Source organism: Saccoglossus kowalevskii, chromosome 8, assembly GCF_978046115.1.
Source record: "Saccoglossus kowalevskii chromosome 8, keSacKowa6.1, whole genome shotgun sequence".
Classification (NCBI taxonomy): Eukaryota; Metazoa; Hemichordata; class Enteropneusta; family Harrimaniidae; genus Saccoglossus; species Saccoglossus kowalevskii.
The window spans coordinates 22,876,316-22,948,404 of NC_140648.1; the positions used below are offsets into that span (position 1 = coordinate 22,876,316).

Here is a 72,089-nt window from a genome sequence, read left to right on the forward strand (position 1 = left end):
AAATGAATTATTTTAATTTTATAATATTTTATGGATGTAATAATCACCTTTATTGTCAATAACATCCATATACATGGTATATTTCATGAATAAAACGAGATTTCCAAACTTGCTTCACATGAATTGTTTTACAGTAGTTTCCAAGTTTAACTTAAGGCAATTCAAAATTCCCATCTGCTTTCTGAGATACGTAGTTGTATTAAATGTAGAAAATTGTGACTCGGTCAATTTTGTCGTTTGCTTTGGTCCGAATATCTAGAACTTAACAATATAACTTGTTAAATAAAACGTACCTGTATCCCCACACAGAATCTTTGTGCACGCCCAAGTTCCATCGCTCGTACAGTAACTGTCAAAGGATATAATAATTGTCATTAGACTGATGTAATTTAAGTGGTTGGCTTACATGTGTTATTATGATGGTTCAACTGGCCACTATAGAATCATACACACAGACTGTTGACTGCTTGGATTGGCACTTCAGAAACGTTAATTTGACATAAGGTTGAAACGGATCATTAAGCACGAAGACGAATCTGGTGGATACGTTATGGTAACGAAATAAGACCAGGTAGCATTCATTATTTTGTGTTGACCACGATTTGACATTTTCAATCAAGCTAAGAATGTTATAATTATAGCAATCGCTCAAGAACTTTTTGCAAAATTATTATTTCTTCATTTCTTTCTTAATTTCCTTGACATTATTGCATATGAAGAAAAGGGTCCTATTATCATCCAGAATGCATTTCTCATAAAATATCGAAACATTGAAATGACAATCTGTCAGCGCCCTCGTGATCCAACCTGAGAAATGTAGCGTTTTAACGTTTATAAGTACTTGGTTGTTAAACGTACTGTAAAACATGTCGAAAAAGCGGCATGCAATTTTAGCAAATTGTGGTAAAATGTTGATTTAGCGAATCTCTTTTGTCATTGTTGATTTCTTTGTCTGGCGGCCATTTTGAATTTATAATAAAGTCATTAGCGACATCTTGAATTAGCGAATGAGTTCTAAATTCGCAAAAAAGACATGGTCGCGAAAAAGACATGTTTTACAGTATGTATTAAAAAGCTGTATTAGTGATGGTGTGAACAATATGACTCAAAACCTGGTTAATAAGAAATCATGCAGTATTGTAGTTGCAAAAAACAATGTCGGCCGGCACAACTGCCACATTACTGTAAATTACTCAATTGTTTGAACTCAACATTATATATGTAATGCAGCTAAGAATAAAAAATTGAGAGACGTGACACCAAATGATCAATACACATAGCAGCGAGATTTAGGTTCCGGATTGTGAAACTTATAATACGACCGGTGCCGACAGTCACGGCTATTCGATAGCCCTGAGTACAGTCCTGTAGGTTGGCCTTCTTCCACTGATCATTCGGCCCCCACATTCCTGAGAAGTCGAATAGACTGGGAATTCGACACTATTGTGAAGAAATGTTCGGGCGATTAAAGAGGCATTCAGCTTTGCAGTTAAAAAATGAGAAGGTCGATACGTCCAACTATTCTAAATACCTTAACAGGAAGGGAAATTACATAAGAGACCTACTACGGTCGATCAAATCGACATTTTCCAATGTCAACCGAAAATACACGCCGCCATCTTGTTCTTGACGTATTTATCAACAAAACGTTGTTTCGTTGCGTAAAACTAGATTTTGTCAATGCTCCAGTACAGTAGGTTCATTTTTCGGCCACAAAAAAGGTATTTGTGATCGCTAGATTGGTCGAAAGATGTTTTAGCTGGTTACCGTCATGAAAACGGCAGAACGGTTCTCCGCCATATATTTGTAGGCGGGTGTCGAATCCTCGGTCTATGCGACTTCTCAATACTGTGGGGGCCGAATGATCAGCGGAAGGAGACCAACCTACAGGACTGTACTCAGGGTTAGGCTATTCGACTACATGACATCAGAGCATTGCTGGCTTTGTTTTATTTGGAAAATTGTTTTACATAGGGTAAAATGTGGGAAATTGCCATACAACCAAATATTGATCTTTTTCGCAGTTAAATAACATGTTATTATAGTAATGATAGGAACCGAACATTTGAAAATAGTTTAATTGAATAAACTGCCATATTAAGTACAAATATTGGGACAGAGATTAAAAATAATAAGCCCCAGACAGGGTGTATCATAACTCACTCATTTCTGTCAGTGTCACTAAATATTTTTGTAATACTAATACAGTTTGTTTACTCCTTCTGGCTTCACCCACTCTTTTGAAGTTGCTTTCGCTTACATGCTTACTGGTTGCATGTACGCTTTCCAATTTACAGATACGTTATGAATTGTAATGTCCCAAACGATTGGCATGTAAATATTGGGTTCAACGCCCACACTATAACTGAATCCATCAAGCAATGCAACAAAATTAAACAAGAATATATAATATATGTTTAAAAATAAGCGACTTCGAACCAAGGTGTTAGCATAATGCAATATAGTCTTTTGAATAAAAATTAATAATAAACGTATCTAGTTCATCTTTAGTATTACGTAACGAATGTCCACTACATTCACTAATAACCTACCAGGTATTGCAGTCTTCTTTTCTGCCATCGCCTTCCTGGAAAATAACGCCCTCATGGAAACATTTGAACACAGGATCCATACAAATGGTGCCACATATTCCAGAAGCACAGCATTTTTTCTTCCCCTGGCAATCGGTATCATCTTGGCAGTCATAGTAGCAGTAACCCTTTGGACGGACATCGTCGATAGAAGGTACCATTGGGCATTGTCCGGGTTTATTAGGTTGTTCTGGAAGGAAGCATTGTGACGTTCAGAGCTCTCAGGAAATAATTTTACATCTCATGGAAACGCTCAGGTGCGAATGCAGCAATCACAACTTTGTCTGTGAAATGACAAGTTCGTACGTGATAGTTAACATATTTAATGTATAAAAATACGTACCGTCACAACAGTATCGAACTTTGTAATCATGACATTGATCACCAGCTGGCTGATCTTTGTCAAGACAAACAAATCCAGGATCGACATCGTGATGTAGGAATACCTGCCCGGTGCTTGATGAAGGTTGTTCAGTGGCGGCGACAACAACTTGGATGAATAACGGATTTTTAAACATTTCATTTGGATATTCATCTTGGATTACGGCGGTGATTTCACGATCTGCATCTAAACCTTCACATGGTTTATCGGTGTTGAACCATTTTGTCCACTTGTCACAATCTGGCTGTTCTGTATATTGATATTACATAAATGAAAAACATGGTTAATGAGACGAGACAGTTTTTCGCTTATAATAAGTATTCAATTCAAAGTAATACTCAAATTCAAATATTCAACTAAAATAACGTAAAAACATTATTTGTTGTGAATATTGATTTACCAGAACAACAGAATCTGACTTTATAATCTTCACATTTCTCATCGTCCTGTTCTTCATTCAAACAAGCAAATCCATTAATGATATCATTGCTGAGTAACACATCGCCTGTTAATTCAGCTGGTATGCCATCAATAGTCTGGGCTTGAATTGCGCTGGGTCGTTTACACGTCTTTTCACATAGTGTTGCTAGCGTTTCTAAATCGCCAATCCCTTCTTCTGGACTGTCTTCGTCGAACCATTGTGACCATTCACCATCACATGGGGGATTAGCTGTTTGAACAAAAATTACACATATAATACTGCATATTACACAACGTTATCGGACATGCCACAACGAGGAATCAATGTTTTTAACCACGGGACAACATCTCAACAATTATCGGAAATCCCGCGGAACACGGTGACACAACTATTTTAAAGGAATTATAGATTAATTTGTGACTCAGAAAACATAACATGTGAATGTATACCGGTTTTCCTGAAATATACAATATAATAAATGTGTTACCTGGACAGCAGTATCTCACTCGATAGTCAAGGCAAGTGTTATCTGGCTGATCTGCCATCCGACACACAAAGCCAATGTCCGGTGAATAATGCAAGAATATTTCATCAGTATCTTCTGCAGGAATACCGTCAAGTGTCTGCACTTGTATCGCCGATGGATCGGTACACATGTTATCACCATACAACTCGATGGCAAGTGATGTCGTTTCCCAGTCCCCAGTACCTCCTGGGTTATCTCTATCGAACCAGACAGTCCATGCACCATCCACACATTCTACAAGTATATTCCAGGCATACATTATTCATGAAATTTTAATGATTCGCGATTATTCATGAACTAAATGAGTAGTGTGCACTCATCTGTATTTGGACAGCACACTGATGTCAAGTCAGTTGGATGTGTGTAACAATGGTAGCCAAATGGACACTGCTTATCAAGAGAATCACAACCAACGGGACTCCCATCAGCACCAATTAAAGGAATTCCCATAGGGCAAGGTGGTTGAACTATAATATTACAAACACCTACGCAGTAATTATTAGTGAGCCATAGAATATGTAGTACACACCACGGTGCATTTAAATTAAATTTTATATAAACTGTACTGCACCTTACCCGTTTACCTACGCTTCTCTATACAAATTAATATTATGGAAACATTTTTACATAGTGACATTCAATAATGTTTTAGTCTCAGTAGCACTTCTTGATAATTTAACTTACCACAATCAGGGTCCGGTTTGCAGTACCACTTGCCGTTTCTACATTCGCTAAATAGATTTAAACAAACTCAGTTTATATTAACTGTTTCAAGAATACGTGCAATACATACAACAAGGTACAAATTGTTATCTGCTATCGTTGATGTAATTTTGATTAGGCAAATTTCTAATCTAATGGTAATACGGGCACAATACTGAGAGCATATTAGAAATTACTACACAAATGCCCCCGGGTAATGTCGCGTCAATGTTCGTGTGGATATATGTGTATATCGGTAACGCCTTAACGGAGCGAAACGACCACTTGGCGTAGTCATAAATGCAATCTGATTAAAATCCGATGTAGTGTACGGGCTTTAATTATTTTGGCTATAAACTTATTTTAATTCTAATTTTTATTACTTTTGTTATTAATGCCTTTTTATTTTATTATTTTACTTTGATTTTCTAATTTTTTTAAAATTCCGCCCTACATACATCTGACCCGATGCCTATGTAACGATATTTCCAAGAGACCCACTATCGACGATTTTAGTCAACGAATCACAGATCTCCTTCTATAGCGCACATGATGACGTCACGGGGCAGAGTCAGGTAGCAAACACACTCAAATAAAATGGCGGATTATACCGACGTTAGCGACCGATAAAAACACGGCTGATTTGGACTGGACACATCGCAATTGATCAGGAAATATTTTTTTGCCCCAGTTTTCTGCGTCGATGTCGTGGGACGGTAAAATCAGGTTGCATTGTTTATATAGCTATTTACAGTGTTCTAATCATTATGATTTACTTAGTTTTTTTGCTTCCATTCTAGATAATTATGTTCTGCGTTTGATGTAAAATTGAAGCGATGACTGAATAAACGAACCTTGGCTGGCGAAGATGTATCAGGAAGTGGGCAGGACTCCAGAAGACGTACCTACACTTTATGCAATTTTATTTTAATTATGCTAATTTATTAATGACGTGGCAGTTTCTGTGCTCATGAATATTCATTAATTTGTGGGTAAATACATTTTGAAAGGGGCGATATATTATTTTTGTGGGAAGAGTTAGAAAGGGGGATCAGTAATCATTCGGGGGTCAATACAAAAGAAGGGACCCATTTGGAGAGCAGCCATGCTCCTCGTGTCTGTTGATGCACGTGACCTACAGCTGTCAACTGTTCATTCTTCGTCGACTTCGACTGGCTTCCATGTGATTTAGTATTCTTGTGTTCTGACTACAGTTTTTGAATCCGCTGTTTAGGTTTTTAACGTCTTTCATGTCTTTTGTAGGAGTGTCCAAACCGTGATTCGAACTTGCGATCTTCGAGTTCCCACCGCACTGTCTAGTCCACTGTACCACGAGTGTCTTCACACAAGAGATAGGATTTAAGTTCTATTCATAGGAGCACTGTTTTCACTAGCAGTCAGAAACATGCTAAACATACTGGATTCGAACCAGCAATCTCACATTGTGAGATCACATTGTCTACATTGTAGATGTATCCACTGAGCTATGTGGGTAGTCATGCGAATTGAATAATTTGTTGTCATATTTAGCTTTATTGCCAAATAGTGTTTGCGAGATAAAGATGGGCAGGCAAGAGAATTGAACCCGGCTCCTCCTGATGACTATGTAGAGAACTGACCCACAAGACCACGACAGATTGACTGGTTGTGTTTGCACTATATAGACTATATAGTGTGTGTATATATATAGAAATACAACATATTTCTATTATTGAGTTACAATTGTCCAAAAAATTGGCAATTTTGTGTTTTACTTGTGTAAACTATATACATGGCATAACCCGTTAGTGTACATTTTGCCAATTGGGTGTTTGCCATTTGCGTTGCCCATACCTGACCCGACCCTAACCCTAATGCCAAGACACGTTCCTGTTCATAATTGTTCAATAATGATACTCTGTTGTGCACTGTCTGCGGGTAAGTTGCATTGATGTCAACTGATTAAACAAGTCGCGTTTAAGTAATTTCCACTATTAACAAGTTGTTACATTGTGACAATAAATGTGTGGACAAATATTTTAGACTTATTTTGGTGTAAACAACTCTCATTTGATGAATTCCAACAATTACAAGTTCTTAAATTGACAAAATGAATGTATGGACAAATATTGACCATTATACTTGTGAGTAAATACCCGTTGTTTAATTTCCACCTCTACAAGGTTGTTAAATTGAGAGAATAAATGAGTGGATAAATATTTGATACTTATTTAGGTGTAAGAACTCGTGTTTGACCAACTTCCACCATCGCAAGTTGTTAAAATAATGAAATAAATATACTGGTATCATTGGATATTTGATTTAATTGTGAAACTTTCTAACAAAATGTTAACAGCTGGCTTCGAACCCTCAATCAACAATTCCGCAGACACAGTATAAATTCCACAACACCACAGAAGATATTCGTCTGTTCCCTGAATTGTTTTCGTAATATAGGGAACGCCATCGACACTTTAACAAAACTTACCTTGACTTGGGTCTTGTTTATCTCTTGTGACTAGTAACTGTTGAACAAATTGTTCGTCGTCCAGTTTAAGTTGTAAGTTATTTTATTATTTATTCATTCAGTTTTGTATGGTGGAGTTTTGTGAGGTTTATTATTATCGCGACGTTCTTTGCTTACTTTTTTACGGTTTGAAAGATTTCAGTTTATTTGATTTACGTTTTTACAGTAGCTCTGAGCGGGACTCGAACCCACTGTCTCTTTCAAGCTAATTTTGATGGCACGCTTGTGTACAACGCTACGACGTTGGTCGTTAAGTGGTGTTCATTTTTCCAACTACTCCAGTGTTCCGATGAGTTGAACGGAAAAGCCAAAACGATTGCTCGTTTCTGATTGCTTCGGTTCTGGCGAGTGTGTATCTAGTGTGATTCGAATCCGTGTCGTTTGTATTGAGCGTTTTTTTATTTCCCATGTTGGCTACGCCGTAATACGCAACCACTTTCCCGTTTTATTGTGATTTTGAGAGTGTTTAATGATGTCTTCCTCGCCCGTCACGCCATGACCCAGTTTCAACCACACGGCCATTTTGCAACAAGTGCGTGACCCTCGGCGTCACCCGACTGACTATATGATCGTTGTGTTCAACTGTTAAAGCTAGGATTTATTACCGTTATTATCATTATATTGTCACATGATTTGTTTTACCTTATGTGCAATGTCTTAAGTATCTTTATTGTAATTTCTATATACCAATTCGTATATACCGAGGAAACGACCCCGATTGAAGGTCATGTATTTTGTGACGTCACCAAATCGTGTGTAGGTACGGCTTCTAGATCCGTGCCAGGAAGTGCACACATTTGATGGAAGTGAAAAAAATATTCAATGTAATGACAACAATTGTAAAATGCTGTGGAATTTCTTTTGTAAATAAAAATATACTAGCAATTTTCTATTAATGGTTTATTCAAGTGGGCAAAATATAATGTACAGAAAGATTGCCCGTAGAGTATCTCTACACTGAAAAGTAAGCAACCGACAGCCTGTATAAAAGGGGGCTGTGATTGGCTGTTACTTACGCGATATTTGAACGGGACTTATATAAGCGTTGGATCAGATGCATGTAGGGCGGAATTAAACAAAAAATCAAAGTAAAATAATAAAATAAAAAGGCATTAATAAAAAAAGTAATAAAAAATAAAATTAAAACAAGTTTATAGCCAAAATGATTAAAGCCCGTACACTACATCAGATTTTAATCAGATTGTCATAAATGGTGGTTACAGTGAGTGTAAAGTAATAATATTATTATTGTTTTTTTTCCGATAAGCAGTGTCCGATGTTTACAGCAGTGCAAAAATGTTGAAATTTGTTTCGTGTGATGTTATACAAAGTACCCCCGCCCCTTTGTCGGGTCACTGGTGTCATTCACTAGGAGTGAACCAATTACTGCACGGACAGGTTTGCCAGTTGTTGGTAATGTCGGAGCTAATAACTGTTGAGTTCGACCACATGTTTTTATATACGAATTATTTTTGCACCTATTGTAAAACATCACACAGTGATTATCGGAGAAGCAATTACAATATTGTTACTTTACACTCACTGCGGGGAATACATGTGTGGAGTAGACGTTTTTGCTGCTTACCATATTTCAGTTTTCTACATACGTTTCAAATGGTCTGTAGTAAGTACAGTTCTTTTCACAGTAACCTAAGAACGGATTTAAAGAGTTTTATAATGGCGTTTGTCGAATACTGTCATGCAGCATTCAATCAAATCACCACATATTACAAACGTCATAGCACCGGGCATGTAAATATCATCATTATACTAGTACAATGTATAATGTTAACACACAAATATGATGTGATATATATTTCTTAATTATACCCGAAGCATTTCCAAATTTAAACGCTGAAATACCTTCAATATAATGTCCACCCAGGCATGAAGGAGGCGGGCAGTTTTCAATGTCCGAACAGCAAAGGTAATCCTGATCAGGATTTGCAATACACTCATCGCACCCAGCACACTTCCGGTACAAAATCGATTGGACAAGGACATGGTCCACCTGTGAAAACAATCATTGTCACACATTGCAACACACGAAAACAATTACAGTCGAGCAATTCGAACTTACTATTGTATTACTTTTGAAATTGAAATGTCTGTATGCACGACATTTTAAAAGTAACATGTACTCACCGCATGCCAGGTCAGGTCGACAAATCCAATCCCCTTCTCTACAAACGCTGATAGAAAGTATACAAATGTTTTGTTCAAGAATATTTAAATCCAGTCTACGATTGTAAGTTTCGTATTAGTTAAATCTAATAAGTCTAATAGAACTTAAAGGGCGGTCGTAGTCACGCCAGGCATGCACGAGACATATGGGTCTCATATAAACAAAGATGGCGACTTGGCAGATCAACGAGTACAAACTGAGACGTTACCAAGTTTTAATTAGGTATTTTTAGGTGATTGGAAGGTATCAAAGGAGGCAAGTCGCGCTCAGGTTAAACCTCGTACTCATGATTTCCATTAGAAGAGCGCATTGGATTGTGGGAAAATACACGTTTATCAACACAAATATCGCACTTGAGCTGCGCTACGACTGCCGCGCTTTAACCGAAGATAATCAGAAAAACCAATCTCTTACCATATTTCACAATCTTCGTTTACTACATCTCCTGGCGAGTAATACTCGCAGTCCAACTCACAAAATCCTTCTGTGAAAATTAAGAAAAATTGTGAGTGTCTATAATTATTAACTCTTTGAAGCGCAAGGGTTAACATGTGTCACCATTCGCAATTTCTTTATATTTTCAAATATATTTAAGTCCATTTGAGCCAAAATTAGAAATAAAAAATAAATATACATGGGCAAAATATTGTACTGAGGTGGTGGGAAATGTGGTCCAAAGATTCTGGCAATCGAGATGTTTGATTAGGTCAGAAACAGCCATACACGCTCATGTACAGGTTGTGTGAGAGAATAATTTTGGAGGCGAACATACGGGTTCTCTGGGGGGGGGATAATAGCATACATTGTGATAAATTATCCCCGAGCACGGCGTTGCAATTCCGTGGATATGGTATATCCATTATGTTACGTTGTATGGTGATATTCTCTTGATCATGAGTGTGTAGTAGATTTCATATATTACACATATTGCGTACGCGTAGTATGTTATTCGCGGGCATTTTCTCGATCAATTCGCATATAAATTTACCATTTTAGGCAATTATAATTACTACAACGGGCTGATCGGTACCTATACCTCGATTTCTATGGTCTACTTAGTTGTTTCCACTTTAAACTTTTGTAGTCGCAATTGTATTATAGTCAATTCAGTTCCGGGACATAAACTTGAGCCATCCAGATCCAGGCATACAAGACGTGACTAAAGCCAATGAAAGGACAGGTTTCGACTAAGCACAGAAAAGCAAAGGTCAGCTGATATTCTCAAAGCTGTTGTATCTATACTATAATTTCAATTACCTGGCGTGTATACTCCTCCAAGACATGCTGGTGCCGGGCAGCTACCGTCGTCGCAACAAATATAGTTTGGCGTCGTTGATGCATGTTCATCACAAACGTCACAATTCAACCAACACATTTGCCCCAGAAATCCTTCCGGACACCGGCATGGTCCATCTTTTTTTGGAAAAAGATATAATAATGATATTCACGTGATACTAATCACATGCAGTGATGTGTGTTAATATTCTTGTAATATCTATGCCATTACGAGTACACAAATGACATGTTGCTCACCGCAATGTCGTCTACACGCTTCTTCTGTTTCAAAATTATTGTTGTTTCCTTCACATCCTCCGTATATGAACTCTATACACTCATTTATTTCACAGTCGAAGTACCATCTGGAAATGGAACCTTTACACGTACCAGGATCAACAGGTAAACAGCAGTCACCTAAAATTTTAAAATATTATATATCTGTAATTAATTATTACTGAAATGAATTCTATCATTTTGTTAGGAATCCGTATTTATAAACTGGGATACTGTAAATTCCATTTGCACATTGCTTACCTCCGCATTCTTTTTCGCAATCTGCTCTAGTATGAAAATTGTTATCATTCCCCTGACATCCACCGTAAATAAATTCTTTGCACTTGTTATCCCGGCAATCGTGATACCATCGTGGCAAATATGCTCTACACGGTCCAGATTCAGGTTCAAGACAGCATGGGTATTTATCTGTACAATTAGATACCGAGCTATTACTATTTCTGCAATACCTCTGTTAATGACATTCTGTACACATTGCGAGAGATCGAATCGTACATTTTGCACAAAAATGTGTTAGTTCAGTATATATGGCCATAATACATTTCTTACGAGCATGACCCTACCTGGACAACATACACCATATTCAAAATTAAGCATACAGGAATATCCAGTCGGACATTCTATAAATGCGCAATTGTACGGGTATCCAGTTTCAGCTAACAAGGGCTTCTCGCATGGTACCCAGTCTGTTGGTAAAAAAAACTGTATATTATACAATAGTAGTCAAATATTACTATGATCTGATCTAAAACAGTATAACGATTTCCTGTCAAATAGATGTCACAAAATACTGGGTTTTGGTATTGTCCAAAAGTACAACAAACTGGCACAAAGAAAAAATATAAACTCGTAGCTGTTGACATAGAAAGTAAAGCAAGTACATAACACGGAATACATGGTGGGGTAGATTATAATTAATTCAAAGTAAACATTTTAATACTACTGTTGGACTAATGTTTGCATCATAAATGTAACAGCTGTTCATAACGATATTCACAGAAATTGCTGGTGAGTTTCAACATCAGACGATCAAGTGAAATCAACGTTCATATCATAATGTTTAACTTGAATCCTACCACTGTTACAGCATATCCTATCAATACATGTGAAGCCATATACATGCAGGCAATCTGCATCTGTCAAACAAGTGACTACATTACCCACATCGTCCGTTTGTGCAGTAACACAAGCTATAACAAAAAATCAAACGAGAGAATAGTAACGTTATACATTTCCCGGTGAGGATGCGCCAGAACTGTATGTAAATTACCGTCTGGGCATGCAATGGACACGAAAATAACATTGTGACGTAAGCCATAACAGAATGTTTCTTACTGCAAGATGAGTCTGTGGTACAGGGGTCCCATTCGGCGTTTGTGCATTGACTGCAAAAAATAAACAATGTACATTAGACAACACAAATTACCTACGTAAATATAAATGAATTGCCAATCGATTTATATACAAGGTAATTGAAAAGTAAATACCATTCTGTGCATGGTGGCACTGTTATAGTATCTCCCGGCATGAAGTATTCACAATCATATCTACAGTAACCTATAAAAACAATAAAAAAAACCAATAAAGGACGCACATGTAGTACATATTGTAATATATTACACATGGATGAACACTTCCGGTCATTTGATGAATCAAACACTGGTGCTACAGATGGAACACATTCACACTTGTATGTCACATATACTGCATGTTACGATAGTAAAAAATAACGTGAACATAACCCACCAACAGTGTTAATGAATCCAACACAGCTTCCTGGACACGCTTTCTCATCCACGCAACAAATGTCGTATGGCGGATGGTTCATACAATTGTCACAGTTGGATAGGCATACTGGAAAGCTATCTATTGGAATGCGGGGACAGGGGCATCCAATCGGATCTCCTATAAACAGGACAAACGGGAATCACGTGAAATTAAATGTACGGTGTGTCAGAGTGTACTTTATAGCAGTCGGTAAAAACTAATTAATGTACGGTACTCACTGATAGGACAGCACACCGATAGACCACTCGAATCTAGCGCAGTGCATTCATATCCTCTAGGACAATGCTTTATTCTCGTTGCATAGTATTCTGATGTCAGAAGAGCTCCTGAACAGAACACTGTTCCAACACCATCTTCTACATATGGATCACCTCCGTTCGGACATATTTCATCTGCAAAGAAAATACATGAATATACGTTTTATATACTATAACTTTACTGGTAATTGTAGGTACAATAACTTGTTTTTAGTGATGTTGTTACTTACCACATGGTAATTTCTCTATGCATGCCATGGCGCCGTCTATACATTTACTGAGAATACGAACAAAACATTTAGTAGTGAGAATGTGATCGCCGATCCATGTGCTACCAATCATAGTTTCGTCAACAGATTTTAAGATGGGATTTGCTAATTATTACTTCACGTCCACTAAATATGAGATTGAATAGAGAACACCAAAGAAGATGCTACGAAAATACACTGTTTTAGCCGACATTATTATTAAATCTGTAATACCCACCATAACACACAGTCTGGCATCAGAATCACTCCGCCGTTCGGAATCAGAACTCCATTAACAACGCAATCTCCAGCTACAGATATAAATACACATACTATCAACGCTTGATGTCACCAATTATCCCGTATGATGGCATGCGATAAGAGTTACGGTTTCGCATAAATGTTTTGCGTGGTCATTATTATCCAGTCAATTGGCATCGTGTCGGTGAACAATAGTTGAAAGAGAATTGCAATAACAAGCACCACTGAAGACGATTTGTAGTGAAAGGGAAGACTTACAAATTGCTGGACAGCATATACTGTATCCGAGATCTAAAGGATAGCAAAAATAATCAGCCGGGCAATCCCCTTGTGTAAGACCCAATGGTGCATCCAGTGGAAGTGTACAGAAATTAACATCTGTTCCCGTACTTGTATAGTAATCATCGCCATTGGGGCAGATGGGTTCTGATGGATCTATAAAAAAGTGCGCTTGTATTAAAAAGACAGGAAACAACAGAGTAATTTGTAATAGGTCATACAACTATCTACAAGCAGTATATATACTTGCAATCATTTCATAATATTGTTTGTTGTTGGTTAATTTGCTTCATCGACCAGAACTTGTATATATTGCCATATTTATTACGTTAAAAATTGCTGTTGAACTTGAAGTACTAAATATTGCCGGAACTTACCACAGATAAGACCAGGGGGATACAAACATACAAATCCACCATCCCGGCATTGACTGGAGACACAATCAAAAACGTTAGTGTAGTGATATTGCACGATTGTCAATACTACTTGTTCATGTCATTAGCACGTATAGGCAGTGTACTAGCGCATGGGCAGCATGTCGTTAACTGAACAATAATAACAAATATGTGAAACCTACCAGAGGGCGCAGCCCCATATCACGGTTCCACCAACTGGGTACGCAACGCCGTTATAATAACACACATCATCAACTGGTAAATAGAGCAAATGAATGTATATAAAATTACGGTCTTGAACACCCAGAAAAGATGTGTTTTTTTTTCTCTAAATGAGTTACGTTTAACAACCTAGTTGGCGGAGAAAAAGCAATAACATTTGAAAACACTTGCGATGATGTGTATATGTTAATTAACCCATAATATAAATGAGGAATAAATTAGAGACTTTTTTATTTATTTGTTAAAAGTAGCAGTTCGTAACAATTAAATTTGTCGCTACTTAGCACAGTAGACATTGAAACGTTACAATCCTTGTATAGCGTTTCAAAAATGTAATTGTGACAAAATGTAATATACGCGCTTTGCATACGTAGCATGGGACAGGACAGGAACTGTGACGTCTTAAAGTCTGATTTCGCAATGGAAAATGAAAATAAAATATGTAAATACTTACGTTTCAGCGGGCAGCACACAACGTGCGAACTCGTTATCATGTTACAGTAGAAACCACGTGGGCAGGTCCGAGTTAATATACTATCAACACCAATTGCAACGGAGCACAATGCATTCATGTTTTGGTTGTCTTTATAAGGTTGTACTCCACTGGGACACATTTTATCTACAGATAATAAATTCAAAAATGAAGTCTAAAATTTAAAACCGACTAGTTCAAAATAAAACTGTTTATCCGCAACTTTATTACAATTCATCTGACACCGCAATGCGATAAGAAAATGTCTATCGCATGATCACGTGCACACGGTGCATTCATTCAATTTTATGACGTTTATACCATTATCGAACATTAAACGTAACACGTCATCAATTTATGCGTATTTGAAAAGGACAAATGAGCGAAAAAGAAAGATCGTTGCGAGAATTGGCAGTCACTGACACGGTTAGACGCCATTCCCAAGTAGCATAGATCATAATGTGATGTGTGTCTTTATGAAAATGGGACTCATGGGGTGTATTATCCACTCGCCCTCAATTTGTGGATCCTACTAGTCCATGACGTTTCTAGCGTCAACAAACAAGTGATATGTGATAACAAATCCTTTTCACATTTCATATGCAGAGGTTAATGGATATACACTTACCACATAACGGTGTGTCTTCACGTGTAATCCTACCGTTTACACATTGACTGAAAAGAAACAAAGTCAATATTATAATAACATCTGGATTACGACAAACATGTGCAACAAGATAACTTGATAACGACAATACGGATGTCAAGACGCCCGCAGGAGAACAAACATTAAACTATGTATGACATATGACATCTTCCTCATCTTTGTGATGTATGCAGTATTAGAAGCAATTAAATGACATCAACAATCGAACAAAAACAAGTTTGAATCTAAGTGGAGCAAATATATGTTACCAACCAACAATTTAGACCCCTAAATAAATGTACGAGCACGGGGATTTGAGAGCTGTCAGTTTATATTTGACTTTCAGTTTCTGTGTGACTCATCCCCACTATACTCATTAAAGCCGGTGAACGTTCAGAGGAACGCTTTCTCTATGGGGTCAATCTAAACTAAATAAAAACTGGTGTGAATATATTTTGAATAGGAACGCATAATATCAATATAAACATAATAATGAAAGCCGTTTAAGGTCTTGAATCCCTAAAATGTAATTAATTTATATGGAATGCTAATAAAGATATGCTTCCAAAAGTTCATTTTCATTTTAAATAGTTTCTTACGCATTTTAACTCACCATGCATAACACTCGTCGTTAATATAGTAATCACCATTTGGTATATAAGCATTATTCACATAGCAGCCCAAAGTAGTATCTGTCGGTACAACAAATAGAATATATTAATATTCATAATTGAAAGACTAAATTTATACTGTCCATACAATTGTGCAAACTGAATTATATTAAAAATATTTTACCATCAGGACAGCACAGAGAATATTTATAGTTGGTATCTCCGAGACAGGAATACCCGAATGGACAGTCTTCTATAATAATGGATCCCGTTTGAGGAGTGGTACCACAAAACACTGTATAACTATGTGAGGTCAAATGAACACCACCGGGACATGGATGCACATCTATGAAAGGAAAACTTTATAATATAATTTCATTTCTTTATCGCAAGCCAATTTGACATAATACATAAAACACGCTTGTTTAGACAACAATAACAATGTTGTAAAATTGACTGATACTATATCCATGAAGAAGTACTGACTTCAAGATCATTGGAGCTAGATTGATCGTGAGGAAAATCATAATACTTAATAAAATTTCTAAAAAAAATCTGTATGATTTGATTGCACATGCTGTTAATAAATTATTAATTTGCTTAACTAAAAATGGATTAGTTTAAGACAGTGATGTGTAGAAGTCTATTCTAAATTACATTTCATCATGTGAGGTAGGTTATGTAAGAATTTATAATATTGTGTCTTGGTTACTGTACATGAACAATCAAACTCCGTGTATTGAGTGCTGGTACCATGATAATTAAATTACTTTGCAATTTTACGTTCACAAATCTCTGAAATACGAGACATCTTTTATGAACATAGTAATGATTGATAAACGATGAACTAAAAAAGTATTAAATTTAAAGGATTTTGTGGTGGAAACTTTTTAAAGGAACTCACCGCATATCTGTACAATGCACCTAAACGCCGTGCCTTGACACTGACTGAGTAAAGAAAGTAAATTATATATTCAAAATAATAACACATACACAAATAAAACAGAATTCACTGTCGTGTTTACTTTATATTACAATAAACGTGAATATTGAACGAACCGTGACATTATATATTGCATTGTACTCGTACATACCATAGGACACAGTCTATTATACGATAAGCACCATCTGGCCAGAATGAACCATCACTCATAAGACACCCATACGGCTCTACATAAAATGGGGTTAGCAATATACAAACGTTACTCCTATTGTTAACCAAGGCGAAACCGAGGTAGAAAATAAGTTATGATGTCATTGACATTGTATGTCCACTGTTTCTGGGGTGAACTTTGTTGTTATTATATCGACTAAAGCATATATTGAAATTTCATTGTATGAGTACTACAATATACATCGATATCAAATTCTTACTTGTTACAGCAACCTTGCAACAATCATCACAACATTTTTCAGAGGTACCGCAGTTCCTGTCTTTTATGCACGGGACACATATTTGGTCATCATTACCAATTCTTGGACATTCGCCAAGGTGATCTAAAAATAAAGTACGGAACGACAATAGCATCAGAAGTAGGAATATTTGATAAATGCGTTTAAAACTCTTTAGCCCAACTGTGAAGAGGTATAAAAATAAACAGAGTACGTGTATTAAAGTAAGAAATTCAAAGCTTCCGTGATTATAAAACAAAACAAATCTTTAAGAAAACCAAAGCTTCAAAATAAAAGCTATAAGGTTTATACAAACAGCTGACGTGTGAGTGTTATGGGACTTATTTTTATAAATGAAGTGGTGGATATCTAGCGTAATTACGGTATAGAAAGATAATAACTAACAATAATAATAACTAACTCCTTGGTAAAAAGTGTAACTTTGAATGTAGGACTTTTGAAATCGTAATATTTTACGATATAACAAGAGTGAAAATGTACTGGAACATTTACTTGCGTGCAAAAAATTCTTCAGTACGGTTTATTATATCCAAGTCGTATTATAATGAGGTAAATCATCAATGATATTGACTCATAGTTGTATTATTAACTATTTTTGACGTATTACAAAACATGCACTTTAATGATTACCACGTCGATCTAGCTTGCGATTAACCCGAATGCATAATTTGAGCTTTGGATTAATGAACAACATTAAACCAGTAAACAAAGGTAAGCCTGCTGAAACATTTCTGTGTTCCAATGTTGCAATAACATATCCAACCATAAATCCTCAAACAAAAGTCTTATAGGGAAATCTACATGTCCAAGAACACAAAACAATTGACAACCGTTGATAAAACGGCACACAAAAACAAAACAAAACTACATAGTCAATAAATAAAATGGTACACAATGGTACAATCAGTTATGGTATAATTACCCGAACAATCCAATACATTGCCGTCAGCATCATAGTATATGGCGTTACAACCACCGCAGTAATCAGCTTCACATCCAGCATACGGAAGTTCGCATGACGTCACATCACATGGATCCACTAAGCAGTTAACCAATGATCCATCGGAACATCTCAATTCTAGAATAATATTTCAAATATATGAAATGACTTTCAACAACACAGTCGTCACTACAATCTATATGATGCCTGATATACTTTATAAACTATTGTTATTATAATAGTATTTCAAACTATTTTACAAACATTTCACTAAATAGGGTCAAAGCTTGGAGGTAAAAAGAATCAAGGAAGATAAATGGGCTTCAAAGTATGCAACCATAGAGGTATATACCTCCATGATGCAACCAAGAGAAAATACGAGTTTGTAAAAAAAAAATGAGCCCGAGCTATAATATAACATCCCACGAATGCAGATTAGGATATAATTCATATCACTATTAAACAAAGCTCTCCAAATATATTGATATTGATTTGGATAATATCTTATCCAGGATATCACTTCACACTATCGATATTAGTAACACACCGTGTAGTTTTAAATAATCAGGAATAGCGTGTTAATACGTTGAAACAATGAACACAAATACTCACCAGCAGTGGCGCTTATTATTTCAACTTGCTGGTGTGTCGAGAAAAAGAAAAGTACGGCGTTAAGTTTACACTGAGGGAGGCAATAGATGTGATATACAACGTGAATTTGAAAAGGCATGTGTAATCAGGACGTAAAATGTATAGAGAGAGTAAAATTGTTATTATACTACATACACTTGTGTTTTTGCCCTATCTAATGTTTTTTCACTTAGGTATTGAAATGTTCCCAATATACAATGTCTTGGTAACGTGCATTCAATTTAAGATTCTATCGAAACTAAATTTTCGTTTAAGTGGCCCAAGACAATCAGGGGGAATATATATACAACAACGGAAATGAGTATCTATTTAATTATACTTACCCTTAAACCGCGTGCATTTGCACAGGCAATTACGCATGTGTAAACTACCAATAATAAACTTAACTTCATGTTGCAGACAACTGAATGAAAACATGGTGAAAAATTTAGTGTGATAAAAAACGTAAATTAATAAAGGCGATAAAATAAAGCGCACCGATTCGCGGAATACTATGAGCAACATTAATGGATTTAAGGGCGTGTTGATATTTGGAGTAATTTTTGATGACATGATTACTATTTTGTTGCGTTCATTTAATTCGTGGTTTTACACGCTCCAGGAGGGGTTGTCGCCTATATCACTGACACATTGAGATATAGTAAATTGTTGCACTGTCAAGACAAACAACTCAACACAGTCAACAACCAGCTCTAACGGAATTTGCCAACTTAAGAGCACACTAATAGTATACGGATACTTGGTAAATGTTATCAAACCCATAATATTTAAATATGTTGAAGGGTGGTTGTAGTCGCGCCGCGTCCTGTTCGATATGGGATTCATACCGACATACACAACGCGTGTAAAATCCATTGGTTGCAATACATTTAATTCGAAGACGCGGCGCAGCGCGACGACCACAGAATTTTAAACGTGACTTACCAACAAATGTTAGATAACCAATCACACACTAACAAAGCTATAGGGAGTGCACTCAATAATAAAAAGTGAAATTCAATACATTAATAAAGATTCGAGATTTGCATATTTACTGTTAATTATATTTGTGAATAATCAAATTGACCAGATGTTAATAGTGTATATATCATTTCAGCAAAAACCTTGTATCCAGTTTTATGCACAATTACTTTCTACCAGAAGTTAATAAAAAAGGTACACAACCAAGCAAACTGATTAATATTTGTCGAAAGAACATACGTCACCGTGTAATTAGTTTCCACATTAAGATCAGTGCTGCCGAATGTAATGCATATTAAAATTATTTATGTTTTGATACAACGAGCGATCAGATTTAAAGCGTAACGAATCAGATTATTATTTCTCTGGGTCTGAAGTTATACATACGTTTGGATTTTCGTTAGTCTTTCGTTACTTGTTTAAAATTTACATGAGAGAACGTAGTCTCGCAGAAGGATATCGAATAAAACACCTGATTGGTTGGTTGGCAGGTTTGTTCATTGGAATTCGGATTGAGCGTAAAAAGAGTTTATTTAATTAAAATATTACACAATTTGTTTAACTTCATTGCGAGGCATAGCCGCAAGGGTATGTCCGTCACCATGTTGATTTTAACAACAACATTCACACTGTGCTGAGACAAATACAATTCGGGATTTCACGAAAATAAGCGATGGACAGCGAATCAATATTCAGTTAACTCGTTAACGCTGAAGGTTTTTTTGTTCGGTAATACTTTCAGTACTTATTTTCTAAGCTAACAACTTCGATATTACGAGTCTACGAGGCGAAGTACCATATCGACCGAGTGTGAATTCAAACCACACTAGTCACTGTAATGACAGATTGTCGTTAACATAGGGAAAACCTTCAAAAAGCGCGGGAAAGTCACATTTTTTAAGTTAATTTAACTCACGTAAAAATTCAATTTTGACAAAACTTTTAATGATATGAAGATTCAAATAAATACGTTGTAGTCATTCTGTTTACGAATTTAGAAGCATCTATCTGGTCAGAAACATAGAAAGGCCGACAAATCCTGAAACGTATGCAATCAGAAATGTTCGGGTACAGCGTAATGCTGGTTTATTTTTACCCATGGCAGAAATCGAACAATTTGAAATTTGAACAACAGACCTTGGCAGTCGGTCTGTTTTTGCTAGCTGAGATTTGAAATGTGTTCATTAGTTGTAACGCATTTTAGTACAAAACATTAAAATACTGTACTGTTTTTTTTTTCCGCAAAAGCCCTGTTTTTTCATGTAATTTATGCAAATGTGTCGATGTCACGGTCTTTTGTTCACGTTGGAAAGCAAAAAAAGAGATCGCCCAACGTATATAATCACGAATATTACTACATAACGGTCTTATTTCGAAATAAATAACCTTAGCAATCGATTGTTTATATTCGCATAGTAAGTATTATATGAACACAAAATTATTCGAATGTATACGTATCACAGTAAAAATATTAATAGAAGTTCGGTTTTAAATGTGTAATTTCGTTCTCGCAGTACAGTAGGACTGTCATGTGACTTAAGACCGTGACACCTAACTTCATGTCAAGTCTAATGCGTAAGTAAGTAACACATAAAGTACGCATCTAGTTATTAAATATGCACCAACAACATTTCATAAGACTAACCTTAAAACTGGACCGTCATCTGCCGTGTGTACTATGGTAAAAATCGCAATTGTATACACTAATACTTGCTTTGTCGGTACATAAAATATTGATTAGTCATCAAAATAATAATTCAACTAGTATCGTTAATAATACGGGTTTTTCAAGAAAATTCCAACACATGCTTGTAATTTATGTAAACAATATATGTAATAAAATAACTAAGTGTACGCCATACGGTCCTTGAGAGAACATATTGCATCTGGTTAGTGATTAGTTTGCTCGTTTCTCGTTTTTTTTTTTTTTTTTGTTTTTTTTAGATAATTAAGGATTATTAAAGTTTCAGGAAAGAAAGCAAGTATGTTTGAGGAAAAAGTTAATTTCCAACTCTATTATTTGCGTGGGTGCAATGTTGTTTATTATTCAACATAAATTACAAATACATAGTAAAATTGCACATGCTGTACTGCGAGTGTGTTGGTCGCATTATCACGTTTGGTTCAATTATAAAAACAGATCTTTTCAGTTATTAATCATGTTTTTAATAGAATCCCATGTGAAATAGGTAATAAAGGGTTTTGAATTATTATTGTTGAAAAATAGTTACTTGCGCATTTATAAAGATAGCGGCATTTAAATATTTTAGAAACGCAATAAACCTAAGACAGCAAAGTAACGCATTTGAGGTTGAAATTATTTACGTTCTTGTCTGCGTTTTCCGTATTTTTTAAAATTCCATGTGAATCCATGTGACGTAAAGGCATGATATATTAAATAACTGTTGGAACATTTCTATTAATAAAAAACGGTTTATCTACAATATTGACTACAGATGACGAGATGGCAGATAAATTGATGACACGGGAATGTACGTGTCTCCCGATACACCTGTGCTACAAATCGCGCCACCTAGCGGCGATGCAACACAACAAAAGAAGAATCCCTTTTCTTTCTGAAAACGAGGTTTGTATCGTCGCCGCCTGGTTGTCAACCTATTTTTTTGAGAACTAGTTTATATGATGAGCGTTAGTAATAAAATATCTAGTAAACCTGTTTTGCTTTGTAATTTTTATTACAAACAAATATTAGCTGCGTGACATCGTGCTCTTGTATAACCATTCCAGCTATACACCCACTATTTGTATTAACCAATTGCCCAATATATATATATATAATGTCATCCAAAAATCTACATTCTCTGTAGATAACTGGACAGTTATTTGATGCAGGGAATCTCTTCCAAAATAACTGATTCTTGTTTTAACCAGCTGCTTGACATTCACGTACAGCCTCTTTAACGACCAGCATTATATCTATATATTCTGTCCATTTTATGTGCATGATTATTTGGTATTATTGACACAACATCTAGTAAACACAAAGGAAAATAAATTGCTCTACGTTAAGATGTATCTATATGTACGACTGACGAGAAGCTCAAAATAAAATTTACAATAAAATTTTACATCAAAATTAAACAAACTAATATATATGAATATATATATATGAATATATAACCTACATTCCATGGAGTGTGGGCTGTAGCTCAATAAATGAATTGTTCACATGACAGTTTACAGGCTGATTTATTTCGGGCCATTTTTTCTAATTATCACTGGATCGGGATTGAACGGAGGCGTGAATCTGCATAATAGTGCGATGTATAATTAACACACAATCTTAAGTGTTCAAACTTAACCAGACTGTATTGCAGATTCCACGTCTAAACAAAATCTCACAGAATTTCTCACAAATTTACACACGATTTACTATCGACAGGATAACGTAATTAAATATCCAGCGACAATATCCATAAAAAACAATACTCTGTGACCCCAAACCGTTTATCGTCAGGATACGCTGTATATTACAGAACGGATTCGGTGTACTGTATCAATTATTAATAGTTAATTAATGGTATTCAGATTGTAATCCTGCAAACAATTTCGTTTATAATATATATCCCTGTAACACCACTTGTTAGCCTGCATTATGCTTTCATCTCAAATACAGTGGTGTACAATGTTCCCATGATGGCATCCTCCGAAATATTACATTTCAATATACAAGTATATTCATATGCTTACGAGATTCTGTCAGGCAAAACATGTTGCGTGAAATTCTCGTGTATTTTAATCTGTCCAATTTAACTTCCGGTTTATTTGGTGACGATAACGAAATGTCACACTTTTTTGTAAAACCAAACTGGAAAAATAAAAATAAAACTTTGCGATAAATATTTGTTTATAATGCAACGCATTATGATTAGCAGGATTTGTAGTATAGTAACACATTGACACCTATTACGTTATCGTCACCTTTATCATTCATATTGTTTCCGTGACTTCTGTTATACTCTACATTTCCGGGCGTGTCGTCAACTTTCATAGTTTGACTATTGTTATCATTATCACCATTTTCATTAATGTCGTTTGCTTCATCAGTTTTATCAAGAGTAGCAATAGTAGACTGATCAACAGCTATTGGTTCAGGGTCGGGGCGGGGCGGGTTTTACTATTTGGAAGAGAATGATCGCAAACTGGTTCGTTTGAAGTTTGCCGTTGACTTACTGGGCAGTTTCTCATAATGTGTCCCTTTTTTGTTACCTGTGACAAACAATATCATCAGTTGACAAGTAGATACGATATTGCCACTCCTCGTGAGTGACATTAATGACACCGTCAAGGATTTGACGTGTTTCAGCTCGGGTTGTTTGCACCCGAGTGGAATTAAGCGCAAATTGCTAACAACGTGGCCATACTTTGACAGTTCAGTTTGAATAATGTGATTTAGTATATATGGGGTACACCTGAGAGAATTATTTTAGTGGCAGGTTTAACAAAGGGTTGCACATGGGTAAAGCAGTCTCCCACTGACAGACCAGATGTACAAACAGTTTCCACAGCGTTCACAGAGTCGAGAAAACAATAACACTTCCGCTCTCTCGGGAAGCGGCAAAAATATTCACAGGTTTGAGAATAGCAGAAATACTTTTAACATATGCTTCAATTGGTATCCCATCAATTGATTCGCATTTCAGACCATGTTTACGTGTTAGCCCTGCAAAATGGTTAACACGTGTACTCGCCGTGGAGGCCGCCATCTTGGAAAGGCCCCACGACGAGCAAACTAAAAGTGAAAAACAAAATCAACTAAAATACGGTAGATTTTTACCGAGAAAACAAAATGAATAAACGGTAGTAACTAAGAAGTATTTACAATACGTATTGGAATAAAAGTAGTCACTTACTAAGTATTTGAAGCAAAGAAAACGTGTTTTTTGCACAGCTCTAACAACGCGGGGCAGTCATGCGTAGTTAGTTAGTTGGTTAGAATAGCTGCTTTTCACCATTGACACGCAGATCGCCGCAAACCAACCGATCTGACACATACCGCGCGTGGAACTATGGGAAAAGTGGTCGGAACTATTTCCACACTGTGCCAACACAGATGGCGCTATTCGGTTGGTTTGTGGCGATCTGCTTGTCAATACAATATTGAGAAACATTAGACATTTAACCTCGCAATTTACATACATTTTAATGTTAATAAGATAAGACATGCTGATGAGTGTTGTGCGGTATTTTAATTGATCAATTCATTAAAGATTCAATCTTGCTAAAAATAAGGAGAGAATGTGTTCAAAACAAGAAAAAAAATACTTGTATATAGTTCCGCGGAAGAAACGCTGACTAAAATGGTGGATGATTGATATTTAGCCTTCCGAGGCTAGTTATGCGTCATAAGACACAGGTCTTTGCTGAATAGCGCCACCTGTGTTGACACAATGGCTTTTCACAAATAATTGTCATAGTCAAATGATATAGTATATTTGATTGCAAATACAAAATAAACAAACTAATAAACACACGTGAAATTATACATGGTTTTATTACAAACCTGCACCATCATGAAATCCCTATTTAACACAGACCAAAGACGGAATTGCCAGAGAGGGCGGTAAAACTAGAATTAGTTCCAATGTCATGGTATTTCACTAAATCTATGATGATATACCAATGAAGTTTACACTTGATAACATTCTCTTGTAATTTTTTTGGTGTTTTCTATAAAATAATTTATCATGTGAGTGTACACATGGCGAAAGCCGGGTTACAGCGTTATAAACACGAGACGTATGTCCCTTGCAAGGGTTATTTCGCAGTAACACTCACTCTTACTATTTTATTTTATTGAACAAAACACCAGAAAATAAGCAAGAGACTGTACGCAAGTCTAATTGATTTACTGTTTAATGTAATTTTCACTGATTCATTTCATGATATGAATAAATTAGGTAATTATGAAACAGTAAATGCTACTGATACAGGGAACATTTATAAAATTATTACCGTCACGAGGAAATAACTTGACATCATCATTATAACAACTCTTCATCTGTACTGTATCTCAAATCATATGTTACTAAGTGCCCGCGTAATTATAAAATCTACTAAACAAAATGTTAATCTTTGGAGTATAGAAATGGAATAACATCGCAAGCCCATATGTGTTTGATTAGGAGGTGACATAACTATAACTGACATACTCGAATTTACCTTTAATAACAGGCCATGTTTACTTTAGCTATTACAACAGGTATATCGTATCGTGCGCTTATACTGCCCAACGCCGTTGCTTTACATTCGCGTTTGTACAGTAAGGCGGAGTGTCGGAATTTATTATCATTTTAACGTCAACTATTCTATTGATACACATTTAAATTTATATGTATAACTTTAGGTAATCAAGATGCGGACGCTACCAGTTTTATTGAGAATATCGATTGCGGCAGCATGTAGTTTTATTGTATGCAGGGCTGCGGTGAGTATGTCATATTATCGAGCATAGATTATATTTCAGAGTATCTTTCTTAAACGTCTTTTACCCAAACAAATAACAGTGTGATTATATACATTGTTATCGCACATTTCATTTATACTACATGTTATTGCAAACCGATGTTAATAGAATTGGAAATTAGATCTGGGTCATAAAAAACGACATTTAACATTTCAATTACCCTCTCTCTCTGACCCGTGTATTTGTATATTGTTTAATTACTTTCATACTTATACAGTGCTCATAAAATGTTCATTTCCAGGACACATTCACCAGCCCCGACGGTACCAACTCTGTACAATGTCTAACGAACCCCTGAGGTTGATTATTGTGGGGATGTAAGGCAACATTCATCGACGATGATGGTAGCGTATTGGACTGCTCTGGTAATAACTATTATACACTGACAGGCTTTAACAGCTACATTATAATTCATTATATATATATACTATCCAGATACAAATTAAGCTAGTCAGAAAATAAATAAACAAACAAACAAACATACAACTAGTTTCAGATGATAATATATTTGATATGATATGTTTTTCTCAAATATAACGCTCAGCCATATTATTATGTTTGTAGAAATATATACCCGATAATCATGACCGATTTCTTAAGTTCACCTATTAATTCATTTTCAGAACAAAATGATGATCCATGTGCGACAATAAGATGTGGATTTTATGCACAGTGCAAATGGGGTAGATGCGTCTGTCCATTTGTGTGTTATAAAGGGTATATTATACCAGTGTGTGGCTCTGACGGTAATACTTATCGAAACGAATGCTCAATTCGTGTAACCGCCTGCAAAAAGCAGCAGCATATACATGTACAACATATGAACAAGTGTCAACATGGTATGCGTATATATATATATTTCTTTGAATAATTAGAAGTATTCGGCATATTTCATATTATACGCACGCCCAAAATTACAGTACTTCCATGTGCGTGTTCTCGTTAAATCATATATAAACCAAACTTTGTTCTTTTACATATTTGAGTGACATACGCGACAGATGTCATTCCCCAGGACACGTTCATTTGCCCAGATGGTACTAAGTCTGTACAATGTCCGACAAACCCCTGCGAAGTCACTCAGTGCGAGAGATATCCATACGCACGATGTGAAATTGATTACTGTACGGAATGTAAAGCAACATTTATCAATGATGATGGTAGCGTACTGGATTGTGCCGGTAAATTTAAGTTTGCATATAAGCTGCCAGGCAGGCTATGGTATTTGCATCATGATTTGGTATCTATAGTAATTGAAACAAAACGAGGTGGTCAGGAACTAAATAAATAAACAAACTTTCTAGATATACAAGTAAGACAATGGGATATGATAGTTTCTTCTATAAAAATAAATGATCTGGAGCGGATAGACATTTTTCTGAAGCATAGCGCTTAGCCACTGTATGCTTTTGGGAATAAATCCCCGATAATTGTTTATAGTATTTCAGGCAGTGTGGCTAGACTTAAATTTAGTGACTGATTGCCTTAGATTAACTAATTTAATTCATTTTCAGGACAAAATTCCGATCCATGTGCGTCGATGAGATACGGATTTTATGCGCAGTGCAAATGGGGTAGATGCGTCTGTCCATTCGTGTGTTATAAATGGTATATACCAGTGTGTGGCTCTGACGATAATACTTATCGAAACGAATGCTCAATGCGTGTAACCGCCTGCAAAAACCGACAAAATATATATGTACAGCATATGAAAAAGTGTCAGCATGGTATGCATATATATATATATTTACAGTTTCCCTTTGATTAATGAGAAGTATCCGACATATAATACGGAAGTGCACAGCCACGTTTCCATCTGCATAATATTGTTCTTGAAGTATATCCTCAAAATTTATATTTCATGCCGTATTGTTATACGGCGCACCAAAACTGTACGAGTATAAGATGTAACGTGTATGTTCTACGTATGATATAATTATTTTGTATTTCACAGATAAGAATCGATGTACAGGTTCGTCACATTCAGGTCACTGTAGAGCAATGCTACTACGATGGTATTTCGACCAATTAACGGGAACGTGTGAACCTTTTATCTACTCGGGGTGTGGAGGAAATAGAAACAGGTTCTGGAGCAAGTGGAAATGCAAACAAAAATGCTTGGACTGATTTGCAGTATTGTAATATCTCTGCCGCGGGGTTTTTCATCTTCTTGGCTGTGAATGTTCACTTGCAGAAACTGTTGATTGCCCTTTATATAGCAATATAGTTATTCACGAGTAGTTTTACGAGTGAATTTTGACAATGCCATCGCATACCACATCGCAACAATCGACCGATCTGGAATATTCATAATGTAATATTTAACACATTAAATAGAATCACTCAACACAAAGATTATGTGAAAATCAAGTTTAAACTCAACACATGTAATAATTTACTGAATCTACAACTCATTCAATTGAATCGAAAAATACACGAATTACAAAGTAGCAGTTAACTTTTTAAACTGCCATTACACGTTTATTTCTTTATTTAACTCTACCAGTCAATGTTAGAAACTGGGTGACTATTATTTGTTTTTGACTGAGTGTCATAAGATAAATATCTAACTAATGCAAAAATACTGAATAAATACAAGTTTAGTAATTTGTTAAGCAAATTTATTCTTTGAAAATTACAATTATAATTCTATGTTTAGCTTATCTTCAAAAAAGCCGACCAAGGTGAAATTGCGTTTGAAAAAATAATTGATTGATTATTTATTTATTAATCAAATAAGTTATTACTGGGAATTAGATGTATTTCACAAAGCGTACTCTACATGTGCGGGTTGGTAAACATTAGTGTTCACGTTAACAATTTACCAGTAGTGTTGCATTTGTTTTGCCAGCTAACAATGTATGGTTATGGACACTGTTTAAGATAAATGCTATTTGGGAATGTGTCGATTGTCACATAACATCAGAAGCAGCCGACACCGACAGGTTTGGTTTTGAGCATTCAATATCTTGTAATTCATCAAAGTATAGATGCAGGTTTGTGGGCGCATGGATAAATTACATTTCTGTTGTTGCTTTTTTTATATTTAAACGGCGATTTTGGAGCTCAAACAATACAGATCATATTAAATTTGATTGTATATGTTTTATAATGAAATTATCTACAGTTTAGTTATTCAGTTGGTGAGGTGGCTACATTCTTGAATATTTTCCGGAGCTTGTATCTATTAGAGTTGGAATCTGTCAAACTATGTAAGTGATGGGTTTTGACGCAAAATAAAAACCATTCAGGTTTTATTATAGCATGTTTGTTTTCAAACCATGATGTATAAATATTTGAGTAGTCTTAATCACGTGATTACTACTAACCTACTGAATACAAGTGAATAAAACATAGTGTGAAAGTTTTAAAGGGACTAATCCGAACCCAAGAAGCTAATTAACTATAGTAGCGGACAAATGTACAAACCTTCCGCCAAACGTTATATCGCTGCATCTACAGGCCTTCTGCATGTAGCATAATAAGTAGCTAACATTCGAGAGCACAATGATAAAACAGATGTACGTGCTAATGTGCATGGAGTGACACTTGTGAAATCCACCCTTAATTCTATGAGTAAAAACTTTGTTATTTGTAACGTTTATTGGTTTTAGAATTGAATTGATTACTTCAACATGCTAATTGACAAACAAAAGATACTAAGGCCAGACTTTTTTTATTCCTTGTTTCTCGAGTTTTTATAAGTCATTTTTTTTGAGGAGGGCGAAAAAATAAAATTATTTCTTTTTTTTCCATTAGATTTGTGTGATTCTCAAAAAATTGTAAGTGAGATCATTGATCGGAGAGAAGAAATGAAATACAATTTTATTCTATGTATAACCTGGTTGGCAATGTACCAAATGTGGCACAATTTTCAGCATAAATGAGGGATTTCATGCAGCACGCAGAAAGGTCAATACCCGAGATTCACTGTCAACCAACGAGCATAAAGTATATTTCTGCGCGAGACTTCGGTACTTTGATCATGATACTCCCATGAAAATGCAACTTGGATTTGTTAGGCGGCGGGCGGAAAAAAATGAAGATACAAATATTTTTTTTAGCAATTTTTTGCACTTACAAGTCGGCGGGGGCGAGAAAACACGCTGAAATAAACTTATATTTTTATTTCATTTTCGGCTCCTGTTCATTCGGCGGGTTCGCGAAACAAGGGATAATAAACGTCTGACCCAACTGTAATCATATCATCAGACTAGTCTTTAAACGACCTTTATTTCAACCCGTAGGTATCACAAGCAATGTACAATGTTTATTACAACTCGACGAAGAGTGGTTATCAACAATCCCGAAACAAAATGACTAATTAAAACAAAATGGTTTTCGAATTTCTATTGAAACTGAAAGTAGTAATACCCCCATTCACACCACCGCCTACTTGTTTGAAAAAAGTAGTTGAACTGATAACTGATAACAAAAAAGTCAATCAACGAAGCAGACCGCGGCCTTGAAAGTTCCGTTATGACACGTTTCGGTATTTTAGTCAGGCATTCATATAATACAAAACTGAACTATACCTGTTCCTTGCATAATATTTCTACAATATGCGGGTATCAGAAAATTCAGGACAGACTTTAATTTGTTTAATATCAGTAATTAGCTCTCTATAAGTATTCGTGACAAGTAACGAATCTTACATGCACGTATACAATATCGGTTAAACTATTTTGACTTAATTAATATAGTCCTGATGATCAATGAAAAACTACCTGATATATTGCTTTCTTCAATAAAAGCTTCTTGTTGCAGATAGAAGAGCTTATTATAACTTGAATAGAAACACGATCACATGTCCATGACTACTTAATTCTCAAGAAATAGACAATGAACGGAAACGGTATATAACATGCGTTGGTGACTATTACATGCGTTACAGACTGATTTGCGATAACTTGTCAGAATGGGCAAAAAAGATTTCAGCTTGATTTTGCATTTATTCTTGGTTATTTCAGGTGTATTTCAGGTAAGTTGAATACTTCGAAGTACTTTCCTTTTTGTCATAATCCACAGACGAATGCGTAATTTATTTAGACTTAACCATTCTCACCAATTCTAAAAAGTAATTTATGCTTGATATTATATTTTATTATCTTTATTAGGTGAATGCTGAGAACGGTGAGATATTTATTTTTTCTAGAATTTTAATTTCATAATCTCTATATATCTGTGTACTTATGCCGACTTCTTTTTATTTTTTTTTTATTTTGACCGACTGCAATGTAAATGTTTCATACTATTATATTAATCGATATCGACTGCTGCCAAGATTCACCGGAATACGTTTCTGCACTGAAATAACATATTATTTAATTAATAATTATGCTCATGCTATTGTAAGTCTGCGGAAATTGGACTCAATGGATCGACGACGAAAATGGTGGCGTGGTCGTCGATGAAGTTGGCGAATTCGAATACCTCCCGGATCTTCGTACCCTACATGATATTTGTGAGGTCCCGACCGCCATTGAGTGTCGCACAGTAGTTGAACCTTTTACGCTATCCTATGAAACCGGGCAGACTGTATACTGCGATTTACCCGATGGGCTAATCTGTTTCCATGGCGATAACGTGTCTCCATGTATGAACTACAAGATTAGGCTTTGTTGTGAAGCGAAAGAACCTACAGTCACGGAGGAGGGAGGCACCGAAGATGGTATGTATTATACACAATATTTCATTGAGGGTCGGCAAGGGGTATTTTCGTAAGCTGTAATCAATTGTTTTTATTTTCGTAATATTGTAAATTTCAATAAATAGAAAGTAAATTCTTAGACATGGGTAGTTAACAATGTAATCGATTCCTAAACACAGATTATCAAGTATATTATCAAAATGTAAAATATAATTAGGAATTATCTGTAAAGTGTAACAACCTATTACCGTAAATGGAACTTTCCATTTTACTTTCTGTAATTCCGTAAAATGGCCTTTTTAATTCCTGTAACCTGTACCAGCTACCCCCTTGCATCCTCTTTGCATTTATTTAAGGGGTCGTGGATACGATAATGTTATCTTAGGAAGTCTCATTCTACAATTAGGATGAATTCTTGCAAACTAAACCGTTCTAATGTGGTCTGATAAATACATGGATAATAAAAACTGTTTATATTTGCATTCGTTCCATAGATGAGATATGTATTGGGGATAATTTGTATAAGATCGTTTTAGGCGACTCTTTTGACTGGCATGACGCAGACACATATTGCAAAACCATCTTAGCTCCGAGAGGACATGTCGCTGGCTTAGCAAATCTAGGCGCCAGTAAAGTGCGTAACACAGTTCGGGAGTTTATACAGCAGTCGCCGGGTTTGTCGAATCCCAAGGGGAAAGGTTACTGGATAGGATGTCACGACGAAGAGGAGGAAGGATCATTTGTGTGGTTGAATGGAAATAAAGTTGATGTACCACAAAATGCATGGCACTCCCAGCCAAACAATAAACAAACTGAAGCGTGCGCAACAAAAGGAAATGATCAAGACTGCTGCCAACTTTGGTATATCATTTTGATTTTGAATGAATGAATCATTGAGTGAGTGAGGGAGGGAGTGAGTGAGGGAGGGAGTGAGTGAGTGAGTGTGTGAGTGAGTGAGTGAGCGAGTGTGTGAGTGAGTGAGTGAGTGAGTGAGTGAGTTGAGTGAGTGAGTGAGTGAATAAATGAATGAATGAGTGAATGACGTTTGTTAGAATAGTGGCTATAATTACAAAGAATAAATTATGACTATTGAAATATATTCTCGCGTGTTGTGATCCTTACTAGTTTACGCAGTAAAAAAATTATATTCGCAAAATATTTGACAATGAAAGATTCATGAGGATTCATAGTAATATATATCAATCATTATTTTCAGGGAAAGACCAAAAACTAATCCTAGTTTCAAAATGGATGATTCCTGTTGCACTGATACAAAGTCTTTCATTTGTGAAATTCGTAAGTAATCTATCAGTATCTGAATAACTGTTTTAATATATATTAATATGATATAGGGGTCATACTAATGCATAAATAGCTGTTTTAAGCAGAGCTAGGTGCGAAGTGGCAGTACTCTGGGTTCACGTCCACGAGACAGGCACCGTGACGGTTTAAATGTGTAATGTATGCACAGAAGCATGGAGTGGCGAGATCTGCTCACCAACCTCGCACCGGTACATGCTCCCCCTTAAACATTTTGAAATCTAGACCCTCTGAAACGCTATTTCCTACATTTTGAGGGCCACTGATGCAACCATCTGGGGTCCGTTTTGACCCATAGTGTCTAGAAAGCCGTCTACTGTGTGCCGGTACTGCTATATAGAGCGTAGGGCACCCCAAGTGTCTAGGTATTTTAATATGCAACGTGGAGTACCCCATCAAGAAGATTAGATTATACAATGTGTGAAGCCCCATTAACAACGTGCAGGTTTACAACGTTGGGTAACTCATTAACAACGCCCAGATATACACTCATTAACCACGTGAAACAATAGTCCTATACACAACATAGCGGTAGTCCCCGAAAAACATGACGTACTCCCATATTCAATGACCGGGATTACTTAAATATAGTTTTTGATTTATTTATCAAATTCGCCAGATGTAGTTAAAATAATATAATGTTGGTGTTTTTACTTATAGCCGGATACTGCGCAAGGAAATAAACTATGTATGGCTCACGTACAAGAATTTAATATCTGGTGTCCAATCAGCTGTTTGATGTGTTAATATCATCGTTCACTATCATTATTGTGTCACTTTATTGTAAATGAATAGTATAATTATACTCAATTAAAGACAATATTACCGAACAATATTTACTTGTTACATTGACTGAATTATTACATTATTACACTAATGAACTATTCTTATCATAGTTCTAAAAATGGGCAATATTTTTGTTTGTCGTATAATTGTAGAAATATATAATTAACTACAAGGTATTCCAAGCGTGCAAACCTATGCCATAGGTGCAAATTACATATCCTCATTTAGTCTACCTCTGCACTAAATTTAGCATACTCAAATAATAAGCATGTACGTTTTTCTTGAAAGTTTAAATTGAATATTGAATAGTATTGTTTACGTAAGAAATTTCTTAAACTGACATCAATGATGGGGTCATGAACTGTATGCACGTGTACGTCATAGGTTTGCAATATTTACGGTACATTAAAATAAATGACTTTAGTATTTCATCAGTTACATCGACGTTTTAACGGAGTATGTCCACGCATCTCCGATATATGCAGCTTTACTAGGCGCATGGAGGCCAAACTAACAAATACCGGTTCAGCAGTGAGCTAAATTCTAAAGAACAAAAAATTGTAAAATACTGATGTCATCAAATTACGAAATTAACACTCGCTCCGCCCTTTGTAATTTCCAAACAGCATCCAGAAAGTATTAGACCATGATAATACATTAAATTAAACATAAACATTGCTACATTAAATTTTCATACACACCATGCAGTACAATAAATTGAAGTATCTCAGATGTGGTCCAGGTTTCCCGATGTGAATCAACTTACTAGTCAATTCCGATCACCTATTAAATAGTGACAATATCAAGTTCTTAGATAAAATGCAAGTCCACAATTCAGAAAACAGGAAGCAGTTGCAGCTCTATTCAAAGCATAGAAACTCATACTTGGTCATTTTCTCATAACCCTCCAAAACAAAGGTTCTTTCTTTTGCCCTATCACGTTTGTTTGATTAGCGAACACCCGCGGAGTCAGTACCACTATGTGTCCTATACAGTAGCCACGATAGTTTCGCCATTGTAAACAAATATGAATGCAGTTAAATGATTTACCTAATTATTGGGTTTAACCAACGCAAGCTTAAAATAGTGTAGCTGGATATAGGATATTTGCTTGACATTGTTTATATTCGATGGCAAGTGTTAGTAGCCAAACGGATATACAGGTCATAGGTTCATAGGCAAATTATCGAGTTATTGTTGCAACTGAATGTAAAGGTTACATCGCGTGTTCACGTTCCACTACGCCTGCACAAGAGTTCATACTCTGGTCTGTTTACGTGGCAAGTTTCTTCCAAATTAAAAATCTTCACTTCGTGGGCGATTTAACATATGGTCATCAACAACTGGTGTGAGAGACGATGGTATTGGTGACACACGTGCATGTGTATTTGCAGTGTATCCCAGTCGCTAATGAATATATACCCGTTTACTGAAACATTACTACAGTACAAGTAACCTGTAGAATGCTGTGCGGGTAATATTTTTATATTGATTTGCATTTGCAGCCAGTAGTAACCAAACAATGAGAAATCTATAGGATTGGATATACCTCTCAGCTGGCTTCACATGCATAGTTCAAGACTACCTAACCGATGCTTACACCAATATTTAGTTACAGCACCTAGACGGTCTGTGGTTACAGCTTCATGTTCCAAGTAATCGCATTTGCATTACAATAGAAAATCATGAAAGACTGGCACTCCCATGCAATTAACAGCGAGTGAAATTCCTGGGATTGAAACGTATATTTTGAAGTCACTGATGTAGGCAATGAATAACTTCAAGTTGACATAAAGACGAGGTAGTTTAATCAATCAGTGCTCAACTAGAGGCTGAAATTATAACTAATTTGTTTATTTCAATTTCTCCTGAAGTTAAATAGAATACACTGGTGAAACAAGGTAGTAACCGTGGGTGAAAGGATGTTTTGGGGTGTAGTTTACATTGTGTATGGAGTGGTGGGATCGGGTGTAATTTGTTCATTTCCGACTCTTATGAAGTCACGTAGAATTTCACTTAATTTATTTTTGCTGACATGTTTTCAAGCATTACATGTGAATCCAATTTTCACTGTGCTGTGTCTCAATAGAGTATGAGGGCAATATCATTTTCACTGGAATTTATTTTAAGGGAAAAATGTTTTCAGTGATAATGAAGTATTATGACAGAACCCCATACCCTCCCCGTGGCTTTCATTGCGTATGGAAGTTATTTTCACGAGCAATGCGGTGTATCCTGCTGCCGTACTTTCACGAGCGAAGCCACGGGGAGGGTGTGGGGTTCTGTTATTATTATTAATATGCTGCAAGACAGTGCTGCGACCTAGCAACGCATGTCAGTGTAGAACACGTGTCACTGTACGTGTGAAAATAAAATAATCAGACGTCTAATTTGAGTCATTGTCCGAATAAATAACTCGTGGATGTTTAAGCGTGGTGGTCGTCGCGCAGCGCGTGTTCGAATTTCATGTAAATAAACAATGTATTTTACACGCGTTGTATACGTCGCTGTGAGTCCCATAATCGAACAGGACGCGGCACGACGACTGTCGCCCTTTAGTTGGGACCACGACAGAACCAGAACTTAAACTGGGCGAAAACGATACACAGTTTATGTTGAAGTTAAAAGTTCCTCCACAGATCTGTGCATTGGCAAACATGCCGTGCAACTGCGGTACTCCACTGACGGAATGACTTTCGTTGACATCGGCCGTGGCTGCCTCGTGAGCTGCACACTACAACTTCGTTTGTGATGTTGCTTGCTGGTCGTGGATAGACTGAGTCTTGGTTACCGGTTAAATGTTGCTCATTTGGCGGTGGTAATATTTATTTGGAACTTAGTAACGCCACAACGTCGCCAGCAGAAACATCCTGGTATCTCGATGTTGATGGTTGCGGCTCCATAGTGATCGCTGATTTTACTGCGGGTCAAGGCTGCGGGTTAATCTTCCGAGAGCCCTTCAAGATTTATAAAACTCAGTTTCCAGGTAAACATACATTAAGTTCTCCCAATCCTAGTATTCTATGTGATGTACATCTAACATGCCAAAAATGATGGTGAACGATTTGAACCTCACAAAAATAGCAGACGGAAATGTGTTTACAAAATAAAAATAGTGATTACTTGAAATAGATACCAGGAAGGGTAAAAGAAAAGTTATATAACATTTTATTATTCAATAATTTATTAAAATACATAAGTTTGTCCAACTCCGTGTGATACAACACATCAGACATAGCTCACTGTACTCGGCTTGAGTGTGGGCACAAAGTTACTATTTGAATTTTTGATATCTTTTTTCATTAATGAGAAAGTTGACCCCAAAGTTAGAGTAACTTTTCACCAGGAATGGCTTTTTAACTCTTCTGTGATATTTTTTTGGCTTGGCTGATTTTGTTCATACTTGACAGGCAGGTCGTACCATCACTAATTGGAAGAACAATTCTGACCCACCGCTACCATGGTAACAGCCAAAATCTGCTTTTTGAATACTTTCGCCCCAAATTTATTACCTCCTACCAGTCTTGTAATAGCAGTGCCCAAATGATCATGCCTTTTATTCTGGGTACGTTGCCCACTGGTAAGAGATCACCGGCGCCGACATTGTTACACTGTCAACGTAATCCCAACGCAACTTTGAATACAATGTAAATGCTGCCTCCAATCTAGAAAATACTATCGCAAAACGGTTGGAAATACTAGTGATACATCTAACGGCTAAATACGTCCTAGCAATAAAATAAAGTGACTTCTAAAGACTGAATGTTATTTTGCGAACCGACGTTAGGTTCACGTTCATGTCCTACCATGGTAACAGCCGAACATATATTGCTTGTTTTTTACAGGCTTGTTTTCATTGGCAACCGAAGTATTTTTATTTTGTAAACAAATTTTCGTCTGCTATTTTTATCCAGTTCAAATTGTTCAGCAACATTGTTGGCATGTACATCACATGGAATACTAGGATTGAGAGAACATGATGTATGTTGACTAAGTTTTATCTTAGTACGAAGTACCAGGAGGTTTCTGCTGGCGACGTTGCAGCTTTACCCAGTTCCATATAAAGATTACCAACGCCAAATGAGCAACATTTTAACTGGTAATCAAGATTCATTTAATCCATGGCTAACAAGCAACATCACAAGCGAAGTTGAAGCATGCAGTACTAGTAAGTCATCCCGTCAGTGGAGTACCGCAGTAGCACGGCATGTTTGCCTTCAGCATTGTATTCAAACGAATCACGTGGTATGCCGTTCTCATCCAAAACCGGGATTCGATCAATAGGAGAGTTTCAGTAAAAAAACACATTGCAAATCATGCAAGTTCAACATTTTCAAACCAATATACTAAATAAACAGAAATTCTCAGAGATGCAAAAGAAGGATAGATATTACTTTTCACTATACACATCTCTGTTGAAACTATCCCTCACATATTCTACTCCCAATTACTCCTGCGTCAAATGGACTAGCCTCTTTTCATGTTGACATTCAGAGTAAAATCATGTGACAGGCTGTTAAATTGGCTGTTGCACACTTTTTCGCCGGTCTGGAAAATGTGTTTAATTAGCTCTCATTCAAGCAACAATGCAGATTTCCCAGTGGGAGTGAAACTATTCGACTCTGCCATTAAAAAAATAGGGGTGTTTTCAGCAAAAAACGAATAACCCTGGAATGCACACAACATACTGAATTTCGGAACAAATCGTGCTATACTTACAGCAGCAGAATACCACAGAAGTATCAGACGAAACATGAAAACACTATATATTGTATTTCAGCCTGAACCCTCTATATTGCAATTCAAGGAATTAACCCCATATGTGCATCCATTTCCCACCTTGGTATCACCCACCTCTGAAAACAAACTCTTAATACCACGCTGAAGCGTTTGGTAATAAAGTGACTGTAACCAGGGTCGTCATTATCGGATAGTCCCTTAAAAACCGGCGTCGATGTGTTGACATGTATGTATACTGTGTTATAGCCCATTCACTGAATCATGAGTGCAGTACATACAAGTGACTTGTAGGTCATCCCGCGCCTCGACAAGCAGATCATCGATGTACTGATATGGGTGAGTATGTATTGAGCATTCGAGTGTAACCTTGAAATGTCTATCAATCTACTGTGATTTATGTTATATGTTTATGTTATGTTATATTGTGTACGACTTGCCTTCGGACTTTGGGCTATACAACCCATCTCTCAGTATGGGGTGTTATCGGTTTATACTGTTATAACTAATGGATATATAAATAAATCCCTCCTGTACAACACGTAAAAAATCGGGTATATACTACTACCAGAAATATCCGAATTATTACAATTTCTAATAATAATTCACAGTAATATTGTGTAAAACCACCAACATTGGAATATTGAGTCAAGACTAGACTGGCGCAGTCGGAGCGATTAATTTGTTTTTGTAGTTTAAATAAAATAAAAAAAAATCGCGAAATGGAGGTGTGTAACTGCGAAATCACCCCCGAATGGTTTTTGCATGGCCCTCTTTCGACACTGCAGGAACCCGTCGAGTTTTCAAAGAGTAATTATGTTAATGAGTGTTCTAATTGACAATCATCTAAGCCAATCACAACGTCTCTTCAACTGACCTCTGACCGAGAAGACGTCGACTGATTGTAGCAGCCGATTTTTTTTTTCAATTCTACGACAGTACGAGTTACATTTTTACATTGCGATGAATAAGAAACGACGACTACGACAAACTCGAATTTCAACGTGCCGCCATGTTGGGTCTGCAGTGTGACCTTTACCATGTTGACCTCATTATGCACGTATTTCCGCGCCCACTTTATTATAATATGTGCTCATGAATATTTAATAGCAATGAATTTCCTGCAGAATAAACCAGTCGGGGTGATTTCGCGCTAACACCTCCATTTGGCAATCTATGTGCGTACATGGACCAATCAGATTATCAGAAATTTTAATGACATACTATGTCGATATTTAAAATTATTACACTGCTGTATTATACTAAACTGCTATGATATATATATGCCATAAATACAGGTACTTGGTATTAACAGATAAATAAACATGGCAGAGAGTACGTCCAAGTCACAAAGACGGATGTCTGCGATGTTGAGATCATTCAACTGTTCATCTTCTAATGATGGTGGCGGTGAGTAATCTATATATTCCGGATGGCGAGGGTCGTCTCCTGCGCACGCGCGGGAATTGAGTCCGGCCAAGCGACAATAAGAACGCACGCTAAAACGCAAAGGCTCATGGGTAGACGCTTGTTTGTAAACAATGACACACTATGACCATCTGGCGCATGCGCAGGTGACGACTTCCCCCGCTTTAATATCATAAATTAAAGAACAAGTACATAACTATAAAGACAGTTGTAAAAAACAACAACGACGAATCATTACGCTGACCAGTGAAACAGTAGACGCAAAGATAGGGGAGGAAGGAACATTGTCTGAGGGAGAAAGACGAGGAACACGCATGTGCATCAATATATCATTATATCAACACACGCTTGAAACGTGTTTATGTGTTACATCATCTAATCTACTATTCTTAATTTTCTGCGAGATCCCGCGTTATGCGTGAAATTTAACGAAGTAAACAGAACAAACAAAGGTCATATCATCGTAATGGCGTCAAAACATTGCGTAGGATTCGACAAACGCGAAAATATTGTGGGGGTATTTCCACGCTTAATAGTGTGCTTTACACACTTGATGATAATCAATTGTCATGAGGTAAGGGTACCTGATGAAAGCAATATTCCCCCTTTCAAGGATAAAAGATTAGATTTAAGCTTAAAAAAAACAATTTTAAATTTAAATAAAATCGTTCGATTTTTACGGTAGACGTTCGGTCCGCGTCTTTCACGCAATACGCGAGATCTCGCAGTGAACGGAAACTCACCTATTGCTTCTCTTTACTTGTTTCAATATATTACAGGAATAATTAGAAGTAAATATCCAGATCCTGAAATACCAACAAACATGACACTTTCTGATTATGTGATGTCAAACTTTGTTCACTATGGAGACAGGATTGCTATGGTGAGATAGTCATTTTCACTCGGTCTTCAATGCGTTCTTCTTGATTAAATATACACTACATCTGGGCAGCAACGATGTTAGAATTTGTTGACCTTGCCTTTTAATAAAAAAATTCTCAACGATTTGATTATTTAATGATTTTTTCTTCTTCATGTTATGTAATTAATCACAGAACTAATTAAATATGAGTACACGATACAGAGAATTTCACAAACTCGACGACAGTTCAGTTTCAAATATATGTGTTTCACAGATTGATGGGTTAGCTAACAAGTCATATACATTTAGACAATTGAGAGATTTAATCTACAGATGTGGGAGTGGATTATCTAGAGCCAGATTTCAACAAGGCGATGTGTGTGCCCTGTATATACAGAATATGCCAGAATATAGTATACCGTTTTATGCGGTGATATCCATTGGAGGAATCGTTACAACCATAAATCCATCATACACCTCCGGTAAATTATTTCCGTCATAGAATAATCTATGAAGCCGCAATCATTACTATATGTGAGGTGATATGATTCCTCATCGACTGACGTATTTTATACAGATTTCGCGTGATAGCGTAACCCAAGCCCTACACTCAGTCTGATTTTTATCTGTATGAATTTGTGTTTTGTTTCGATCAGACGAGTTAGTACACCAGCTACAATCGTCAAACGCTAAGTGGATTGTAACAACTATTGATTTAGTCGTCAATACCAAGAAAGCTGCAAGTTTGTCTAATATGAAGGTTAGTCTATGTGTAACCATCGTTTTAGATTTATACTATTTATTGTATTGTATTGTATTGTATTGCATTGTATTGTATTGTATTGTATTGTATTGTATTGTATTGTATTGTGATTTTTGATTTACGGGTATGTAAAACGAAATTACATTAACGGATGTAACTGATAACTTTTCCAATGAAATCCTTAGCACCCCGTTGGCAGGCCAGTCACACTGGTTCTCACCACAAGAGGTTACGATCCCCCCTGCCAAATGCTAAGAACAACTGAAACTAATATATACATATTTACATGAAAAATGTTCCACCTATGCGGATCTGTTTTGTGCAGAAGTTTTACGACCGTGTGCCTTTACTGACGTCAACCAAACTTGTTATGTGGGAAGTTATTACCCAAGGCTCACAGGTGCCACACCCTGCCCAAGGGTGACCTTGAGGTAGTTGTGGCAAAGGGTAACCTCATTCTCCCACGTCCATAGACTCCACAACCGGATGTAGTTTAAAATCTTGCCCAGGACACATATATACATATATAAATAAACGTAAACATTGCCAGTAATAGGTAATACCTCACACGTGAGGCTGAGTTGGTGCAAGGCTTATATGACCGTATGCCCTTACTGACTTCAACCAAACTTGTTATGTGGGAAGTTGGCACCCAAGGCTGACAGGGACTACACCTTACCCAAAGGTGACCTGGAGGTAGTTGTGGCAAAGGGTAACCTCATTCTCCCAAGTACAAAAACTCCACGACCGGATGCAGTTTTAACGTCTTACCCAGGACATGTCCAATAAAGCTGAAAACCGACACGACTAAGTCGTGAGGCCAAACCTGTAATAATTCGGGGAGCGCTGAAAAGCACCGTGTTCACCCGCGCGTTCAGTGTGCCCAAGGTTGACATGGAGGTAGTTGTGGCACAGGGTAACCTCACCCTCCCAAATTCCAAGGAAAAACTAAACCATTAAGAGCACAGAACAAGTAGCAAAAAGGAAAAAACGCGCGTATGTTTGCAGATAACCAATCAAGAGGACGAAACTCTTGGCTCCTATGCGTATTCTAAACTTGGTTGTGCATTTCTGTACGTGAGTACGTAAATTGCAATATTTGCCAAGACAATAGTATGTTATAGAGTAATGCGGAGCTCATTATCCTGAATGTGACACAGGGCATTCTCCACTGTCCATGTATTGTTAAACTTAGGCAATAGGTTCATAACGCGTGAATATTCATATTCCGTTTCAAGTCTTGATCTAATACTTTGTTTAAAAATTTCGAGACGGTCACTAGACCCTTTGTTTTGAGCGACGGGGTGGTAATATTATGAACCACCAACCAGGAATCCGAAAGTCTTGTTGAACCAGACGAGATGCAATGTATTGTATTGTATTGTATGTGTTTGTTTTGTGTTCTTGGACTTTATCACGGGGAAATTACGAATAAGTTCATCTGCTTCATGAAACTGAATATCCTGTACTAATCGCCTATATATTATATAATACGAGATAACCAATAACTTTGATCACAGCGTGATGCTATTGCTTGTATTCTTCACATAATTCATGTTCATGTATCGCTTATTTTCAGCATATATATATAGTTGGCGATGACAGTGTTGAGGGTTGTTTGCCATTTGTAGACTTAATGACAGATGATGGATCTGCATTTCCTAAGGATATCAAAATTAACCCAGTAGAAGACGTGGCTGTATTACCATATTCTAGTGGCACTACTGGACTACCAAAGGGAGGTATGCTGACTCACCACAACCTCATTGCTAGTTGTGAGATGGGGTATGTGCAATTATCGAATCGTTTCAAATGTTGGCACATTTTGAATATACTCGTAGACTATTGTTTAAATATGTATTCTGAAACTCATTGCATTTCTATAAACTAAAATCATGGCCTAGGTCAAAGTAATGATGTAACACATACGCTTCGTTTGGCAAAATTTGCGAACAAATGTTTATGAAATCGACTGCTCATAACCGTATCTGCTATTGAATATGCCTACCTATTACACGCGAATATTGTTATATACTTTGTGAACAACGTTGTATGTAATTATATTGAATGTTAACATAATGTTCCACACTGTAACATTCATTATATTTTCATTAGTTTATTTTGTTATTAATAATTCATGTATAGGGTGTCTAATGAGCTAATTAAGGTGTCCGATAGTGATGCCATTATCTCGGTACTTTCGTTGTTTCATTTATCTGGCATACTTGGAGTTTTACTCATCGGTATGAAACTGGGGATTACAATTGTGACGCTGTCTAAGTTTGAGCCTAAAGTATACCTAGGTCTGGCTGAAAAACACAAGGTACAACTATATTGACATTATTATATTACATATTATTATACATCTGTCACCATACGCCATAAGTTACAGCGTGCCGTAATTTACGGGGTATTTTCATCCTACCATATAAGGAAATGCGAATTCCAAATATGGAATGACTACGCGCGTAATCATAGTTTGACCGGACTCCACACAAAGAAGTTCGCTGATTCTTTTCTAAACTTTTTGTATTTCGGCATTCCCATGGTATATCCTTGGAAGGAAAAGATGTATAATAATAAGGTTATTACGCGTCGGTCGATACCCCGCTATACTGTCTTCGTGCATATTTTGAAGTATTTTAGTAATAACCTTATATTATTTCATGTTGACTACTCCAACTATTGGCTATTGAATGGTATGTTTGTGTTGAATATCATTAATATGCAAATGAAATAATACCCTGAAGAGCTATTATGCTAATTTGGCAATCAATGTATCATTGTTGAATGCTATGGTTGTGTATATTTGATTCATAAGATTAAGTTGTACAAACAAGTGTGTGAGTAAAGAAATAACTATGAAAAATAGTCACGTGTTCAATAATAATTATATGTTCTTTCATGGCATGCAGCACAAGAAAAGCAATACCAACACTATGTCCATGTTTATTTAGTCCGAGTTTGAGCACACATAGATCAACACATAGATATTTTTAGCTTCGACAAGCATCGAAAATATTGATAAAAAGCTTTGCTCGTGAAAAATTGAACACAGGATAGACCAGAGCACGAAACAAACTTCAAGGTCAAATTACGCGATAAATTCCATATTGCAGACCTTGTACTGAACTAAGTGTTGAGAACTAACATATATTATGTGAGCCACCACTAAACGTGAACCGTGTAATTGATCAAATCGTTATGTTTATTTTTTTATTTTTCCAGGTTACTTGTTTGGACATTGCCCCGCCTATTGCCGTATTTTTGATCAAGCACCCAATGGTTGATGAATATAATCTTTCAAGTGTAGACAACATCATATGTGGAGCTGCTCCACTAGGAGCTGGACACGTGAAATCATTGCAGAAAAGATTAAATAACGATCATCTTAAAGTGAGACAAGGTAGGACCGCCACATACACAGATTAGCGTAGCTTGGTTTTGAATGATTCTCTATGTTGCTTTTGAAGGGTGGTGGTCGTCGCGCCACGTATGCCCGGGATATGGGACTCGTATGAATACAGATCTCAACTTTGACTGTTGCGCAGACCAACGAGTACAAACAGAGACGTTATGGGTAATTTCTTTGGTGACTGGAGTCAGCGGCGGTAATTAGTGCACATCGCACATGCGCAGCACGACGACCACTGCCCCTTGAAGCGCCACTTTTGCTGCATGGCATTCGAATTCATTCAAAAATCAATGTATTTTACGGGCGTTGTATACTACCTGACACATTAACATGATCGTCTAATGCATATCGAGGAGTTTGGAAATACAGTTGCATTATTAACAACCTCATTAACATTTAGTGCTTAATACCGTCATTCGTGAATATTGTGTATAGTAACATTCGTTAAATATTTACGTAGGATATGGTATGACAGAGACCGCTGGAATATCAACACTTTGTGGCATGAACGATAAGTGTGTTGCTGGCTCAGTTGGTGGAGTAGTGGCAGGCTGCCTAGCTAAGGTAATAAACGTAAATATATTTGTTGTATACAGGCGGTAGAGAATTAGTTATAAACGTACTTAAGATGGCAGTTAATGCTTCGTTCGAAACATTTCTGTTGCTTCACGTGATAATTCAAGCTTTTGATAAAGGTATCAATACCTTTAATACAATCAAAAGGATACGTTTGATAATTAACCAGCCATCAGTATGTTTTTATTGTGTCTTGGTAACAATCACCTAGATCGCCTACATACGAACAATGTGACAAATTAAAACACAGTGAATGTTTATTTGCTACATTAATGTACTATTGTTAAACTATTAGCCAGTAACAAATCAAAAGAGACCGATGGCAAGAGTTTGAAAATGGTTCACTTCAGGTCAATGAACGGCGCCTTTTTGTTTGTTGTTTCACAAATTATGTAAAGCCATAACAGCACACTTACAATTTCAATTTTGAATATTGTTTGAATAGTGTCATTTTTTATCAGCGGCGAAACACAAATCGCGCGTGTCGTCATTTTGAATGACATTCAACTCACTCGTGAACAAATAACTCGATTTCAACCTAGACGTTCGATGGCCTCGTCAGTTTATTTTTTAGCAAGTAACTAAACATGCTCGACAGTGCTCGCTCGCCAGGCACTGCCTGTAACATATGAACAAACAAAACGGATATTAACTTTAAGAAATAATATCATAAACATGGTGAGGTTAAAAGGTAATATATTGTTCATTGGATACATATGTTTTATGTGGATATCATTTCAACGTAAAATAGCTAATTGCATATCAAATAGTCGAACGTTGTTGTAAGGTTGTGGAAAATTAATGGGTGGTTGTCGCACCACGCACAATTTGTGTTGATAAACATTTATTTTCCTACAATCCAATACGCTCTTCTAATGGAAATCGGTCTGCGGTTGTTTTGCGCAACTATCAAAGTCGTCATCTCTGTTCACATGAGACCCATATCTCGCGCATACGTGACGTATCGACCACTGCTCTTTAACGACACAGTCTAGTCGAGAGCTGTACAATTGGCTTATACTCGATACAGAGCTCTAGCTAGCCAATAGAAGAGGATTATGGCTACATTAATGACAATATATAATTGCATTGATGTTATTTCGTTAGAATGTAATCACTAAATCAATTTACAAATAGATATACCTTGTACGGCCAATGAAATGAACAAAATCAAACCAATATATATATATATATAATATAATCTGTTCCAAATGGATTATCAGTACCAGGAATTTCTGTGATATAGTCAACTCTTATTAAAGCTCGGATTCAGATTTGTCATCTGTATTTTAGGTGATTGATATTGCAACGGGAAAGATCCTTGGAATTGGTCGAGACGGTGAGCTGTGTTTTCGTGGTCCTCAAGTAATGAAAGGTTACTTGAATAATGAAGCGGCAACAAAATCAACTGGCTGGATACATACAGGTTAGTGAATTGTACATATGTTGTCATATAGGGCTCAATTTTATTCCCTTGAACAAAATTAAAATCACTAAAAAGTACAAACCAAACAATTTTAGTGAAGGAAATAGCAGTAAAAATATTGCGATAAAGACTTTCCGTTTTCGACACTGTGAAATTCCTTTGTTTTTATGCAGAAAAATACAGTATTTTTACCAAGTAAAATCATATTTATCGAAATGATCGAGTTGTTGAACACATATTTCAAGACAAATAAAAGGCAAAAGATAGAGAATATAGCAATTCATATCTTTTCTGTAATATTCTTGTGTAATCTGTAACTATGGAAATTATTTATGGGTGCACAAGGAATACATTTCGTTATCATTTAAATATTCTTAATATAAATTTCTGAATTATTTTGTGAAAATTAGTTTTTTTTTTCAGTTTGTTTCTCCTCAAAAAACGGTAAAATTTCACATTGTCGAATACGGAAAGTCTTTATCGTAGTGTTCAAACTCTTTCAAGAATCACTTAAGAACTATTTCTTGCTAAATCAGAGGATTACCGAGACACGTTGCAAGCACAAATCTATTCTACGCTGTTTTGTAGTTTACTACTATTTTGGCGTATTTTTTTTAAAATTGTATTAATGCAATGACAAATAAAAGCAATAGAATAATAAAATCATTCACAGTCAATTGACTGTGCGTCTTTTAATCTATGCTGCCACACATATTATCATGTCTCGACTTAGATATAAGTGTTTAATTAAATAAGAACCCAATAATTTTGTTGAAGCCCACATTTCTCTATCATCACAGGAGATATTGGTCATTATGATGCTGAAGGAAATTTCTTCATAGTAGACAGATTGAAAGAACTCATAAAATTCAAGGCGTTCCAGGTTTGATATCAATTCATTTAAAATAAATACTCCATATTGCAATTTGTTGTTTACATTTATCTGTAATGCTTATCATTTTGATGAGTAAGTGTCTTTATAGGTTGCACCAGCGGAATTAGAAGATATATTATTAACCCATCCTGAAATACAAGACGCTGCTGTGATCGGTGTACCTGATGAGTATGCTGGTGAACTCCCTAAAGCAATTATTGTGTGAAAAAACTGACACGCTTACCGCAGAAGACGTTGTTAGATTTATAGACGGTATAGTGTTTTTCGTTTTTGTGCGATATTCAAGCCTGTCAAAATCTCTAATGTATTTAAGGTAGAATAATGAGGTTCACGTAAACATATTTTTAGAGAGGTATTACATAGATCTACAATGGTCGTTTTTTTTATTTTCCCACACAGGACGTGTTGCCTCATACAAAAAACTTAGAGGTGGTGTTGAGATTGTGAAGGAAGTTCCAAAGTCACCAAGTGGGAAGATATTACGGAAACTACTCAGAGACCGCGAAAGACAAGCATCAAAAAAGAAATATTGATATCGTTCATTATCAAATGCATGCATAACTTTCATATCACCCGACAGTATGTCGTAAGACAGGGAAGATCAAAAACCCATACCACCACAATGCGACGTCACTTGAAATACTTTTTTTTAATTATTGAATAAATAAAGGTTTTTTGTGTGTTGATGAACTAATAAAACCAATGATTTGAAGAAAAAAGTGGGGCGTACTATTTTACATGATGATGTTTTTAGCGCGAAATAAATGTCGTCTGTCAAAAACATATTTGTATATCTCATCCGGTGTTTGAATATAGCAGATCACCTGGAAAACAGCTTAGTTGCAGAACAGGTCGATCAGGATAATGTGATTGAAGGTCAAATTCAAGGTAATGTCATGATAATGTTTTCATGCGGTTATATATTGATAGGTGTTTTGGCGATTACGACGAAACTCACTGATTAGGACTTGATTATTGGTTTCCGGTGAAAGAGAGGGATGAGATCATTCATGCTCGCTAATATTCTGTTATCATTTGAGCTTATATTCAAAGTACTGAACGGAAATAGGAACTAATTAAAGATATCAACTTTGCCAACAGACTGTTGTTTTTACTACGCATGATAACTTTGACACCTCACGAGTATATCCTGACAGTGTTTTATACGAGTAGTCTTCCAATATAGTAAACAATTAATCAAGTATATAATGGCGTGTTAAATACTTCTTGTGTGATGGATGAGTGGAATGTGTGGAGGCCACGCCTCAAGATCTTAAATTTCCATGTAGTAGACTGTGCTTTGCAGAGGCAATAAAGTCAGTTCTACACGAGGCTGTGGAGAGTAGAGGTTGACAGTAATATCATCTGTGTGTGTCTTTGCTTGGTTGAAAGGTTTGTGAACGTAACGATCCCGGATACCTGACATAACGTTTAATAACATGTCGATTAAACCGTTATAGCAAAGAGGCATAAAACAAAGTTGCCCAGCCATATGTGACGTTTCCATACATCGGTATGTTCGAACTGATTCACCAACTACAAAAGAAGACCACCACAAAAAAGTACCAACAATCCCGTCAACTAGTTTATGAAATGGTGAAAACTACCCATTTTAGCAGATACACCAAATGCACCTGATGGCTATCTTGGTATTTTTCATGCCGGTGTCCGACAACAAGATAGTTCTAACTATAACCAGATACGCTTAGAACTTACCAGCGTGAAATTGATCGTTTTTTCAACAACAGTTCATGCAATCACAGAAAGTGAAGAGGGAGAAAGGATCGGAACTTAAAAGTAAAAGAAAGGGTAATAAGCCAGACGGTGGGGAAGCTATGGTTCAGAGAGAGGAAATCGTATTCTGTTTCAGAAGGGAGTAGCCGGCATGCACCACCCAGAAGCCCTGTTACATCTTGCATTGTTCTGCGACACAAAGTTATTTGGGTTTCGGGGTTCTCAGGAAAGTTGTCATTCGCAACGGTGTGATATTAGCGTTGATGAGTGGCAGTTGCAGTGAAAATGTCCTCTAAAACTTATTGTAATAGAACAGCTCAGCTACACGCAGATGAACTACACACTAAATGTGTTGTATTCTCAGGTATAGTTCGCCATTTTTAATAGCATAAGAAATATACTTGAAATGTTGATATCACATTGTGATTACTGCATCATTTACACACTGCAATACACCACTGATATCACATTGTGAAAATTATTACTTTGGATAAAACATAGAAAATGAAATAAATGCTGTTTTGGGTGGAAATGATTACAATATTTATTGCTGTATTGTCAACTTGTGATCAGATAAAATTGAATCATTTATTTTAAAGATACATTGTACATTACTAAATGCAAGGTCAATATATCAATGTATCACTGTATCACTGTTGTATTTCCAGTAGCTGCAGCATTACTGTTGAAATCACTAATGATAAGAAACGCAGAATTTGTGTCTATCAAATCTATAATAATCTACATTCTTGCCTTCAAATTTGAAAACTTGTTTTGCAATAAACAACTAATTGTGATCTTTCTTTACTGTGTTTTTACCTTTCACCACAGAGATCTCAATATATTTGGACGTGTAATGGTTTGCTGAAAGTATCTCGTGTGTCCTTAGTGTATGTAGCTAAGCCGAGTTGATGATCTTGTTTGTCGCTGATGATTACGGATTACAGCATGACATTCGGGTAGACCATTATTACCATGTTGTGTAAGACGTGACTCAGCAAAGCTAACAACATCTGCAGAAATAAAGTGTTGATCATGTTGTATAAGTGTTTATGAGAGTGTTGAACATTGTTGAACACAACTCAGTTTTTATTACCAAGCACCTCATACACAGGTGTGTGGCAAAGACAAAGTAGAATCTCAGTACGAAGTCTGTTCATTTCTTCCTTAGGTTTGACTGTAATTTTAACTGATTCAAAGTAAAGTGTTGGAAGACCACCAGTTTCTGAATGAGATGTATACTTCCTATCATTATTCAGATGATTTAGTGTAAACAGTTTTACTCAATCTGTCATATCTCCAAATAACATTAGACACAGCTTCTACCAGGAACTTTTACTTGGTAGCTTAATCAAATACGGCCTTATAATTGTTCTAAAAATACACGGTGCTGTGGGTGTATGGGTAGCCAGGATCTTCAAGAGGAATAACGTAGTTTTGTAACGCATTTTTCGTTCTGTTCAATCAACTGGTAATTAATATAAATTATTCGAAAAACATGATGATGTTATAAAGATAGCCGTAATTATGTTGTATTATGATTTTAGCTTTAACATCAATTCAATAACTTTCTATCACTTCACCCTTCGCTTTTAATCGTTTCTCCATATTATGTAATTAAAATCACTGATTAACCTTTTTACATAATGGCTGAATATCGGATATTGGTGGTTTTACACACAAATCCTAATATCATTTCAATATTCCTGTTTCAGGTGTCGGCGAGAACGCGTGTATGATATAAAGCCGCATATAAAAGCTGTGTGGCGATACTTCGCGAAACGCGAAATGGCAGCAACTTTAAAAGTACTAGGTATACTACAAATCCATCCTCGAATCCGGAACTAAAATTATGACTTCAAAAATAAGTTTATTCTCTACGATCTCGAACTACGATCGTTGTTTTCAAACGCAAATTACTTTACTCGTTTAATAAATCTGATATTGTAGCATCACTCATAAGATACCCTTTATGTCTTGGTAATATTAATTTGCAATGTTATTCACTTATCCCTTGTCAAAATATAATAATATAAGTAATTCTGTGGAAAGCCGGTTTCTAGAGTAAACTACACACTCTTGCGTAGCTAAATTTTCACTCGTAACATAGTTACTAATTAAAATTAAATTTTGCGCCTGCTTTGAAAAATAAAGAACGTAAATAATTGGTAATCTTCTTCGAGAACATTTATTCGAGCATGATAAAAAAAATGAAATAAAATCGAAATTGGATTCGAAACTTAAAATAACAATGTTACATATTGCGTGGGATTCTTTGTATCCGGAAAAGCATAATGATGTAATAAAGATGGCGGTTGCGTTTAATGAGCCGTGTTGTTGTATGTTGCATAACACCTATTTCCAATTGGCAAATTGTACTGGGGGAAATGAGATGTTTGAAGTGAAATGAAGTCACATATTGTATTTGTATTTAAGTACTTGTATCAGTAATAAGTACAACGTATGCTGGCAAATGAATCCGTATTATAACCCATGGCCATAATGACTTCCTTTGATGTAAACAAAATGGGTAATTTGTAGTTAATATTTGTATTTGGCTAAGTATTAACATCGCCTGGCAGAACTGGATATAGATGAAGAAATATAAATACAGCAGAGGCTATAATTTTGATAGTTTACCGACAGTATGGATGGGAAACAGTTCAGGTGGTTCGTACATTTGTTTTTAGTCGTGTCATGGGCATTTAGCGTAAGTAAATGTTAATTTGTCACACCATAATGTATTAAACTGTAATTCGTATTTACATTATTCAATCACACATACACTATGCAGAAAATGTATTTTATGTTATTTTGATTATGGCACAAAAAGATATGCAGTGGGTGTCACAAGTGGCGCAGGTTGTGCTCACACTTCGAAACATTCAACATCAATTTATAATTACTATGGATTTAGTGTATAGTGTACATACACTTGTTTTTGTTTTGTTATTGTGGATTGTTCTGCCAATTGCTGTCAGTCATTTGTTTTTTGTTCTTGGACTTGAAAAATATCACTAATATTATGATTTATTTTTAAATATATGTATGTTATTTCCAATAAAATTCATGTATGTTATTTTACTTTCATTAGGGTGATACGCAAAGTGGTAAGAATCGTTTTTTGTATATTTGTATGATTGTATAGTACACAGTGAGTGTGCTTTAGAACTTGATATATAATAAATGTGAAATTATTTGATGTGACATTTCCTGTTGTATCTAGTCAAAAAATATCATCATGGTAATAACTTGTTTATGAAATTGATTTACTTTAAACTAACAATTTTGTTTCGCTCTTATCCTTCCGCTTTGAGAACAAGTTTTAAAATATATCTTTAATTTAATATTCCTTTCAAAATGAAGAGTGTAGGAATTGGACACAGTGGATGGATAACAAAAATGGTGGTCTTGTTAACCCTGCAATTGGTGAATTTGAATACCTTCCTGATCTTCGTAGTCTCTATGATTTCTGCGAAACCCCTAGCAGTATTGAGTGTCGTACAGTGCTTGTTTACACTATCGTACGAAACTGGACAGACCGTACACTGTGATTTACCCGATGGCTTGATATGCTTTCATGAAGACAATGTGTCCCCTTGTATGAACTACAAGATTCGATTGTGTTGCCCGTTGCCATTGGAGAATGGTAAGCAGGGTACACATTTTGCATTAATAGTTTGTAGTAGAATGGGATACCAGTTAAATTAATGACTTTCTTAATTCCATGTATTGTGGATTGTTTTATGATAAACTGATTCAATAGATTCATAGTATGAGGTACGATAGTATGACGTGACTTAGAACCGATTGTATTCAAAATATTAACCCCTAGATAAATAATTGCAATTTTAATTTGTATTACGTGAATTTGTAACAGTACTGATTTTATTTTCATTTATACTAGACGAACTATGTGTTGGTGACAATTTATATAAAATGGTTTGGCAAGGCTCCCTGAAGTGGCACGACGCAGATACACAATACAATGACCTCTTCGCTCCGAGAGGCTTTGTTGCCGGTTTAGCTAATTTAGAATCTAACAGTGTACGAAACTCAGTGAGAAATTTCATAAAGAATGTTCCGGGATTGTCCGACCCAAAAGGGAAAGGCTACTGGATTGGGTGTCACGACGAGGAAAATGAAGGCATATACGTATGGTTGAATGGAGAGAAGGTTAATGTGCCTGACAGTGCCTGGTATTCCTATCCAAACAACAAATATACCGGTAATTGCGATGCAAAAGATGGGGACCAGGATTGTTGTCAACTGTGGTACGTTGATTCTAATTTCGATATTCTGCTTGCAATCTGTGTTTTATTCAAACATTTTCCATAAAGTGTTATTCAGCTAAACACTTCGTGACGTACGTGGCGTACTCTGTAATCTTACCAAGTCACTTTATTAGGGCAAAACGAAACGCGTAACTTATGAGTATTGGTTCGTTTATTACTTCATGCATTATATTTTTATACATAGGAAACGATCAAAAAAAGACCCTACCTTCAAAATGGATGATGTGTGCTGTACAGATAAAAAGGCTTTCATTTGTGAAGTTCGTAAGCTTATCATAACATGATTAACTATCAGATCAAAATAGATTCAACTGTTTTTTCCCTATTTAACAGGCAAGACGGAAACAATTTTGAGAGTTTTTTTGTTGTTGCTCAGAACAATATGATGTGATATTATAGTAGATCGTGTCTCCCCATTTCGTCTATCTGATTATAAAATTTACATTTTATCTCCAGCTGGATACTGCGCAAGTCCATAGAAGACGACGTCACACCACCATATGGTTTATAAAAAGTAACAATTATAGACGGCGATAAGTAATTATTTAAAATATCATTGATATGTAAATTAGCGCCACATTACATCATAATTAAAGTCATCATTCATCAAATGACGTATGACGCCCTGTGAATATTTATTTTTGTGCATGTGTGTATTTGCATATTTTTATTACCTTTTCGTTTATTTGTGTGCTTGAGAGAGAAGATATTCATGTTCCCGCTGTTTTACCTTATAGACCATTCCCCGCTCTCTGCGAGATCCAGCGTTATACTTGAAATTGAACGTCAAACCAGGATAAACAAAGGTCATAGCGTCGTAGAAATCGCGTCAAACCTGGCGCCAGATTCGACAATGGATTCTGGGGGTATTTCCACGCTTAATAATGTGCTGTATAAATTTGATGATGGTGAATTTCGATGAAGTAAAGAAATCTAAATGTAACATTTCCCTGTCAAAAATCGACATTTCGACTTTGAGGTACGGAAAAAAAAAACTGGTTCAAAATTAAATTTTTCGATTTTTGCTGCAGACGCTCGGTTCGTATCGAACACGCAATAAGCGAGATCACGCAGTTGAACGGAAAATTACCTATTTAGAGCGGATTTGTATCGATCCTTATGAGCAATCATATTATCGGTTGTTCTCAGTTTTCAGTTGTTTATCTTAGCGTTATTGTGCTGAGAGTTGATACGTCCACCACGTCAGCCTACAGCCATGGGTCCGAGCCAGGCGTCATTTTTGTTCCGGGTGTCATTGAAGTCACTGCTATCATTTCTAATGTCTTTTGTCTTAGCTGATAATTTCAAGTACACATGTAAGCTTTTCCCCTAAGCCTAATACCACGTGTTTGGAAAGCAGAGAAGACTACTTTGATTTACACTATTGGGTGAATATCCGGCACCTTGATTCTAACTAGCACTTCACTGACACAACGGATGTGCATCACCAAATTCACTACCAAATTAACACAAATACACATTTTCCCCAAACAAATACAATATATACACCACCCTATAGTAGTACAACTACTATGGAGTACAGCAACAATGTTTTTTTTTCATTTCAAAACAATTCCTACGGTTATCTATAATTACTACAATGAACTGTATATATCATACTGTTGTTACTTTTCTTGTACAGTGTCGGTTGTGGTGATATATATCATCGCCAAACGCTCCCCACCCCGTGACAATAAAGACTTACAAGATGAACACTCTACCAGAGATGTCTGTTATGAGACATGTATTTGAGACAAGCTCTTGTCTTGTCTATACAGTTGAATATCCCCAACATGCACCTCTCATACATACTTCGCATTATGTATTGTTTCATAGATACATAGAGTTAGAGAGGTCTGTGACAATAAGATAACTATTATAATTCAATATACTCCCACTGTGAAGATATTAAGTTTTGGAGAATTAGAAAGTGAAGTCAGTACATACGACTTTTAAACAGAAATGCACTTGATATCATAAACTACTTGAAACAATCTGTAATTCTAATTACTTAAAAAAACATATTGTTCTAGTACTTGTCGAGGACTTTTTCTCTGGTAACATTAGATAATTCTGTAATTGTAAAAGAGACTTCACATGAAACTGGGTTTATTTTGTTAACCCATGGAAAAAGAATATCAGTACTAGTATTACAGTTTAATCAGTATTTAATAACATTGAAATATTAATAGATTTTCCAAACATGGAAATAATCGTATCATCCGCATACATATTCAACTGGTGACAGGAGTCAGATTAAGATCATTCATAAATAGATTGAACTCCTGGGGAAAGAAAGTGTACTCTTGATATTTACCCGCTATGATCTTTCTTTCAAATACGATGAGACCCGTATGATTGATTCATTAGAACATTCATTGTAATAACATGATATAGTCAATGATCAAATAATTAAACACCTCGAGAAAAGAAAAGATCGAGAAAAACACACACCACACATTTGCCTGAATATATGGCTTTAATCAGAGCAGCCTGGCAAGAAAACGATTTTCGAAAACCTAACTGTGCATCATTAATAGAGTTGTTATTATTTAAGTATGCGCAGAACGAATCATGAACATATCTGTGCTAGCCAATTGTGTGCCAGAATTGGGTCAATGAATTTTAACATTCGATCTATCCCATGATTTGTAAATTGGTAGCTTTCACATGTCCGGATAAACACCTGAGGTAAATGCTGTGATTGAACAAAGTAGTTAAAGAAAAAGGGATTACATTTTCCGAAACCTCAGAAAAAGTAGTCTTAATTGTATCTAAACCCATGGCTCTGTGATTAAAATGATTGTGTAGCTGTCTCGTAATAAATTCTTCGGTTAATATAGATATTTTAAAAGATGCTGCTGAGATCAGTCTAGTAACTCATATAAGCCCGTTATATATCATGCATGTCTTCGGACAATGCACTTTATTTAGCTGGAATCCTTAGAAATAAGATATACAGGATGCATCAATGTCATTGAATATGGAACAGGCAAGAAATTGAAAGACTATATACTCTAATTGACTTGGACACATTATTAAAATCAGAATTTATTGAAGCGCTAAAATTTTAATTATCCAATAGTACAAAAACAGGCAAAGTGTGGCCCAGCTATCAACGAATGTTGGAAGTTGCCCGATAAATCATCAAAACTGATCACAAAGAGTTCTGGCAAATGTATCGTCCAAGCTATATCTGAGTGTTTACCTATATTTGCTGCTGCTGGGAATGCTAATTTACTTAAATCTGCATATATTTATCTCCTGACAAGTACTTTAGATGCAGAATGTCCTGCAATGTACATGAAATGTTTACATAGATTTCATTAGTTGCACTAATCAGTAATGAGTTGGTCTTGGCTCTGATTGGCCATTGAGTGAACTCTAATGTGGTCCTTGAAGAGTAAAGTTGGTTTTAAATAACTAGAGGAATTGGCATGACTGAAGAGCTGTTGATAATGTCTCCTCCCATATCCTCGAACTACAACTTTGCCTTGAAGAACTTCAATAATACGGTGTATATATCAAGTGAACAAAAAAATGAGGCAACTGATTCACAAATGAAAAGGAACAGACAGGCTAAGTTAGTAAAACTTGCAAACAGGCTTGAAGAACGTTTCTCTGGATAGACAACTTTAAGAAATATTATCACGGATATAAATATAAATGTTCAAAATCCTTTCATTGTAAAAGATACAGTTAAATAAATGTGACGGAAAGAAGGAACCCCGTACAGATCAATTGCTGATACATATGCATCCTTCTCATTTAATCTATATCTGACGGATGCGATAAGGACAATACACATCAGCGCAGAAAAAGTTACAAATAAAGTCAATATATCAGATGTCAGATTTCCAACCAAATTTGTTAGACAAGTGATGATTTTCTCTCAAATGATATGAACAGAACTGCCATCTACATGATTGCAAACCGCATACAACAGAAAAGCAAAATTATCATCGATGAGCCATTACAATTAATTTTATCAAACAATTCAACAACCTATATTGGAAAAAAAACACATGCTTGTTACTAGTATTACTGTATCATGGAGCAAAGGACTGCAAGGATCGTTGTTTTCGTTCTGCCAAAATCAAAGGGAAATCAAATGTGTATTAAGATTTTGAGTGACTCTACATCTATAAGCTCGACAAAAGTATGTCCTCTAACAATTGACCAAGGGCAATTCTGTCTTGTCTGCATGTTCAAAGATCACTATAGACGAATCAAGGTACTATTGAAACCACTGGCCACAAGGCAATGCTATGCTTGTTTAAGGGGACTCAAGGTAGTGTCCATAGTGTCGCTAGTGTCATTATGCAAACATGAGAGGAAGCCGCAAATCATCCATCTCGATAGACTTATTCACAAGTAATGCAGTGAATATGGCATGACAACAGCATGGATCCCAATGAGTGGGACTGGAACGTATATGGCGACATACTTGACACAATTTCTGCGCAAGTTACACTGCTCGAGATAATCTGATGTAAGTGTTCAACAGAATGCGGTACAATGAAATGTAGCTGCAACAAAAGCTTGTGAAAATTGTCAATATAGCAACTGTGACAATATATCCGTCAGTTTCAGATAACGATGAAATAACAGACTAAGTAGCTGTGTAATTATGAAACATGACATCATGACATCATCCATAATGACGTAATTTACCACATAATGACAGTCACCTTCACAAATTTCACCTTTACCAACATTAGGTTAAATATAATGTTCAAATGTAGAGTGATGAGAAATTGTAGAATTCAACAGATATGACTAAATTGTGTTCATTTTATACTGATGGTCTAATTTAGCATATGTAAGGTTTCATAATTTTGGTAACATTTTGATAATTTATCATACTTTTCTTTTCGGATTTTTTAATCGCCAACTGCAACTCCTAACGTGAATACGTGCTGGCTAAACCTCTCTATTGTTGTAATTGCACTTATTCTATACTAAACTGTACATCTGTTTAGGAGTATGTATCTAGATTCCTACTAAATTTCACCACGTAAAAAATAAACAATATTCTGGCAATTTAATTTATGCATAGCATATACATCACATTGTTGAAATACAGCTATAGCTAATTCACGTTTATGAAAGAAATCGTTCAATTGTCTGTAACATGACTTGTCAGTCACCCAATCAATCTTTGAAATATCTAATATGACTATAAATATTTATTTTAATTTGAACAGCTGCGTTACTGGTCACTGACTCATTTGCAGAATTAAATCGCCACAGTCTGACAAAGTTCAACATAATTGGAGGATTAGACTCATAATAACCGTATATTATTCACTTATATTTCGTTTCGGAAATTCAAGTGAATCAAAGTGAATTCTGGTAAAAATTGATCGATTACACACTATTGTTGTAGCTGAACGTGTTCTTGTAATTACTAACTAAAGTATTCATGTTTTAGAGAAGAAATAATCTAATAGTACGATTGACGTAGAACCGTGTCACTACGAGTCGACGACAAGCAGTAATTCTTCTTTTACAGCACTAGCATTTTCCTCAGCTGATTAGAATACACGTCTATTATTATTATCTCATGAACAAGCCAAGTTGTCGATTTCTTCAATGATTTTTTATTTTGTTTTCATTGGCGTTACGTGCATTTTTCCAACCAGTCTGAGTAAATAAATGCTGTGCATTTCGTATGGTAAATAAATGCTGTACGTTTCGTATGGTGACATAGTATTACAAACTTGATATATATTGCCGTATAAAAAAAACATTCTGTTTTATTCATCTGTGATTTTCGTCTGTTTTGACGGGTATGACATAGAACGACCAGGCTACGTATACAGCCGTAGTTTCTGTTCAAGGAGAAATAACTTGGCTCGTTCATGTGATAATTTAGAATACTCCTTGAAAAGCATTTATCCCAACATAATAAAACTGTCTATGAACTGAAATAAAGTCGAAATTGGATTCGAAACTTAAAATAATAATATTACATATTGCGTGGAACCTGTTTTATGAGAAAACCCCTAATGATATAATAATAATGGCGGTTTCGTTTAATTCGGCGTTTTTGTTGTAAATTGCATAACACACACTTTCAATCACCAAATGTATACTATAGTTGTTTAAATTGAAATAAAACTCCTGATTGTATATTGTATCGAAATATTTGTATGAGTAATAACTACAAAGTGTGCTGGCAAATGAATCCGTTTTAATATACGCGGCCATGATGACTTCCTTTGATGTCAACAGAATGGGTAATTTGTAGTTAACATTGCCTGGCAGAACTCGATATCCATGAATAAATATAAATACAGCAACTTACTATAATTTTGATAGTTTACCGACAGTATGGATGGGCAACAATTCAGGTGGTTCGTACATTTGTTTTTAGTCTTGTCATGGGCATTTAGCGTAAGTAAATTTGTCTGACAATAATTTTGCGATCTATAATTTATCTTTACATTGATACAATACCTATACAGAATATATGTTTTATTATATAATATAGTGATCTGTAATTTGTATTTACAGTATTATATAATTGCATTTAAAATATACAGAAATTGCTTGTTATATAATTTTTATATATTACTATTTACTTCCTTTAGGTTAATACGCAAACAGGTAAGACACGACTTACTGTGTTTATTTTAATTATAGTTATTTATTTATTGTATATTCGGCTATACGTAAGTTGAAAAATAATATTTCTGATATTAACCGACAATTCTATTTCGTTTTTATCTTTTCGCGCCATGTTTTAAAATAATACTTCATAAAGTAACATTGATTTCAAAATACAGAGTGTGGGAATTGGACGCAGTGGATGGATGACGAAAATGGTGGTCTTGTTGACCCTCAACTTGGTGAATTTGAATACCTCCCTGATCTTCGTAGCCTCTATGATTTCTGCGAAACCCCTAGCAGTATTGAGTGCCGTACAGTGCTTGAACCGTATACACTATCGTACGAAACTGGACAGACCGTACACTGCGATTTACCTGATGGATTGATATGCTTTCATGAAGACAATGTGTCCCCTTGTATGAACTACAAGATTCGATTGTGTTGCCCGTTGCCATTGGAAAACTTTAAGAATGGCGTCCGTTTTGTATTTTGTTTAACACTTTGTAGTAGCATGAAATACCGGGAAGTTTCAAACTAACTAATAACGACTTGCTTGATTTTATCTATTGTCGATTGTTTTATGATAACATGATTCATTAGATTCACAATTCAGAGTATACTTTAGCCACGAATCGACTGTAAAACTGCGTTCAAAATGATAACCATTAGATTTAGTAGGGCAGTTATAATTTGTTGCAAATATTTATGATTTTATTTATATTTATACTAGACGAACTATGTGTTGGTGATAATTTATATAAAATGGTTTGGCAAGGCTCCCTGACGTGGTACGATGCAGACATACAATGCAAGAACCTCTTCGCTCCAAAAGGCTTCGTTGCCGGTTTAGCTAATTTAGAATCTAATGAGGTACGAAACTCTGTGAGAAGGTTCATAAAGAATGTTCCAGGTTTCTCCGACCCAAAAGGGAAAGGCTACTGGATTGGGTGTCACGACGAGGAAAACGAAGGCATATTCGTATGGTTGAATGGAGAGAAGGTTAATGTGCCAGACAGTGCCTGGTATTCCTATCCAAACAACAAATATACCGGTAATTGCGATGCAAAAGATGGGGACCAGGATTGTTGTCAACTGTGGTACGTTGATTCCAATTAGTATATTATGCTTGCAAACTTCCTTTTTTTCAAACATTTTCTGAAAAGTCATTCTTCAGGTAATCTCTCCCGTCCTGCAATTACAAATAAATGGGTGTACTCTGTGAGCTTCTTCGTATTGATCCGTCAATTGTCATAATGTTTTTTATAGGGAAAGACCAAAAAACGATCCTTCCTTCAAAATGGATGATTCCTGCTGTACAGACAACAAGGCTTTCATCTGTGAAGTTCGTAAGTTCACTATAATATAATTGAATATCGAAAACGAAATGAACACTTAGAAACAATTATTTTCTCTATTGAAGAGTCAATACGGATAACTGTACTCTGGGTATTTTGGAGCGTTTTTAATTAGTGTTCTTTGATATTGTATGTGAAATATTATTTATTGTAAAATATAAACGTAAACGTGGCATTTTACATTATCCAGACTTTGTGTTGCATCACTGATGTATTAATATCGTTACCTGTTGCGTTTCGTCGGCCCAAAGATGCATAACATGTAATTACGTTAAGAAGCATGCAACATATTCAGTGATATGGGAGACAAAAGACAAAATACGTGGTACTAGTACAGAGTACATTTATTACTATTACTCGAAATACTCTGATTATAAAATTTACATTTTATCTCCAGCTGGATATTGCGCACGTCCATAGAAGACGATGTCACACCGGTATATGTGGTTTATAAGACGTGGCAATTATACACAATGATAAGTAATCATTTACAATATAAATGATATGTAAATTACCGACACATTCTCAATTAAATTCATCATTCACCAATCAATCAAATGAAGTATTTTTGTTTAATATCTACTGTTTAACACTTTGAACGCAAATCCCAATTAGTGTCACCAAAAAATAATTGATAATGAACATTGAATAGAGTTTGTAGCTAATTTGAAACCGTGTCAGTATCATTTAATATTAACAAAGACATTATAGATTATTTTGGCAGAAAATGCAGCATTTAACGTATTGCTTGTTACCTCGGTTAGTCTCATTCCCGGGGAATATTTTTATCACTTATTTGAATATGTGTGTGCATTGGCATATGTGTATCATTTGTTCGATTTCATGTGTGTGTGGGGGTGTGAGATGGAATATCTATTTTGCTGCGATTATCCAAATTTGTTGGCTGTTTCTTTGCAATTCGTCGCGTCGATGTGAATCTTTCATCGGATCAATCGTGCCCTGAATTCTAATTATTTATCACGCGGCCATTGAGATATTACGTGCAGATAACAAGAACAGTTAATACACTCCCTAATGATAGCGTACATGTAAGTATCATGCTTTCTACACTGTCTTGTTTTCATGGGCATCTTCCATTTCTGGGGGAAAAACTACGCTTGCTAAGAACATGACTGTTTCTTCGAAGGCTTGATCGTAAATAATAACTTATACACTTCATATACAAACACTACAAACACATTAAGCGCATATTAATCAAGCAAAACGGGATTCTAACTCGAGACTTCAGCAAGTAATAAGCAAGTAAGCAGACACATATCGCATTGCACCGTACTCAACGTTACTTTTATACTTAACAATTTAATATAACATGAAAAAGAAATTAGATCGATACACACTGGTGCGAAGTAACCATATAAACGCATATATACAATGATGCTATCTTTCGATAATGGGCGATTAAACATTCAATCATAAACACAACAGGAAATGCTAGAATTGGTTTGTATTTATGACTTAGTTTGTGTTCAGTTATATTGGCATAGCAACATCGGGGAGAGTTAACAAATGAATCGAGAACTCGAGAACTGTTAATGTTCAAGTACACTGCAAAACACGCGACTCCACTTCACAAAATAAATTAGAATATTAATTGCCTGTAATCACATATGAAATGGCATATTCGGGTCAGGCGTTGTCCATAAAATCGTCGTACGTTGACTCACGAAGTCTTTCATATCCTGAAACATGCTACTGTTAGTACTGCTCCTGTGCATTTTCTCTTTCACATCTTTGCAAAAGGTAAGATGTCACAAAATACATTTATTCTCTTCGATTACTGCGAGTATATAACTTATAATATTAATTAAGATGTATTTTCGATTTGCTAATATATTGCATAACCGATAATGTCAATGCATAAACATATTCTTTTTTATTTCTATTACTTCAGACAAATGCGGCAGAAGAAGGTGTAGTACTTATTATTTTTTTTTATCATCTTTATTTATTCAATATATATTATATAGTCATAATTGTTTTGCTATTTACAGCAACAGTATGCAGTATCATTCATTATAATCGCAAAGTTGTTTAGTTTACATGTGTTGCACCACGAGTAAATCAGACCCATTTAAAGCAAGGTTATTCTTAAATTGCGAGTGCAAATTTTCTCTCATATTTTCATCACGATTGATTTATCAGCACTGGTCATTATCACACCATCGATGTTCCTTTCACAAATAAAACACACGCTCATAGTGGCCACGCAGAAACAACAACCGTTGCAGTGTTACTAATCGCACGTTAACACTAGTTAACGGACGTTGTCCAGGTGCAACGTTCACCAGTCTTCGGATTTCGATCTGTTAGTGGCGTTTGGCTTTGAATTAAATGTTTGTTGATATTTGAACCGTAATAAATCAGTAGCATCGATGTTGAAGTGTTACAGTTGTCGCAATGCGCCGCGTTCGAGATGAACACCATGAGCCGTGAACAACGCTTTGACAACTCCAACACGAAAATCCTACACTACGCAGTGACTGTGGCGCTTTATAATATCTGGTGCGTGTGTATCAGTGTTTCATATGTATTTGTTTTGACGATAGTTAACGCATTTTTTGTTCCACCAGCCTGTGATGTATGGACCGAATGGATGGACGACGAGAATGGCGGTCTGGTTGACTTTGAAGCAGTAGGTGAATTTGAATTGATAGAAGATCTTCGTCTAAATTATCAAATTTGTGACTCGCCCTCTGAGATGGAGTGTCGTGCCGCGGTGGAGCCGTACACTCCGTGGGACCAGACATCACAAACTCTACAGTGTCATTTATCGTTTGGTTTGATATGTTTCCATGATGACAACCATTAATTTATGTCAGAACTACGAAGTACGCGTGTTTTGTCCATGTTCTGTCCAGAATGTGACATATAATGATTCTGCTGAAGGTACGTCTTCTAATTTGACGGCATGTAGAGAAACTTTTCAAAATTGTATTTCGTGTGTGTACATCAGTGGCAATGAAACTACGCTAGATTACGAAATCCGATGTTTGGATATGAATCGTAATAAGAGCCCATTATATTGCGTATATTTTTAGCTACACAGTGAACTAATTTTAGTACAGAGATTCGATTAAAATGACGACTGTATGTTTCTGTACACATATTGGCAGGGTAGCTAGTATCCATTTTCATTGATAAAAATCGTCCAAGTGGTCTCGGCGTTTATCGGCTAGGGTGTAACTTACATAAATGTGTATCTTTATGTATATCTTCATGGATAGTGTGATAACCTATCACATCATGAAGCATGTTGTTGTACTGTAGATAAATGTACTAGGAAGTTGTATGCCGTTTGAAAATTGTCAAAATATTTTTATATTAAAGTGTTGATATTGTTAAACAATTAGGCAATAATTAAGTATTCACATTGAAATGAGAATTTAAGTTCATCACTAGTTAATAAAATCTTTACTCAACATACATATCTCGTTGCAGCTGCGGTTGTGAAATTTATTAATGGGAATTGCTATTGTGCTACTCTGAACTACTTTTGATATTCTTTTTTCAGACGAACTTTGTATTGGAGACGATTTGTTCAAGGTATTTCTCAGCCCAATCATGATGTGGAAATCAGCTGATGACTACTGTAGAGATCAGTATAGTATTGATGGGTTTGATTCATCGCTGGCTGTTTTAGAGAAGTAAGAAGTACGCAATACACTGCGCACGTTTTTGATGTCATCGACAGTGTACAGTCATCCACCTAAACACGGTTATTGGATTGGTTGCAACGATCGGGACATAGAAGGTACCTTTACGTGGACCACCGGGGAAGCTATGAAAACGCAAGATATGGTATGGTCCCCAAACAATCCCAACAACAAGGTCAATCTCAGGTGCGCGGATGAAGATCATGACCAAGATTGCTGTCAACTCTGGTAAATATTTCTTAGTTATTACGTTTTCATATAAGACATTGATTTTTATTATCTTGTGTCTAATACTCGGATGAAACTTGTGTTAGAGTATCAAGATAATTTTTATATTTACATTCATATTGAAGTATATTATGTTAATATCACTTTGAAATGTTGAACATACATTACTCATACATACAGTCTGTTGTTAACGTTGATTGATTGATTGATTGATTACTAGTGGTAAGTAAATTCGGTGAGCAATATTTTGTAAGTCAGCAGAAATTTGACTGATTCGAATGATCGATCGATCGATTGATTGATTGATTTTCTGTGCATTAAATTCAAAAGCACAAACTGTACAAAATAATAAGAATTCGAACGCATCGAATCAAAGCAGTTATCATTATCGTTACACTCATCGGCACCGACATCGCAGTATTCAGATGACTAATTCAGAAAGTTTGTTTTCTTCAAGGGAATATCCGAGAACCGACCCAGTATTCAAAATTGACGATGAGTGTTGCACAAAAAAGAAAGGATTCATTTGCGAAATCCGTAAGATTTTTGTCTGTTTTGATTTGCGTATACTTATATGCGGTCACCACGCAATGTGCAATGGACACGTTGCTCAACTCGTTTCGCGTAATACGTTGTTTCTGATACGAATATTGGTGGGGTCCTTTTTACTGTGAGTAAAATTGGCAAAATGGTTTTAGTTTTGTCAAAAACATCGTAATAATGAATTATGAATTTCACATAGACTTACCAAATGTCCAATGCTCGTGTTCACACAGAAACTTAACAAACTTATCAATATTACTGCAAATCGTTATATAATTAGTATCTAGGTTGTGAACAGTTGTCACTTATGATATTATTTATTTATAATCATGCTATAATATTTGCTCCAAGTCAGCGGTTATTTAATTGCCAATCAATTTCTCCGCTTGATTGAAAGTACATCCTGTGATAATAAGATCTGTCTAATCATTTATGAGAAAGTGCACATGTATGGTTGACGCATAAATATATTACCATGGTAGCCAAGCAAAATAAATGTGTCAGTTTCCAAGAATTCCCAAATCATTCTCGCATGGACCAGACTTTCCAATCTTCGCTGTATTTCGCATTTAATTTAGGTATTTTTTTCTAAGTCAATAATGACTGGACAAATGGTTTACAGATATATTTTATTCGCACTTGCTGTTTATAACCTTTAAATATAATTACAACTCTTCATTTTTTAGGAGGAAAATGTGCCAACTGATCCAGTGTTATGTGTATAAGTTATACTCTTATACTGCTCTGCTGTCTGGAATATAACGTCGGCATCTATAATTGGCCTCATTATCTATAATAGAAGTAGATACATTATTTGCATTTGATGAGTTTATGATGCGTGTCACTGAAGTTTGTTTGTAGACCTACTATTTGACATGCGTTTCCATGTGGAAACGACGACTACGTTGCTATGATTTGCATAAATTGAATCACCTGGGCTACTGAAATGTCCGAGTGATAAAACGAGTCGCTTACCTACCAGCCGTAGTTTCGCGGCTCCAGTGTCATTTATGAACATCTCCCCTAGCCGAGCAGTACGAATCAGTAAATGTCAAAACGTTTAGCATACGCTTAGCGAAGAAAGTAAACAAGAAATATAGAATGGGAAAAATATGTTTAGTGAACTGTGGAGTCTTGAAAAACTTCAGATTCAATGATGAAGTGGAGTCCGTAAATGCGACTTCAGACGAAAACGCACTTTTGCTGATATCTGATGAACCAATCCTAAACATTCATATTTACTATAATTACAAACAATATATATTGTCAAATCACCAAACAGGGCATTAGAATGTGCATTATGCACTTTACCACACGGAACTGCCATGATTAATAGGAGGACAAGAAAACAAATCACGGCACCGTGGAATGTTGAGTCGTACTCCTAGTTTCTGAGGAAGTTGGTTATAAATTGCGCGTCAGTGCTATTCACAAACCGAAGATAAGTGAATAAAACATTCCATGACGTCACGAGTACCAAACAGCTCTATGAAGTGATATTTTATGAGCAAACTTCTGTAAATTGTGAACCACGCGTATGAATTGAATGATAATTTTAGTTAGTTACGCGTGGCATCTAGGCGCGTTAGGTTTTGGTAATCGGCAGACATTGTATCCTTTTCAGCGATATGTTATTATAGTTGTACCAACCGAGTATTTTTAGTTATCAAGTTCGAAATCTTCGTATTACGGCGATTAAAACGGCACTGTTGCACGATTTGGTCTCATATAATATAGTTTGACGTCACAAAGTTAGGAACATTTTGTCACTGTGACTGTACGCATGAAGGTTGTATGACAACTCTAGGTTTATATACAGCCTGATAACTACGGATTGTGTTGAAATAAGTGTATTTTCGTTTCGTTTTGTTGAAGTCGGTTGATGTTAAAACAATTTCATTGTTTACGTACTGTGAAAAAAGCAAGTTATAAATATACAATCCCAGGATGACGTAGGCAAACATGTTAATGTGTTGTCTGAACTATTTAATATTGTCACTAATTATTATCACGCGTTAAAAATGCGAACACAGCTTGTTTTTATATTCATTTGTTTACACAACATTTCATGGTCATGTTTATACAACATTTCATGGACATATTTTGTGTAATTGGCGTGGTCTAACTCGGGATCGGGAACGTCACTTAAACTTTACAGTCAAATAAGATGCACACAACGAAATACGTTTCAACTCTCGTCTTAGTCGGTCAGTCGAGCACTCTATAAGACACAGCGCCCTGGGGAAAAGTCCCCAAGACTATCGCAAGGCTGACCCAAGACTCGCCCAAGACTGCGTCAAGACTCTCCATGACTGCGTCTGTCCTGGTGTACTCGCCAAGACCAACTAAAAACAACTTTATTCACTTTCAAAACCTTAACCAATTACAAAGAAGTATTAAGACTCTAAGGCGTGGCCTTCAATCATACAGCCAATCACACTAAGTACTGAACACGTCATATCTTTGATTAATCGTTCACTACATTAATAACTGCGAATACCAACTGTCAGAAATAGCAGTCCGAATAGCGACGGTTATCTCGTAATTAGTTCCAAATCACTGAGTCGAGTTCCGTCCAGGACCTCAAATGGGCCTAAACGATGACAGACATAACACAGCCATTCGCTCGTAATCAACTAATTAAGTCGATCAACAGACACGTGCAAACAATTTCATCATAGTAACTGCACCACACCTAGAGCGCCATTTTATAACTTTGTATTTATTTCACCGAAACATTTCATTATTCGTAAATGTATATCTAATCAGAATAATGCCGTACGGATATAGATATTTTCAAATAAACACAATAAGGAGGTATAGATGGTCCCGGGCAGTTTGATACGAAAGTTTCTATATATGCTGCATGCATCCTACACTAAAATGAATTTTTATTAATCTCTTATTTCACAATCCATCCATGTTACGTATTACCTCTAAATATGACATTACGTTACTGTTTCACTGCTGGAATAAGATAACACATGGTTATAAACAAATGTTTCCATTACATGCGGAAGTCGAATACGTCAGTTTGATATAATCACGAATACTGTAACAATACATTTTAATTTACGGCATTTAATTTATTATAATATTGCGTCATATTTATTAGCAATTTATTTGAAATGTTGTCATCGTAAGGTCAAGTGAAATGTACGTTGCCACACACTTTAATAATCTGTTAATGAATCACGTTATTCTATATGATTGATGTCCCAAGTTATAATTTTGTTATCCAACATTGTATCGCATGTGATTGATTCGCACGTGTTAAAAAAAAGTGTTCCAGGAACCAACGTTATATAAAATGATTAGATAGTGTGCGTTTTTGAAATGTACGTTACAAATAAAAACTGCCTACCGCATGTACTGGGAGAGAATACGAGGACCAATCTACGCTAATAGAAATATCTGTGTTGATTATTGGGCAAAATATATGCAGATGAAAAAAAATTACCTTGACGGAGACTAAACTGGTGCAAAAATAGAAAAAAATAACTTCAATCTTACTATGGTCTTCCTTGTGGTTAAAACAATATGTAACATGTTCCAAATCACTATTGTGCTATTACTTGGTGATTTGTATGCCGTGTTTGTGTGAGATCAGTAATTACCACACGATCTAGTAGAACGTATAAAACCATTATATGCCGTGCATGACTTCGGACGATGCTCTTTGTTTAGCTTAAATACACGTTAATCACGGTAACTTCAGCAACATAATGTTATATATGATCATCAATTGTGACTTTTTTCCCACTGAATTAACTTGCTTTACCCTCAACTAATTTTTGCAATCTTTGATTATGCATAACTTAATACAGTAAATTGCATTCGGAGCATTTTAAACTCACTCGTACATAATGTATATGTGCTCATTATTTACACTTGTTCTGCCTCTAGTAATTATTATATTCTGTCCATGGATATATCACTCTGACAGTGAGCTAGTATTAATTTATGGTAGGGTATCTCTCTATAGGCGTGTCCAGCGAGTTAAACAGAACACGTTTGAAAAAAAAACATTGCGATAGCCGCGCTTGTTAAGAGATTTAGTTCAAAGGCAAGATTCAGAATAATTCGACTCTGGGCAAGAAACTTGTGGATTTTACATATTAAGTACATAATAACAACATAACATATTAATAAATAATAATAAAGGAGTGAATTCCTGAATGGGCGAGGTTATTACTTTCAGGTCATACGTGTACGGACTGTCATCTCACATACAATGCCACGGCGTAAAAGAACGTGATATCTATCCATACATAATAGTAACGTCTGGTCCCACACAGTGGCACAACATTGTTGATGTCACGATCATTAAATATTATTTATGAAAATTGTTATCACTATTCACAGACAAAAGGTACATGGGTAACGTATATTTTTCAGGGATGTTTTATTTTTCAGGGATGTTTTTTCCAACCATACAAGGAATTATACAATACTGAATATGAAACGGTTTTGAGCTTATGTTTTACACATACTTGGTTTTTAAACGCTGGTAACTTGATAATAAAAAGTACTTCTATTTACGGACTTTCTAATCGCCAATTGCATCTTCTTCTAATTGTATTTAGACAGTATGTTGCAGATCAATTAAACCCTGTCCAAAGTTGTATCTAGGTAAATACACGTCACCACGCAATAATGCGCTGTGTTATTCTACATCTTCGTATTATACCTCGTCGCTTGGCAACTCGTCAAAATTCCCCGATCATCCAATTGTCGTGCAACCTATTAATAAGTCAATGTTCTTGTTTTGATCAGGAGTACAACTCAGTACAAATTGAATAAATTCAGGGTATTCTCGTTTATAATAGTCCAATATATCGACTCAATTAACCTAGCATTTGTAAAACGTGTCAATGAATTTTCCACACACACTACCATTAATTGATTGATAAACAAATTGGACTCTTCCAATCTGTAAAGATGTACATACTAAATAACGAAGTCGATCTGCGTACGTATCAGCGATGTCCTGGGAACTTCAGACAAAATGCCTATTAAATTCAATGGCTATGTTAACCGCATATTAGCTGTACCAACATCCTGGTATTAATAGCATTTACATTGAATAATTCAACATACAAAATCAAGACTATTTGAAGTACATAGACAATTTCACTATGTAATAATTACACTTTTCAAAATTTGGTCTTCAAAGTAAATTGACTCGTGTACTTGAAAGCCAAGAGTTTATTATTACTTTGCCGCAAAAAGAAAAAATATCCTAGGTACCTTCTATAAAGAATTCGGTATA

General features: G+C 35.8%; 6 protein-coding genes, 2 long non-coding RNA genes and 1 pseudogene across 9 annotated transcripts in view; 7 read left to right on the forward strand and 2 right to left on the reverse strand.

Moving 5' to 3' along the window:
* LOC102809106 (uncharacterized) overlaps nt 1-4,646 on the reverse strand; it is a 4,877-nt gene extending 231 nt beyond the window's left edge. The window contains exons 1-6 of the mRNA XM_085502964.1: nt 4,605-4,646; nt 3,882-4,154; nt 3,374-3,643; nt 2,935-3,222; nt 2,553-2,781; nt 294-349 (exon numbers count right to left, since the gene is read on the reverse strand). Of these exons, the coding sequence (XP_085359090.1) occupies nt 294-349; nt 2,553-2,781; nt 2,935-3,222; nt 3,374-3,643; nt 3,882-4,050 (1,012 nt within the window). The 5' untranslated portion in view covers nt 4,051-4,154; nt 4,605-4,646. The remainder of the gene's footprint in view (nt 1-293; nt 350-2,552; nt 2,782-2,934; nt 3,223-3,373; nt 3,644-3,881; nt 4,155-4,604) is intronic.
* A 4,077-nt stretch (nt 4,647-8,723) lies between these two features.
* LOC102803365 (uncharacterized) lies at nt 8,724-25,103 on the reverse strand. The gene is made up of 29 exons (XM_085502790.1): nt 24,903-25,103; nt 19,392-19,471; nt 19,030-19,057; nt 18,400-18,555; nt 17,439-17,561; nt 17,159-17,234; nt 16,969-17,012; nt 16,249-16,410; nt 16,067-16,145; nt 15,436-15,482; nt 14,790-14,954; nt 14,296-14,368; nt 14,096-14,148; nt 13,698-13,874; nt 13,417-13,489; nt 13,161-13,207; nt 12,892-13,065; nt 12,632-12,790; nt 12,373-12,442; nt 12,221-12,270; nt 11,962-12,075; nt 11,449-11,571; nt 11,126-11,293; nt 10,847-11,005; nt 10,571-10,726; nt 9,728-9,797; nt 9,274-9,320; nt 8,992-9,139; nt 8,724-8,778 (listed from the first exon to the last, which is right to left on the reverse strand). Exons 2-28 carry the CDS (start codon nt 19,458-19,460, stop codon nt 9,084-9,086), a joined length of 2,718 nt encoding a protein of 905 aa, XP_085358916.1. The 5' UTR covers nt 19,461-19,471; nt 24,903-25,103; the 3' UTR covers nt 8,724-8,778; nt 8,992-9,083.
* A 6,298-nt stretch (nt 25,104-31,401) lies between these two features.
* LOC146739442 (C-type lectin 16-like) lies at nt 31,402-34,320 on the forward strand. The gene is made up of 6 exons (XM_085502361.1): nt 31,402-31,496; nt 31,633-31,648; nt 31,872-32,186; nt 32,660-33,026; nt 33,382-33,461; nt 34,146-34,320. Exons 1-6 carry the CDS (start codon nt 31,434-31,436, stop codon nt 34,166-34,168), a joined length of 864 nt encoding a protein of 287 aa, XP_085358487.1. The 5' UTR covers nt 31,402-31,433; the 3' UTR covers nt 34,169-34,320.
* Nucleotides 34,321-40,333: 6,013 nt separating this feature from the next.
* Nucleotides 40,334-49,092, forward strand: LOC100373806 (uncharacterized; annotated as a pseudogene).
* Nucleotides 49,093-52,747: 3,655 nt separating this feature from the next.
* On the forward strand, nt 52,748-53,502 carry LOC146739443 (uncharacterized). The gene is made up of 3 exons (XR_014930100.1): nt 52,748-52,817; nt 53,202-53,217; nt 53,474-53,502. It is a non-coding gene; the product is annotated as an uncharacterized LOC146739443 (long non-coding RNA).
* A 544-nt stretch (nt 53,503-54,046) lies between these two features.
* Nucleotides 54,047-54,445, forward strand: LOC146739444 (salivary C-type lectin 2-like). The gene has a single exon (XM_085502791.1). The coding sequence runs from the start codon at nt 54,047-54,049 to the stop codon at nt 54,443-54,445; it is 399 nt and encodes a 132-aa protein (XP_085358917.1).
* Nucleotides 54,446-54,591: 146 nt separating this feature from the next.
* On the forward strand, nt 54,592-55,016 carry LOC146739445 (uncharacterized). Its single transcript, XR_014930099.1, has 2 exons — nt 54,592-54,666; nt 54,859-55,016. It is a non-coding gene; the product is annotated as an uncharacterized LOC146739445 (long non-coding RNA).
* A 5,720-nt stretch (nt 55,017-60,736) lies between these two features.
* Nucleotides 60,737-62,930, forward strand: LOC146739446 (salivary C-type lectin 2-like). Of its 2 annotated transcripts, XM_085502362.1 has the most exons (6): nt 60,737-60,801; nt 60,999-61,014; nt 61,194-61,256; nt 61,748-62,114; nt 62,284-62,363; nt 62,770-62,930. In XM_085502362.1, the coding sequence occupies exons 1-6, from the start codon at nt 60,739-60,741 to the stop codon at nt 62,790-62,792; spliced, it is 612 nt and encodes a 203-aa protein (XP_085358488.1). In that variant the 5' UTR covers nt 60,737-60,738; the 3' UTR covers nt 62,793-62,930. The 2 variants fall into 2 exon arrangements, with proteins under 2 accessions (XP_085358488.1, XP_085358489.1); XM_085502363.1 differs by lacking the exon at nt 61,194-61,256.
* A 2,260-nt stretch (nt 62,931-65,190) lies between these two features.
* On the forward strand, nt 65,191-67,600 carry LOC146739447 (lectin BRA-3-like). Its single transcript, XM_085502365.1, has 4 exons — nt 65,191-65,279; nt 65,905-66,274; nt 66,732-66,811; nt 67,504-67,600. Exons 2-4 carry the CDS (start codon nt 66,072-66,074, stop codon nt 67,521-67,523), a joined length of 303 nt encoding a protein of 100 aa, XP_085358491.1. The 5' UTR covers nt 65,191-65,279; nt 65,905-66,071; the 3' UTR covers nt 67,524-67,600.
* Nucleotides 67,601-72,089: the final 4,489 nt, after the last annotated feature.

Coding starts and splice junctions, on each gene's coding strand:
- LOC102803365 (XM_085502790.1), bottom strand. CDS start 19,460: ATGAAGTTAAGTTTATTATTGGTAGTTTACACATGCGTAATTGCCTGT. Junction 19,058..19,391: donor CAAATGCACGCGGTTTAAGG/GTAAGTATAATT, acceptor TCGACACACCAG/CAAGTTGAAATAATAAGCGC. Junction 16,146..16,248: donor TTCTCTGTGCTGTCCTGATG/GTAAAATATTTT, acceptor TTGTACCGACAG/ATACTACTTTGGGCTGCTAT.
- LOC146739447 (XM_085502365.1), top strand. CDS start 66,072: ATGTCATCGACAGTGTACAGTCATCCACCTAAACACGGTTATTGGATT. Junction 66,275..66,731: donor CAAGATTGCTGTCAACTCTG/GTAAATATTTCT, acceptor GTTTTCTTCAAG/GGAATATCCGAGAACCGACC. Junction 66,812..67,503: donor AGGATTCATTTGCGAAATCC/GTAAGATTTTTG, acceptor TTCATTTTTTAG/GAGGAAAATGTGCCAACTGA.
- LOC146739446 (XM_085502362.1), top strand. CDS start 60,739: ATGGATGGGCAACAATTCAGGTGGTTCGTACATTTGTTTTTAGTCTTG. Junction 62,115..62,283: donor CAGGATTGTTGTCAACTGTG/GTACGTTGATTC, acceptor TGTTTTTTATAG/GGAAAGACCAAAAAACGATC. Junction 62,364..62,769: donor GGCTTTCATCTGTGAAGTTC/GTAAGTTCACTA, acceptor TTTTATCTCCAG/CTGGATATTGCGCACGTCCA.
- LOC146739444 (XM_085502791.1), top strand. CDS start 54,047: ATGGTTTGGCAAGGCTCCCTGAAGTGGCACGACGCAGATACACAATAC.
- LOC146739442 (XM_085502361.1), top strand. CDS start 31,434: ATGGGCAAAAAAGATTTCAGCTTGATTTTGCATTTATTCTTGGTTATT. Junction 33,027..33,381: donor CAAGACTGCTGCCAACTTTG/GTATATCATTTT, acceptor CATTATTTTCAG/GGAAAGACCAAAAACTAATC. Junction 33,462..34,145: donor GTCTTTCATTTGTGAAATTC/GTAAGTAATCTA, acceptor TTTTACTTATAG/CCGGATACTGCGCAAGGAAA.